Consider the following 72,089-nt stretch of genomic DNA (forward strand, 5'->3'; position numbering starts at 1 on the left):
GCACCTGATTTTGTGTCAGAATTCTGATTAGGTCCGCCTGACTTGCCTGGTTTGACCTTGGCTTGCTCCTGACCTAGATATTTGGAATCCAATCCTGCTCACAAGACGTTTGGTAAGATCTAACGTAAACATGTTTTACTTTACTGAGAGGGCAATAGATACATGGTCTTCCATCAGGGGTGTTAGAGGCTAATAAAGGAAAGGAATTTTAGCATGAAAGCTATCTGACTAGGCCAATGCCAGATCAAGAGTCTTACGTCAGGAAACATGGGCAGACTAGATGGCCTGAATTGTTCTTATCTGCAATCTCATTCTATGTTTCTATGAACCTTGGGCTCCAGGACCCCAGTGACTATTACACATTTAGTACTCAGTATGTATCTCCATGAGCGTTTACAACATTTAGGCAAGTTGCCCAGAATGCATTGAGCTGGACAGTTTGACAAATCCTCAACAAAGCCAGTTGGGGTCTGTAGTTCCGGGACACCCTTTATATATATATATATATATATATATATATATATATATATATATATATATATATATATATATGACTGAAAACTTGAAAATATTAATTAATATAAATGTTTTTGGAATTCCTTGTCTTTGGAATTTGTAAGAGTCATTGTACAATGCAGTAATGCAGTATATTGCTTTTAAAGCCAAGGAATGACCTCATTGTTGGACAGAGGCAAATTAAACCAAATCAAAATAAACCAAAACAAACATTGAGTGTATTTCACACAATCAAATAATTTGCTATTAACACTTTGTCATCCACTTGGGTTTGAGGTATACCTTACTGTATGCATCTGCCACCTAGTGGACAAGAAAGGTGGCACAGCTTTTGTAACTAATATTCACTTTCCCTGCCAAGTGCCAATCAACACAAAATAAAGTCAGTAATTTCCTGGAGTGCTGAGACAAGTGTGCAATCTACTATAAAATACCGCCAAATTACTAGGCTTAAACCACACGCGCTTACAGTGCTGGGCATTTAACATTTCACTCTGCTGCAAAAGATAATGTTCCAAAAGCACTATGTATTCTTTATTCTGCAATCACCAAGACTACAAGTCCCACTTTGAAAGACAGGACAATGACTGATGACTTTAAACTTTTATAAGTTATAGAACGGCAAGACCCCACTTAACACCCAGAGAGTGCTAAAGTGGAACTGAAAATGACAAATGCGTGAGCTGTAAGATTATAAAAAATGTGTAATTATATCATGATTTCAAATATTATTGTAATAAATAATATTTGTAAACTTTTCTTTTGTGTATGAGTTTAGAAGGGGGGACACACGTATTACTATTATTACATATTATTATAATTTTTTTCTTGGTGGAAAATCACTTGCCTTGCTGGCACTCAAAGGGTTAATGATTTATATTACTGCCAAACAAGTGCGGAAGAGCCCTAGGTTCCTAGTTCCACGCAATTAAATTTTCATAACCACGCAGCATTAAAGAGAAGGACTGGTCAGCCTTTAATGTACAAACCATTCTCTAAAAATAACGGCTTTCAGAAACAAGATGAAAAACAGAAGCACCAACGATTCCAGGGCAGCCGTAGCCAAATCCCTACACAATATAACCTCTGGTATCGGTATCAAATATTAACAGGGTGCTGCTTCAACAGGCATGGTGATACAATAGCCTCAGGAAAAAAGACACATTTCACATAAAATAATGTATAAGTGTATATACATGTTTATAGACAGGTATATAGAGATGTGCGTAATCCGTATCATTTTAATAAACAAATGGAAAAGCTTTAATAGTGGAAATATTACCCATTTCACAAATTAATTTATTAAAACCACCTATGGTTTGTACATTTTCTCGTATTTTAGCTCCAGAAAACTGGGTTCTGTGGCAAAAGGTGGCAGAACCAGCATAACAATTAATTTTCTTTTCTGGAGTCCATTCCTCTTCCTCGCCCACCCATATCGTTGAAGGCAGATGACTCCAAAAAGGATTAGGGAGAAATACATCGCTGGGGCGTTTCTAGATATATCATTTCAACACCACTGCGTAGGATTAGTTAGCGTACGGAAATTGGAAATGAAGTATTTGGCAAAACTGACAGATCTGCTTTAAACCTTCAGTGTGCAAAACACCTATTTACTGTGAAATATTTATTACATTCTAAAAATATACATTCTAACATCAGTGGATCCTATGACCCTCAATGGATCAATGGCCCTCATCTGTGTACTTGGAATAAAATAAGTCCAAAACCCAATTGTCTGAAATATCTGTATTTGATGAATCTATTGCCATACTTTTTACTGCGTTTGATTACTTTTGTTTTGGGGTCATTGATCTTTTCCTCCTATCTCGCGTTTATTTGTTTGTTATCTTTATAAATACTTTAAGCATATTTTTACCAGTCAAACTCTTGTTCGAACAAAGACAACATTGTGTTTTCAAGGGAAAACCAAACTAGAGAAAGAAATGTAAATAGAAACATTTTGGCGTTATTTACTGAAACGCATGGTACAATTTTCTCCGACCCATGGCATGTACCTAAAGCATGAGCCTCGAATTCCAATCTTCAAGGGTCAAAGATGGCAGTCAAGTTGCTCAGGCCAACCCTGCTCATCCATTGATCAGCTATCAGTCTATATTTTAAGTATGTTTGACTCAGGGCATCTCGACTGCCAGCTCGGAAAATAATTTTAACTTTCTAAGTTGACATCAAGTTGGAAAGAAAGTCCACCTAAACTTGACATCAGCTCCATAACAACTCTACCCAACTTCATGGGAAACTTGCAATCGCCAACTCAACAGCATTCGACTCAACAGCAACAAAAGTCTTCAGGAAAAGACAGACTGCAATTTGGACTCATTTATGGGACTGCTGTTGAGTGGCTTCAAGATGTTGAGTCTATCTCTGACATCTCGGTCACTAGTGAATAGACCTGCTAAGATGGTGTCCAACCAATACTGTACTGTAGAGAAAGATATACTTGACATTCTCTGGCATAGACATCTCATAGAACAAAGAATACTAAGAGATTTCACCTATTGGAGTTAAAGGTCAACAACTTCACGGCCTAACGTTGCCTTGTGCTATTAGAATATACTATTGTTTAAAATATTAACCCTTAAAATTACAGAAGTTTTTACAAACATGTGGTGGGTCCACTTCAGAGGTTACATTAAGCACACAATAAGATTGGTAATTTAATGACTACATTAATGTAATACCGTGGCACCGGCACCTATAGACACTTTCCTTTCAAGATAAGATTTAGTACCAACAAATACAGATGCAAGCAAAGAGCGATAAAGCCCTGTGTGAATAAGTAAATAGAAATAGGGTGTACCTGCGGTAAATACCTCTTCCGTAGCTTTATGGGGAGAATGTTTTCCATCCCAGCCTCAGAACTCAGTGAACTGAAAGGCTTCTTTTGCCTGCTCTTGCTTGTATCATACATTAAACAGTCATGCCAGATGTTTATCTGACGAGGAACTGTATTTTGAAGAACAGGAAGAATGTACCAAACACCCTTTTGTTTTATATATAGATCTTTGCTAAAGTTAAATATGTATATATTTCCTCGTGACGTTTAAAACAAGATGATGTCTCTAAGCAGGAGAATGGGCGGTGTAGAAAATGTCCTCTACATGAACCATGTTGATATGTAAGACCCCTTGATATGAATTTAATATTTTTAGGAATTCATTTTTGTGATGGTTGATTTGCTCAACCTTCATAGCTGATCTGGCAGTTGAGTGCAAATTGGACTTTTCATGGCCATCAGCAAGAAGAAGAAGTCTGGAGTTTAACTTGGTCAGCTATAGGAGAATCCCAAGTGGTCGGGGTTACTAAAACCCCACTTGGGATTCTCCTATAGCTGACCAAGTTAAACTCCAGACTTCTTCTTCTTGCTGATGGCCATGAAAAGATTTCTTCTTGCTGATGGCCATGAGACCCGTCTCAGCTGCGGCCACCATCCAAGTGCTAGACTATGATGTCATATTCCAACACTCGATGTGTTTAAGGCACACAGCACCTTTTACTACATGCTATAGAGGCTACACTTGTTTGGCACAGTTTTCGGTAGGACAGTCATCCTAAGACAAAGGGACCTGGAAACGGTCAATAATTATTTATAATTAGGAGAGAAATAAATTAATGAGGAGGGATAATAATGCAGATCTCGAAAATGGGAAGTAAAGATGATGGCTCTCATTAGTGTTTTTTCCATGTATATACCTGCAAAATTAGGAAAAAGTGACAGACTAGCCTTAACAAAAGATTGAAAACATGTTTTTGTATGTACACTATATTACCGAGACATGAACGTTATTTTGTTTAGTAATTCCAGCAAAAGTTGACTTCATCCTAACCATCTAGAATCAGATTTTAATGCACCTTTCACTTACCGCATGTCTCTGATCTAAACATGTTACACACAAGGAGATTTAGTTCTGACAGTAACCAACGAGTACTATTAAAAACTCCAGTGATGCATAAGCTGTTTTCTTTGTTTCCTACAAAAAAAAAGTTGTGGGATCTAATCTTCTTTTCCATAAATCAATTTCCGAAGAGGATTTGTACTAGTGACACAAGCGTATAGCCATCGCTAGATTTACAACCCTATTCTCCACTAGACTAACTTATTGTTCAAGGCTATGACAGTAATTGAATATAAGCTTGTAAAACTAACCTCTATATTTTCAGTTATGACCTTTGTCGGCGCCATCATTGTACACATTATCGCGTGGAAAACATCCACATATTCATGTTTTTCATTATAAATGGCTCGGTAAATATAATGTTTGAGATTTAATGTTTTGCTTGCGCAGTTAAACTGTCTCCTAAGACATCAGAATTCTAATTTAAACATCTTTTCTTTCTTTAGAATATTACGGAGTTAAGGGGAGCCATTTTTTTTCTTTATATTTGCTTTACTTATTGTTATATATATAAATATATATATATTTATTATTATTTATTTATTTTTATGTAGCATTTTAGAGTTATCCTCTTGAATTGTTTACCTTGCATTCATTCACATTACCTTAAATTTTTTTTACAATTATTTAAATCAAAAATAATGTGATAAAGTTTGCCATGTAATTAGCACATTTAAATCAAATTTATTGTTAGGGCTGATTGAGCTGGCCAGTCGGCAACATACGCTGATGGTCTAGAAGGACTAGATTCCCAATGCCAGATATGGAACATGTTTGATCACTCCTGAAAAGGTATTCTGAACCAAATCTAGAATGGTTGGGTTTTTTCTTAGCCTCCTCAGCTCTTTCTCATGCTCCATCTCCCATGACAAGTCCAGCCAACCAGTAGCTTGGTTGAAGCCCATACTGGCTGTCCCAGCTCTACTGCTTTATACATTGGATACCCCTAAATCACATTTGTACTTTTTTTCTAGTATTCATTTCTCTCCGAACAATAACATTGTGGATGGACACTTAATTGACACTAAATAAGTTTTGGCCAAGCAAATTATTTTTTTTTAAGAATTTTGTGACTTTCGAGAAACAGAAGTCTTCAACATCTAAGAACATTATTAAACCCTATAATTATTTCTCATTCTACTCAAGCATACTAGGAAATGATGTCATAAAAGAAAAGGGCATCTGGCCCTTGTGGTGCTGTGGACCACTCAAAGTAGAATGCTAGATGTTGCCAAGTTCTGTTTGCCACCAAACTTCCATAAAATAAACAGAATGTAAGGTTAGGAAGTTGCTGTTCCGTTAAGATTGTCTTCTCAAAGATGGTGGGGGAAAAAAGAAAAGACTCTAGTGCGCTTCTGTACTTCTAGACTTCTAGACCACTTTGGTTTGGCAATTAAGATGATAACACATGGTCCAAAATAAATGACATACTTTACATACTCTGAGGGCACAATGTTATGACTTGATAACGGTTAGGAATTATCTCTTGTTATGAGCAATGCTAAACTCAATACTGAACCGGAGCAGTTGTTGTGTAAAGTTCTTGGCCTGTAGCCATCACTAGAATACATTCTGTCTCTTGCTATGGTGATATTCAACACTTTTCCTAGGACATTATCCAGCCCCTTGATCAATATGTCTCTAATATGTATACTTTACCTTCACACGGATGTATTTTCAACCATGAATAGATGTCAGTAACAAATAAGTAGATGAACAAAACACCTCAAAATGAAGTTGATAGTAGTCACAGCTCATTAACACGTGCCTGGTCTATCAATCATATGAGATGGCCCATTTACTCCACCGTGCATCTGATTATGATCAACACACAAAGCATTAAAGTCACAAAGCAACTTGGTCCAGTAATATGGAAATAAGGAGCCAAGAGGTTTAAGAATCAAGAACAGAATTGGTTTCACACATTTTAATGGCCATGTCTTGCCTTGTTTTAAAGAAAAACACGACACGTCCTTTTTTGGGTTTTTTTTGTTATTAATTTTTTTGTCTAATCTGATCCTTTTCACCCCTCTGCTTGAGACATAGAATTGACTTTAAGTTGATGGAAAATGGTGTCTTTGCTTATACACATTCTTCTTTGCCAAGGATTTGACACCCACAATGGTTGGGTGGAATGGCATTTAATTGAGCTTTACAATGCCTTTAGGGAGACCACGTTTCTCGTAATGACTAAGACCTCAATAAGTCTCTCATGTTAAGTTCAGCTCCCTTTTGCTACAATACAAAGTTTGGATATTGTGTTACGGTAAATGTATAAGGTATAGATACTAGCAAAGCAAGGCGTTAAGACCCATGTTGCCCCATGTGTTGGTTCCACCTATAGGGAAATCTGATGAGCACATTGTCAGAAACCTTTCCTGCAGTCTTGTTCCAATGTTAAGAATTGCAATTGTACATTTTCTTGTGAAATTAAAGTGGCATGTTGGTGCTAGAATTCCATCACTATGAAGCAGAATACATATGACATCAGTGGGCGGTTTCCCCATCTGAGCACATAGTCACTAGGAAATAGGATGTGTCTGATGTCATAATTTTGCATTCCAGTGCTTGCATACAGGCAGGCACAGAGTATACATGGATGTTATGGAAAAATGTGGATTTCACATATAAGCTGAAGATTCTGAATTGATCCAAACCAAGGATTTTTAAAGAATACACTAGAAGATGCAACATTCTAAAATAGTCATATTTAACATGCTGGTGGAAAAAACAAACTTTTTCACAATAATAAGCTGGTGGAATCAATAAAATGTGTTTTAGGAGTTTAATTAGTGAAGTTGGTGACTTTAGTGTTAATGCTTCTTTAAATACAAATGCTTCTTTTCTCATCACCCAGAGTGATGAATATTCATGTTCCATTGACACGACACTCAAGGTATATTAAATCTTCTTCAGAGGGACAATGTCCCTGTTTTTATAATGTCATTTTGTGGGTTTTTTACCTCTTCTAATCATCCCTATCACATTTGGCCTTATCAAATACAACATGGTACACAAGTAGAGATGATAGATTGCCCTGAGATCTGACATTTATGTATCCAAAGAATCAGGAGCCATTCTGTCATAAAATACGGGCTTTCGCACTGTTGAGAAATTAATTTCTGATGTCTGAACATTGTGTGCTGTGTCCTTTCCTGTTGGAAATCACAAATAAAATGGTATCATTTTTTTAAAATCAGCATTTCTAGAGATAAAAAAATAAATATGTAAAAAATAAATTTAAGCATACGGAGGCAAAGAGGAATGTGCCTACTTAGCTTCTTTGCAGGGGCGTAACTAGAAGCCTCAGGGCCGCAGTGCGAGAATCTGTTAAGGGCCCCCCCACCCCAACCCAATCTACCCCCTTCTCACACTACCCCCCCTTTTCTCAGGCTATCTACCCCCTCCCCCCCCTTGTAATCCCCTTAGTTGGGGACAATGGCTACCATAATTACCCCCCATTTATCATTGGAAGCCTTAGAAGGTGTTAATCGAAACGATGACTGCTTATATGCAGCTACACGCAAGGTTGACACCAGGATGAAGATGGGACTTTTGTAGGTATAGGAAGCTCTCTTGATAAAGGGCAGTCGTGTTGCACCAGTTAGGGCAGGAAAATGCAGATCTGTTATGGACTCCACAGGGACACCAAAGTCATAAGAAACCATTGACATCAACTCCTGGTCTCAACCTTGGTGGGGTTATTCATGTTGACTATCAACAGCCAGCTTTGCATCTTTAGTAATGCTCACAGCACACAAAATATTCCATAAGCCCTGGCACATTGGCATGCCTAACTTATGGTAATGTCTGCTAACTTATGGGAGGGCAAAGTAAAGGTTTGTTTGGCAGGGATGTTGGCACATATCTACTTCTGAGCTACTTTCCCTTTCTAGATCCACAGAGCTTGTAATCATAAACCCAGCTGTCTAATGTTTTTATATGACAATTCTTAGTTGAAGGACTCAGTGATGATTTTCAGTATAGTCAGCCAAAGGTCACCAGCATGAATAGAACATCAATGGTCCAAAACCTACATAGACCTGAGGTCTTTCCCAAAATCAGATGATGGTATTTGTTGTCTTTGGGAAATTAGCATTGGTCCCGGTGCTAATATTTAAAGGGACACTTATTACCCAAGTAAGTGATCTAGTCTGTGCTACTTGCCAATGGAATGCTTTTGTAGAAAATTCCAGACCGTATAATTGTACCTTCCACTATGGAGTTAAAGATTCATTTGTGTAAATGCTTCCTTAAACTGCCAGCTAAATACTTAATCAGCTAGAAAATCAAACTGAAAGTTAATGAAGCAATCTGGCTTCACTTGTGGCAAACCGAGGCGGCATCTATTAGCTCAATCTGGGTAACACAGACTGGGTGAATTATATATATATCCTAAAGTTACAGGAATGTCGTTTTAGAAATTGTTGCATAGCTCGGATTATGATATTTCAATTTTAGTTGACTGTAACAAATTGGGTGGCAAATTAGTCTAATTTCTAAATGTTCTCGTTGCAAACAAGCAGGTTTGATCACTCTTTCATTTTACCTTTTTATACGTAGAAGCAGACGATTGTGGAGCAAATGTGTTTAGGACAGATATACAGTAATTTTTTGCAGATGAAATGCGACTCATGGCATTAGGATCTAAGCTTTACTTTTATTATCTAAAAAGTTGGAAACGACCAATAAAATGATGTAATTCGATGACTTAATCAAATTAAGTTAAATGGCTTCAAAAACTAAACATATATCCTATATAATTTAAACTGGGTGACATTTTGAAAGAATCTTGTTGGGAAATAGTTTTACAATCTGTGTTTGAACATTGTATTTTGGTTACAATGTGTCGGCTTTGCATTATCGCCACCTACTGGTCATGTTGGAATAGCCAGTTGTGTTGTGCGTTACATAGCACAGGCATGTATTATGTTTCCTGACCACAAAAAATACAAGAAGGGAAGCATATGCTTTTGAGGGTGTCCTTCCCTTCTTGTATTGTTTGTGTATATTTGCAGGTTTTGACCAGACCTTAGGGTTAAGCACCACACCTACTACACAGCAGCCTCATTAATGGTGTCCAGAGAGGGCCTTACATGGCAAAAGAGTCAAACTGGGTTAAAGGGCAGTGCAGTCCTACTGATTCAGCTCCTCAATACAGCCGTGTAACATTAGATAGGACTCATAATCTAAATAGGGTTCTCCATTTGATTTTGTTTTACATGGTGTACCATGTGAAAACTAGCTAAAGCTTTAAAGACAAATAATAGTACTTAATAACACAACCTAATTGAATGCATTAACCCATTACCTGTTGTTTCTATACCCATTATGGGGACTTTTAGGGCTGTAGAACCCTGAGATACCTTCATGCCCAGCCAACATTCTGAGCTCCTAGAAAAGAGGGTTATGAGGAGAGGAAAAAGGGACACCATTAAAAGGTTGCATCAGAGAAATGAATTTGCGTGAATGTATTAGTCCTATTACTCCATTATAATTGTGTTTATATTTAATTAGTGTGCGGCCAGCACATTTCTCGCACATGGGTTCACATAACCCAGGCTATGGCTTGCGGTTCTCCCAAGTTCCACGGATACATGATCTTTTAAGAATGCAAGCCTTCCCCTTTTAAGCTGCACTTGCCGTAAAGTTTTATTGCTTTTCAAGGATCTTTAAAATAATAAAAGTTTAATAGCTCATCAGTATGATTCTGTCCAACAATTTGCCAGCTGTGACAAGCTAATCATTTGAAATACTGGTCCTTGTTCTTTATTAAGTCACCAGCAAGTTAACATTTCAGTGCATAATCTTCATCGAACCAAAGTGAAACATGAGTAAAATGCAGCAGATTCGAATACGGCTTTTAATTTGGTGACAAGGTAAATATCTCTTTATTATCAGAACTACCACCGCATGCTGTACCTTCCAATTTCTCGGTTTTGCGTGATATTCCTAATTTTGGGGGCATTATCCTGCTGTTCCAGGTATCTGACCTGCTGCCCCGCTTTTGTGGGCAATAGGGAGCATGGGCCTCCTATATACCAGCACAGGGACGGTTTGCGGATCTCGATATACAGATTTACGCTATATATTATTGATTTCATTACAGATATTTTACTAACTTTTTTGCTATGTTTGAGCAACATGGAATTGCACATTTTTTATTGAGTAATATTGGGTGCGTTTAAGGTGTTTGTTGGTTCATCTGGTGCAGGGTTACCATTCTGTTGGTTAAGACTGGGGAGATCCTTTGATCTCACATGGTCTGCCCAGGCAGGTGGAAAATCAATGCTAGTGTCGCGAGGTGGGCAACACTGATTGGTTACCAGGCTCTGGCCCTGCCCACTTCACTGACCAGCCCTGTCCAATCCAGGTAATGGACCCGCCCCTTCCCGCCTCTAGCCACATCTTCAGCACAGATCTCCCAATCTTTATCTAAAATGTTGGGGGTTATGCTACTATACATTTGGGGGGCATAAAGCAACAACCCCATAAGCTGGAGGGGGCACTCTTGTGGATTTAGTATTTGCCATAGAACAATGCTAAGGTTTTAAAATTGCATTAAACGGAACAAATTCCCAGTCTAGAAAATCAATTCTGTAACTCATTCCAACGACCAGTATGCAAATTAGATAATTATCATTTTAATGATCTATGACTAATTTTAAACAAAATGGCCAACTCTCGTCTGGAGAAAGGAACAGAGGCAATCATATATTTTTTTTTCTATGTAAAGATTCTCTCCTTTATCTATCTTGGTTTATTTTTCTGTTATCGTCGAGTTTGTTTAGTATATCCATAAAAACAAACCCAGCTAAGGAAATGACATTATTTTTAGTAGGATCCTTCTTGTAATAGGCAATAGAATGTTCTCTAATAGCAGAAGGAATGGAAGAAAAGAATTGCTTCAAAAAAAACCATCCAAATAATGGCACACACGGGGCCCCATAGTTAAAATTCCCAGGATATATTTTTAGCAAAGTGTTTTTATCTTTACCTATTTTACCTCTTTTTATAGTTTTTACATTGTATCATTAGTTGTTCACGGTATACTTAAAGTGAACTGCGACGGGGCTCTTTTTTCATTGGTATTTATGTAGCTCCTGTGGACAGGCTACTGCGCCTTCTGTCTTCGTCGCATCTATTGTGGAGAACAATAGTCTAAATCACCCAGCCAGACCCTCTGACTAATGATATTGTTAGAATTTCCATAAAAAATCTTAAAAAAAAATCACTGTTTACAGCGCTGGGGGATATTACGGTATACAGCTGTAGGGGTTATTACAGAATACAGCGCCGGGAGTTACTACTGTATACAGCCCTGGGAGGGGTTATATTACTGAACACAGTCCTGGGGGGGTTATTACTGTATACAGCCCTGGGGGGTTATATTACTGTATACAGACCTGGGGGGTTATATTACTCTATACAGCGCTGGGGGTTATTATAGTATACAGCTCTGGGGTTATTACAGTATAGAGCGCTGTGGGGTTATTACTGTCTACAGCGCTGGGGTTTATGATCAAGGATAATAATATTGTTTTTCCTTTGGACAGCTACTTTAAATTTGTTCTTGTGTTTTTACCATATTTAAACTATAAAGCAACGTGGTCTTGGTCATTTCCATTGTTAGATCAAAAACCCAGGGTGTTTGAACTCTATTCCTTTTTCTGTAAACGTCTTATTTATAGGGCTGCAACTAACGATTATTTTAATAATCGATTAGGTGGCCGATTATTTTTTCGATTAATCGGATAAAAAATAAAAAAAAATTTTCAATTTAAAATAATGTAATAAAAAACATACAATTTACACTTTCATCTCTTTATTGCAATGGCCTCTCGCTATTCACCTTCTTATTTGACTGACATAATATTAAAAGCTACAAGAACCCAAACACTGTGTTTCTCAAACAAGTTTTTAATGCAAAATTATTAGTAAATATTAATTCATATGTTAACTATTTTTCATATTTAATAAAAACTATGAGAATATAAGAAAGCCTTGTTTAATTTTTTTTTATTTACCAAACTGCCCCCGGTTATGCACATCTGGCCCCCAGCTTGCCACTCTGCCCCCATATATGCCTTATACCTCTTATATGCCAGATTCCACTGTGCCCCCTGATATGCCACTGTGCCCCTGATATGCCTTATACTCCTTATATGCCAGTGATATGCAACTGAGCCCCCTGATATACCTTTTACCCCAGATATGTTTTATGCCCCCCTGATATGTCTAATATCGATATGCCTTATATGCCCTATATGCCCTGAAATTCATAATACCCCCCATACATCACTATAGCTCACCCATACACCACTCTGGCCCCTCCCCCTCCCATACACCACTCTGGCTCCTCCCCCTCCAATACACCACTCTGGCTCCTCCCCCTCCCATACACCACTCTGGCTCCTCCCCCTCCCATACACCACTCTGCCTCCTCCCCCTCCCATACACCACTCTGCCTCCTCCCCCTCCCATACTCCACTCTGCCTCCTCCCCCCTCCCATACTCCACTCTGCCTCCTGCCCCCTCCTATACTCCACTCTGCCTCCTCCCCCCTCCCATACACCACTTTGCCTCCTCCCCCTCCCATATACCACTTTGCCTCCTCCCCCCTCCCATAATCCACTCTGCCTCCTCCCCCTCCCATACTCCACTCTGGCTCCTCCCCCTCCCATATACCACTCTGGCTCCTCCCCCTACCATACACCACTTTGGCTCCTCCCCCTCCCATACTCCACTCTGCCTCCTCCCCCCTCCCATACTCCACTCTGCCTCCTGTCAGCAACGGAGGTTCACAAGACATCAGGGAGCCGGGTAGAGAGGCAGAGTGGCGTATGGGAGGGGGAGGAGCCAGAGTGGTGTGTGGGAGGGTGGCTCCCATACACCCCTCTGACTCCCCCCCAATACACCGCTCTGCCTCTCTACCGTTACTGACAGGCACTTTCACTGCAGCTTCATAGAAGCCTCAGCGTAAGTGAAGGTGTGCGATGCAGACCCCCACTGGCTGACTGAGAGGATGATTCTCTGTCAGCCGGTGGGGGTCTGCACGATGCGCACAGCCAGCCTCCGTTAGTGCCCTTCACTTACGCTGAGGCTGCAGTGAAAGTTCCTGTCAGTAACGAGTCGGGAGAGAGGCAGAGTGATGTATGGGAGGGGGGAGGAGTCAGAGGGGTGTATGGGAGGGGGGAGAGAGACGGAAGTGAGAGACCGGCCGACAGTGAGAGGAATCCAGGTCCCCTGCAGCGTTGCGGGGGATCTGGATTCTAGTATTATAATCTAGGATTATATAAGGAGAGGAGTTTTTCAGAGCATTTGCTCTGAAAAAAACCTCTTTTTATAATCGATAAAAATCGATTCGATTAATCGATAATGAAAATCATTGACAACGATTTTCATTATCGATTATTATCGATTTTATCGATTAGTTGTTTCAGCCCTACTTATTTATACTCGGTCTTACATATTAATTCTTCAACATGTTTTGAGAAATGGAAAGACGTTCTCTGAAAGATACTTTAGAATGTTCCCTCATTAAAGGCCACCAAAGAAGATATATAAATAACTGCAATGTTCCTCTAGCTGTTCAGTGATAATCCTGGCTGATATGACCAGAGTCTGAGTTAAAGGGCTGAATGTCTGGATAAGAGTGACGTCCGGGTTTAGTGCCAAGAATGCCACGTCTTGGAACCGCTTTGCTGGAATCTGTTCACGGCTTTTTTTGTGCTAACGTACAGTAGCTGCAGCTGTCAGCTGTCTCTGATGAATGCAGCTTTGGGAATAAAAAAGATCAGAATATATTATTGATAGCCTGGCCTCCTACTGTGCTAATTTGTGCGCACTTAATGAACAGTAGCGGGGTTTTGAATCGCCGACAATTTGGTTGATGCCGGTTGGACATCTCGCAGCCAGCGAAAGTTATACAACCAAGCTCACGCAACACGTTGGTGCATGTCCGTAGGTTCCGCTCAACAATCTGTTCTTCCATGGGCGATTGAATGGAATTTATGAGAAATTGTTTTTTTCCAAAGAGCATCTGTAGGTAATGTGCATGGAACAACCGAAAACAAATCTTACTGGATTTCAAGTTGAGTCGATATCTCTTGATGAGAAAACTGTTGGCATCTATCTTGAATTGCAATTATGTTCTTTTTATGTTCTTCTAATCGCCCCTGACAGGCCCAGGAAGCTGTAAAAAGATACAGACCTCCATTGCAGCTGGTTTGTGGCCACCTTACGACACTCTGAGGTTGAGCATCACACCTAGGTTCCGACTGTGTGCCTTGAATCATGCCCCCACATAGCAGGGCCTGACTTCGGAAAACCAGAAGACCCTGGCACTTTAAGGCCAGCAGTCTCCTAATGACGTAAGCATGGTCGTCGGTGGATATGATAGGCCGCATGTTACATTTGTTAACGCTCACCAAGCACGTGGTCGGTCATATCCAGCTGGGGGCCACACACTGCTGGGAGGTTAAAATCACTGCTACCAGTCATATACAAATAAAATATGCAGGTTTTCTACCCCTTTTCATTTTGATATATTTTACATCATTTCACATGGATGGATAATTAATAAAAAAAAAAAAAAACAGACAGTAATAAACGAGACAAGAGTAGCATGATCACAACGATGCCCAATGTATGACATCAATGGCACACAAACTCAACAACTTTTGTAGGCGCTCTTGTGGCCAGCATCCTCGGCGGCGCCCCAATAGACAAGCCCGTACCCCTAACATGTCTAAATTGGGACACCTGTGTTAGGGCGTGTCACAAGTGGCAGGGCCAGCATTAGAAATGGGCAGGATTGGCTCTTGAAATGGGTGGGGTCAGGGCGTGTCCACTTGCCTGCCTTACAAAAAGGGCCCCTCGATGTTCATCAGCAGACAGTGCATGAAAATCGTGACTGTCTTGCAAAAAAACAGGACTGTTAACACTTATAGAAACTAGGGCCTGAGCTCTGTATAAGTGCAGCGTGCGACTCGAGAAGGACTTGGTTATCAAACACAAAGCATCCCTCTAACACGTTTCGTTTTTAATTTAAACCTCAACTTTTTTTTTTGTCTATAAAAGAAAATTGCCTTCATTAGTTCCTTCTCTAGAATTAATTGTGCACCCCATGGTGAAAACCCAGCTTGATAAATCAATTAAGACCCCACACAGAACTGATGAGATATTATTTATAACGATTGAAAGGATAATCAATGTAAGTTTTCCTTTTGTAGTATATTTAAAAGCAAAATCATGATTTGCTTATTAAAATCTAACTATAAATTAGTATACTTTGTGCCATGCAGCTACCCTTTATTTCTTAAAAAGGTGCCAAATAGCTTCAAACCACTTTTGTGCTTTAAAAATTATTAGTCTAGTATATTTTTAGCCAAAATATCCGTTTTAATCAAATTTAATGAAAACAAAATAGATTTTTTTTAAAAATAGAAGTCAAGGTGTCTTACAAAAACTCAATTTCCTTGAAACATGTTATTTTTCACCATAACAACTAAAACTGTTTTTTTTATTTCATGCATAAAAAAATCTTAACACATTTTGGGAAATGGCGATGTATCGGAATTAGTGTTTTTCGAACTGTGGAATTAATGTATTTATAAAGTCATAATTGGTCTGTAATGGTGACTTTATCAGGGGTTAAACAATTCCGTTGTGTTTGCAGCAGTAGCTAATTTTCTTTTCAATTTTATATGGCGTGTTTGTAAGATAAGTAGAGAGGCAGGGGGCTCTTTCCCACACGCGCGGTATAATCAGCTTTATATTGTGAATCTGGTTTAAAGTGACAAAAAAAACAACTAATTTAGAACTTGCTGCCTAGCGGTGAGGGAGCTGGAGATCTTAGCCACCGCGGACAGAAATCTCCGTTATGGCGTCCCATTGCAATGCACCACGATATGATCAACAGCAGATGGTCTTCTTCGAAAGGACTCAATAGAAGGTGCCAGATAATTTTTTGCTGGGATAACTTATGATAAAATATATTAGTATATCAGAATATTTATTATATTAAGTCATGTAAATTAGAAAAAAAAACTTAAGAGGTCCCTGATATACTTGTTGCCATACGCAACGGATAATTGTAATGAAGCGTTTAATGTTCTTTACCGTGGATATAGGCCGCGACCTCAAGTGAACTTCCAGTGTTGAATAACAGTGCATCGCTGGCTTACTACAGTTCACTGGAACACAGGAGTGATGGGTGTGATAAAGGAGTGATGGGAGTGATAAAGGGCCATTGGAACACGGGAGTGATGGGAGTGATAAAGGAGTGATGGGAGTGATAAAGGGCCATTGGAACACAGGAGTGATGGGAGTGATAAAGGGCCATTGGAACACAGGAGTGATGAGAATGATAAAGGGCCATTGGAACATGGGAGTGATAAAGGGCCATTGGAACACAGGAGTGATGGGAGTGATAAAGGGCCATTGGAACACAGGAGTGATGGGAGTGATAAAGGGCCATTGGAACACAGGAGTGATGGGAGTGATAAAGGGTCTCTGTACACCTATGAAGATATTCCATTAAAAATCAGCCGTTTTACAACATTAACCCTGTCTGTGCTGGATTTCATGTTATTTTAATGGAAACAAATTAGCTTTTCTTTCAAAAACAAGGAAATGTCTAAGTGACCCCAAACTTTTGAACAGAATATATACATATATATAATAATGTTATTCCATGTTACATGTGAGTTACTGGGGCTGATTCATCTCCTTTCGTTTTGGACGATGATGAATCGTGTGCAGGGAGAAACAGGAAGTGATATTATACTGTCTGTGATCGTATCGCATTTGACGAATATACCAATAAGTGCAAGAAAAATGAGCGGACATTATAGGAAATAAATCTGGTTGCTTCGATTTTATAACCTAATAATACCCGGCACATCACAGAAAAGTGGAGGAGACTACACTGAGAAAAACCGCAGGATAAAATCACCAAGGTTCTTTACAAAGCATTTTAAATATGCCTCAAATTAGCCAAATATACATTTTATAGCAGTTTATCCGTGTCGGTAGAGGAATACAGATTCTGGGGTGGTTGGGGCAAGGATGTTTCTTCTCAAGCCCCATTTTCATCGACCTTTCTTCTTTACCTCTGCCAAATAGTTATTTAGGGATTCTCCATAACGGTCAGAGCTGTATTACCTTGGGTAAAAAAAATTGGGGGGGGGTAAAAATACTTAGAGACCCCACTTATGAGATGATAGAGGGGAAAACCTCTAAGACGGGCACGTTTACACATTTCTCAACTGTTCATGTTTAGTAGATCTGTCCCTCTTTATCACCCAATTCCTCCACCCCTCTTATAACAGGGAATCAAAATATTATTTAGCCTTTTTAACACACATTTCTATTCCTCAACCTTTCGTTTATAGAAAAGACTCTCTCTCTCTCTCTCTCTCTCTCTCTTCGGGGCCCAAACCCTTCACATCAATGTGCATAAAATTAAGAATGAAGCCCTTCTCTCTCTAGCCACACCCCTAGACAAAAGTGTCCTTATATGGCTATCTGCCATGTTGACATACATTGATATGAATCTATAATCCTAATAATAAATTAATTAATTAAAAAAAACCAAAAAAAAACCACATGAACGTAAGTATAGCATGCTCTATACACAGGTCCATCCATCACTTGCGTAAGAAATCGGACCTTTAATCTTTCACTTAGGGCCAATCGGCCGTCGGTGCCCTTGAGACACTAAAATAATTTATCCATGCGCCGTCATAGACTTCATATAGTTGTTTTTTGAGTTTTTTCAAATAATATCTATAACCTTTTGGGGAAGAATTTTCTGTGGTTCGTATGATTCGCAATTAACAAACATTGAATAAATACATTTTAACTCTCAGCATGTGAAACAAAACTAAAATCACCGGGGTATGATCCTGCGGACTGCTGTTAAGCTTTTGCATAATACCCAATTGGCTTCAATAATTAACGTCAGGTCTTTTGTACTTAGCATAGTTTCTCATGTCGGCTTCAAGGCAGCAAAACCGAAACTCCATTAAACTGAGGCCTGAACTGTCATGTTTAATAGTGTCCAAACAATGCTTCGATTCATAGAGCAAATCTACCCCATTCTCCTGCTTTCTGTCCACTACATTAACAAGTTGCACCTGCTGTCTTACATTGTAACGTGATCATTTTTGTTAGTTTTTTTTTTTTTTTTATTTAGAACAATGAAAAAAATATGAATTTTTCTTGCTAATGGTGAATACGTCACATTGCAGCTGTGTTTGCTTTGTACCGAGCAGTTGGTGATTTTCGAGTTAGTTAGATGAAGTGGAAAAATAATGATGGATTCTGGGGTTCTTTATTTAATTGGGTTTGCATTTTTCTCATGCATTGCTTTTTGTGTGTGTGTGTGTGTGTGTGTGTTGTCTTCATCATATCTCCTGATACAAAGTAGATTCCGCACCCTGTACCACTCATCACCGCCTCATTTCACAAATATTTTTGTTAATATATATACATATCTTTATATATATATATATATATAAAGATATTTGGAAAAAAATAATAAATTCATATAAAATGTTAAAGCCTTTAAGTTAAATTATAAAAAATAATTTAAATAATAATAATATAATAATATAAATGGTGTAACCAAAAAAACTGTATAATTTACAGTGAATGAGGAGTGAAAAGCAAAAAAAACCCTATTTAGTTATTTAATTAAATTAACTTATTTTATCTCATCCTACAGCCCCGCAGAATATGATCATGCTGTAAAAATCAATAAATATTAAAACTATATCAAAATGACAACAAAGGTTATACTTATCAAAAAAAGATGAAATTCTTTTTTTATAAAAAAAAACTATTATAAGAAAAGAATCTTGATTTGATTTGTCAACCACAGTAAAAGTCTACTTATCCAGAAAAAAGGCATGCAGTGTTTTCTATTTTGTACACCGTGTCAAAGGTGCAGTACTGCCATTTACAGAAGTAAATGAATTCTCCCAACCTCACTTAATAAGGTTAGATAAAGAAGTCAGGGCAACATTAAGTTTAAAAACTGTTGGAAGAAACTCAATTGAGAGGTGAAATAAATTCCAGATGATTGATTAACCTACCACAAAAGAGACAGGGCAGCACCTATTTCTTAGTCGCAGAAATGTACAATGTGGAAGAGCAAGTTAGTAATGCTTAAAGCCATACCTGCTGGGGCAGGCTGGCCCAGGGGGTACGGAGGGAATTGGCCTCTGGTCCCATCCTAATTCTAGGGGGGCCCCCACTTTGTGAAGACAGGGCATGAAGGAGTCATGGGATCCAATTTTATGTCACCCTGCGGTGGAATGAATGAGCTGCTGTGAATGAGTGAATGTGTTAGAGTGGGTGTGTGTGTTCATGTGTTTAGTTACAGTGGTGGTGGGGGGGCATTTGGCTTTACATGCCCAACAGGCCTGAAGCTGTCAGCCCACCCCTGATACCTGCAGATATATACATCAGACTTTTAGTACTGTATGTTTGGCAATCAAAGATGAATACTGGGTTTCTAATAAACCTTTGGGTACCTGGGAGAAATGTTCTTTACAAACTCCCCACCCCAGCTCCCTACCCCTTACCTATATACCCCTATCCTGAACTCACTAGCTTTAGACCTAAGGACATGAAAGTGGAGAGCTCCAGGGCACCATCCGTGAGGAGTCCCCAAAGCATGACAATGAGATACAACTCAATCCTGAGTCCGGTCACTGGGTAGCAGTGCACAAAGTCCTTACACGTGTTACTGACGATGTACTGTGAGACGGGACAGTGATGAGAACACCGTGTTGTATTAAACCAGTACTGTAGGCAGTGTGGACTATTTCTTGTGGCAGCAATGCACAAGGTAGAAAGTGATCAATCTTCACTCTGAATTGCCTCCGTTATCTTTCGACACCCATTCATCTTGTCTCTCAGATGTGACTCTCTCATCATTCACTTAATGTTTTGTCACCATCTCTCTTAACTTTATTAACTGAGCTGGAATGCTTTTAAAGGAGACTCCAGAGGACTTATTTGGTGTCATTTGATGTTATTTATATTTGTCACATTGTTTAGGTAATATTTATGATTACCATTTATTGCAGGAACTCTCCACTCTCTGTAGATGCGCCGCTTAATGACGATGATGCATCTATTCCTATTTCCATATAAATATAAATATTAAAAAACCAAAAATGGTTTCACATTAGTGCCAATAAATCACTTCTTCACAAAACCTCTCTGGTTGCTCTCAAGGGGCTCCTAACGGGTTCTATGTGCTTATCGACTAGAGGAACTATTTTTTAAAATGTTTGTCCTCCATAGTTGACCATGAAGAAGTGAAAAACAGTTTCATGGATAATTCAGATAAAAATGTCCTTTCCTGCATGATTATTGGGTCTTTCTCTTTATGTATTTTTTTTTGTTTCCCTTGGACTATTGTGGAATTACTTAGAATTCTATGGTTTTTCTAGAGGCACACTTAAGCCAATGATACCAAAATCGATTCAGTGTTCACCATATTTTTTAATTAACAATGCAACCATTTTATGTTATTGTGAGTAACGTGAAAGTTTGTAGATTAGGTGTTCTTTCAGGAAAATAAAAAAAAAATGATTAAATAGGCAAGGGACCGAAAATGGAGATTAATAGCTTGAGGAACCCTCTGATGGAGATACGGATCTCTTTGTTTCTGATGTTCAATCTTGTATTATGTATTGGAAGTTTTATACATATTATATCCAGAGACTTCAGCTCTGCTGAATGTCAAGAGTGATAGGCAATAAAATAAAATTTTATGAAGAAGCATATTGTGAATGCGCCTAAAATTCTGATGGTATTCATAAAAGATCAGGCATTTTTGGCCTCGTTCTTTTGCCTTTTTGTTAAACTACAGCTTTAGGGACTGTGTTTCTTCTTGTCTCAATGCTTGTAGACCCTTGAGATGGATGTTGTATATAAAATATACCCAACACTATGTCTGTGTCTTCAAGTTACTCTGATGAATATTGCTAACTGGAGGCAGTTACAGAGATGATGAGATCCATATGCCAAAACAAAGAAAGTGTATGTATCAGGCTTGGAAAAAGGATGGAGGCCATCAGACAGCACAGAGTAAAGAGATATGTGTTCATAGTGTTGAATCTGTAAAAATGCCTTTTGTTGTATACTCAAAATTTGCTGCACGAGACAAATGATTTGATTTAAGAATTATTATGCTGTTATAAGGGATGCTGGGGGCCGGCCCTACAATGGAGCCGAGTGGGCGGCACTTTTGAAGGGGCGGCAAAGCGCTTTTTTTTTGTAAGCAGAGGAGAGAGAGGGGCGCCGAGTGGTTTCGCTTACCCGCTCGGCGCCCCTCTCTCTCCTCTGCGAGCCCTCTAGCTCGGTCTCGGTGCCGGCTTGTAATGCTGAGCGCCGGAAGTGACGTCAATTTCCGGCGCTCAGCATTACAAGCCGGCACCGTGGCAGAGCAGGGAGACTCGCCGCTGGACTGTTTAAAGGTAAGTACAAAGGGGGGGGGTTAGATAATGGTGTCGGCGAAGTTTAAAATGCCGCTTCCACTTCATCCAGGGTAAATGGCACTACTTTAGACAGCGGCTTCGGCCTACTCCACGATCACGGAGCACTACTGGGACCTTAATATAATTTCCTACAGCTAATGTGTAGCTTATCCTAAACCATAAAAAAGAGCTGGAGATTTGCGCTTCCTTAATAATACATTAAATAGTCACAAATCAAGCAAAAAAACGAAAAAAGTTTAAGCCATACGTAGTTTTGGTGAATTAAATAAACATTTAACCGTCTGTGTTATATAGCAATGATTAAAGAACACACAGTTCTGTAATACTGGCAATATTTAATCAGCCTTTATTGTATCGTAGAGCATGCGTTCGCACATGAGCAGTCAAAATTTTGTTTTGCCGTTGATGAATATAACAATGAATTGCATGAACAACGAAAACTAAAGAGCTGCTCGTAATGTCATCCGATCTAACTGTGCGATTTTGACACTAGTGTCTAAATTATGTTCGGAGGAATTTAATTCCCAGCTCGAATCGTATAAGCAGAAAATATGAACCGAAGGCGAAAGACAGATTGAATGCCCACTGTGGGATATTTAGTTTTCTCTCTTCACCCCGCGAAGCCAATACGAGACGTACAATTAGCAATAATCATTATGATTTCATAGCGGCTCATAAATATTCCATGAAACAGGGCATGAGTTATAAATGAAACGGCAAATAATGCGAACAATTTATTGGTGGAACGTTGAACGTTTATATGATGCCGTTGACAGGCCAGATGATGACTATGCTCATGGTGCCTGTTTTAAGCCTATTTCATAAAAAAAATGTTTTCTAGGTGATGATGGGGTGTGACAGCAAGATTAATTAAGGGCTTCAAGGTATTATACTCCGTATGAATAAAATGCGCGGAGGCATCCTTCATAGGTAACAAGCACAAGCTATTTCGGTAATGGAGAGCACAAGAGTTCAGATATGTTTGAATAACTAGGAAGAGGTTGGTATAAATCCACAAAACATTCATAATAATAATAATAGTCAAGTGGTATTATGCATGTTTACATTATTTTCATTCTATCCTGTTATTACATGTCATAAAACATTTATCTGTTCGCTTTGTGTGCTAAAGATATTTGATTTATGTACAAGCAGCACCATTTATTTGTAATAACAATTGGTTGGAAACTTAGAATTTGATGGCAGATAAGAACAAATTGGCCCGTCTAGTCTGCCTGTTTTTTTTCTGCTGTAAAGACTCAAACCTCAATCGGTTCTTGCTCGCGTCTTAGGTTCAGGAGCCGTATGCCTATCCTATACATGTTTAAATTCTGTATTATACCATTTATGCTGGGAAGCTGTTCTACCTATTTACTACTTTCTCAGTAAATACAAACTTCCATACATTAAGTCCAAGCCTCTGACCCTCTAGTTTTACATCATGACCTACATTCTTTTTATCATGCAAACCATTTACCGTTTTGGTATCCCTTCTCTGAAACATTCTTTAAGACTTTATAATATATGGTAAATCTCTCCGTTGTGTGTCGCTGCTAAAAATGAAGTCCTTGGTGTCCACCTCAAGTTCTTCCTTAAGATGTCCACCACAAAGTCCATTGTCCATACAAAAAGCAACGTTTCCCAAACCAAACCATAAACTCTACCACTAAGGAACCAAAAGAACAGCGATTTTGATAACATAATCCAACTTAATTGTGTACAAACAACTACAATTGTCTACAAACCCAGTTTTAATGAAAGACATAAAAAAATACTTCTAAAAATGAATGTAAGACATTTTTTTGGGATCGGTAGGTCCTATTTCAAGACACGGACTGCAAAACATATTTTTTATCTTGATAGATGCCCTTAAAATTAACGATCTCGAGAGAGATAGTCAACAGCAGATGTCAAGGTGATGACATGGTTTGTAAACTTTGACTTTGAAATGCACATTCCATTTTCTCAACACATGGATGTTATTACCGTTGCGTACTCTTGTCTGTAATCGAATAAGTGTCACAATATTTGATGATAACGAAAAAAAAAACCCCAGATACGCCTGAAAAATTTAAAACAAATAACTTAGAGACCTTCCAGCATATAATACAGAGGTTTGTTTGAAATGTAATTTATGTATTTTTGATAAAAAAAAAAAAAAAAAAAGCTAAATAAAATTAATTTCTTGCACACAACTATTTGCTGAGAATGGGCATTCAACATCAATGTTATCCTGATGGCAAAATTCTATTTTCTGTGTTGGTGCCACTAGGTTATTCTGTTCTAATCCTTTTTCCAGCATGTCCCATTAGCAACGATTCAGCGCGTTAATAATACAGCCGCGGCTGAATTCTATGCAACCGGTATAGTATGAATCCAGTGGGAATTAACGGCCAAAGGGCTTGGCCACACGAAAAGCTCGGGATGTACATAATTCTACATTCTCTACGCGGATACCATATTTAATAATGGATAACGCAGCCGTGCTAAACGTCCAGACCTCATGATTAATGCCTTATTAATTTGTTAACTTCAAACCAAGCATTTGAAACCACTTAACTACCACAAAAAAGTATGGCATTGTTCTGAAAAATTACCTGCCACCAGAGGTTATTCAAATTCAGGTCTTGATTTATTAGAGTAGACAGTTTTAAGACCATATCTATAGCAAGTAGTTAGCCATTGTGCTGAGATGACATTTTTTTAAATTACGTACAAGGAATGGGTTTTCTTTATTCACAGCGTGTTCAGCCTCTGCGTTTTTTAACCTTTTGTAAGTCCAAGGGTTGTACAAAACATTGCAAAGGAGCCGTAACCCTACAACCACAGGCTTTCATGTCTTCTTCATGTCTTCTTATATAATCAAACCTTGAAACTCTACGGGTTAGAATGGGAAGATTCTGAGGGTCACACAGTTTGATATTGACTAATCCGTCTTCTTTCTTGCTGAAACATCACGGTTGAAATCCTTGCTTGAATTCTGATGGCCGTTTGGAATTTCCTTAGTTTTAATTTTGAGTAAATCAGTTGTCATCATCATCAAGTCACTACAATAGAATTCATAATAGAAAAAGGCTCCAGGCACTCAAGGGTTCCACTCAGGCAGGTTTATTGAAGGAGAAGGACAACAACGTTTCGACCTCACAATGAGGTCTTTATCAAGGTGAGGTCGAAACGTTGTTGTCCTTCTCCTTCACTAAACCTGCCTGAGTGGACCCCTTGAGTGCCTGGAGCCTTTTTCTATTTTGATTTACTGGGGAGCTGGCCCTTCCTGGCACAGCTAAGCACCTGAGTTCTTGTGGTGTGTGTGCAGATTCCTGATTCTGGTGACTTGCAATAGAATTCATGTGATGAGCTGCCGAGTGGTTATTATTTGTAGGTTCTCTGGCCCCATTTATAATTCTTCCATTTTTAACACTAAGGTCGATATTTAGTACGACTAGCACAATTTACTAAAAGTAGGACCTCACCATACAAAGGTTGCCTGGCCTCCAACAGAAGTTAAACCTGTGCCAAGTATTTCTCAAAATAATAACATAGGACTCTGGTGTGTCTACCCCTATGCCTCGTAGCAGATATTAAGAATGTCATGTTATGCCAACCCCTATGAAACGCATGGTGTCACCTTAAATAAACATCAAGGTCAACATTCCAAGGTCAAGTAACAATATTCCAAAAGTAGAATTTTGGAGGGTAACTCCATCACTTGACATATGTATACAAATACATGTTATAGGAGTTTAGTAGACTTTTCTCAGCTGTCTATACATAGCCTTTGAATGGATACTGATAAATAAAGATAAGGTTCTAGAATGGCTCAATACCATACCAGTGCCCCATATTTATTATCATTATTATTTATTGATTTATATAGCTCCATCATATTCAGCAGCGCTGTACCACAGGAAAAAAGGAAATAACAAGTGGTCCATCACGTAATAATTTAACTTACAGAAAAAAAAGACAAGGAGAACCCTGCTCAAAGAGCTTACAATCTAGAAATAAAGTGAGAATCTAGCTGAGTACATACCTGGTCTGGAAAAAGACTTCACATATGAGATGAGGGGCAGTTCGCTTGGATGGTGATTGTAAAATATGTAACATTACAAGCAGTACCCTTGTTTGGTTGTGTTATGGTTTAACAGTAAACATTTCATGTACATCTTCCCTTTACGCTAATAAAAGATGTTTGTTGAATATCCACACGTTTGCCAACCAGATTTTTAAAGTCTCGGCATGATGACTTTGACCACTAAGACAACTTGTTGAAAATTTTGATTTTGTTCCTACAGGAGTTACTATAAAAACCTTATGATTTTGTGGTGTTAGTCCCAGGGACAAATCTTGTCATCTCGAGTAATGATGGCTCCAGTGTCTCGTTGCTCAATGGGCCAGTTACAGGGGAGATCTGTAATCTCTCCAATTGGTTTGTTTACACTCAACTTAACCTCCATACAGCTTTTAGATATAGAGCCTTCTTCCTTGAAATGCATCCAGTTGGTACACATTCTAACCAATGCATCCAGTTGGTACATGTTCTAAACAATCCATCTAGTTCTATTTTCTATAGATAGATGCAGCACTTTTTCTGAGAAGGCAGCGGATGTAATCATCTATAAGGTTCTGTCTAACCGATTAACAGTAAGGTCCATCCAATATTCAAAGGTTAAGTGCTGTATGTGATTAAATGTATTCTGTGAAATGATAAAATGCATGTAGTTTTCAGATTGATTGTATATCGGAAACATAGAGGGGCGTATGGGGCCTGTCGTTTGTGGGTCTCATGTTGGACAGACATAACCTAAAACACGTTGTGTGAAAATCATGTAATTTTTTTTTTATAGGTTTGCATTAAATCAAACTTATCTGATGATCAGTATGTTTGCCTCTGGATATATACTGTGTACAAAAAAGCTTGGTGCATGGTATTTCACAACTTACAGCATGTGATTTGTTTATAGTACGTGTCATTTCATATACATATACAATAGACATAGAAATCCAGTGAATTGTTTCCCATGACTATAATATCGCTTCCATGCCATCTGATGAAAAATGTATCCGTGTTTGGATGAGCATCACTTTAATAACCACTAGATGGCACTGTTGTCAAATGAAAATGTAAATGACAACACAAACATGAGTACTTAACCGAAATTGCAGCAGACGAGTAATTCTAAAACAATGCTATAAACTATCCTTCTCTACTTAAAAATAAAATAAAGTTGAAAACACCCCATGATATTAACCCCTTAATGACAAAGCCCATACATGTACGGGCTCAAAATGCATTGTTTTCAATGGGTTTAGGGACCGCCCATGTCCTTAAGGGGTTAATTGTGTAATGCAGAAGAGCTCTGTAGGACATTTTTAAAAAATTACATTCCTAAAATTGAGTGGCTTAATTACTTAAGATGGTCTATTCAAGTAGTGTCCTTTGCAACGCATATAGAAGTAAAGCATTGATTCAACTGTGCCCATGTTGGCTTAACTATAAGCCTACTATAAGTCCAACATGTTCAACATGTATTATTCAGACCTATCCAAAACTCCTTCACAGAAATGAGGATCCATAGAAAGAAGAACATAAAAAGGGCACAAGCAGCATGTCAATGACACATTAGCCCCTGTTAACCTAGATATCTTGTGGAAACATGAGATATTGCAATTAGAACACAAAAAAAGCTTAAGTAGGGGGCCACATTTTTAAATCAGAGCAGCATAGGTTGTCATTTTCCCCCAAGCCCCTTGCCAGTCCTTCCTTACCTCAAGGTGAGGGGGGACCAAAGAGTTTGACTTGTCCACTGTTACTCGTGACATCTCACTGCAGGTCAAGGTACCATAAAAGTCATGCCTTGTTCTTTATACGTAACGCCAACTTTATTGGCCAGAAGAAGGGTGTCAGTTCGGATAGGTAAACCTAAAACAAGCGCCTCTGTGCTCCTTTTCTGGAAAGGTATCATATACCTCTGCACTTTTTTTTTTTTCTTGTATATAGGTTAGCGAACATCCAGCAGTTTTAAATGGTTTATAGATATCTCTGTCTATCCGTGATCCTTCAAGGGATTCCATACTCTTAATACAAAGCCATAGACACTCTATTGTGCAAGAAATTACACTGTTGGTGAACCAATGAACAATTATGGAATGAATGTGGCTAATTTTAGGAAATAACATTTTTACCTCTGTATAAAGATTAACAGAGACTGTATATGCATGTATACCATTACACTTAACAGTTTATCATTCAGAAGTTCCATTGAGACTAAACATCATTTGTCTCCAGCCTTCACGGCTAATCTGAATTGCATTCAGAGGTGTGAACCGTTCCATGTTTATCCATTCTTATTGTATCAATAAAACTAATAAAGCAGAAAAAAAACTATTTGTTCAGTATAACGGCATACATGACATCCCTAATTGCCCATAATCTGTAAAGCCACTACAATGGAAATTAGAAATCTGCAATAAAGAACTTGTCTGTTTTAAAAAAAAAAATGACATCACTCAACATTGAGCCAATCAAACTACATCTTGTTGGGTGACACCTATGACATTCTTTGTTAACTGGGAGCGGTTGTAAAGGCTTGGTTCGCCTGATTAAAATTGTCATACCTTCATTTTTTATATATCATCCTATCAATCAGCTTGTGCTAGATTACAAGTTCTTTGGAGCAGAAATTTCAATGTTCTCTGCTTAACTTTAAATAAATGTCGAGGACACTGAACAAGTTTAAATACAAAATAAAACTGGGCAAATGCAAGACTCCAGACCAACAAAAAAAAACAATAAACATTCTATTCATGGTAAGAAGATAAGCAGTACCCCAGCCACCACCCCCACACCATCGCGGCCACTATCTTCTATGCCAAGGGTGTCCAACCTGCGGCCCTCCAGCTGCTGCAGCACTACATCTCCCATAATGCTCTTTCAGCTAGGTGGCTGGCAGAGGAGTATGGGAGATGTAGTCCTGCAGCAGCTGGAGGGCCGCAGGTTGGACGCCCTTGTTCTATGCTGAGCACCGGGATATACAGTAATGTTGTATCATAGTCTATTGCATGTGCAATACCAAGTATTATTCCCATTGCTCCATGGCCTCCATAGTGTATATTGACTGGTTACAAAGAGATCTCCCCAAAATGGCCCATGGGGCAGTGGCACGGTGCCCCAAACCTGGTTGGCCTAGGCTAGAATACATCACTATAACGTATACCAGACGAAAAATGAAATTACTCAGCAACATAACCAGAAAATATAAGAGAATTAAAAAAGGCCAAAAAAACCCAAAACAATAAACAATACTCTCCTTATAATACCTCTCTGCAAGGACTCCTCCTATCCTCAATCTAAATATTATATCTATCGAGGGAGAGTTCCTTCTGCTTACTCCAATGCCACCAATTTGCGCTGCTACTGCACTTAATGCAACCCCCCCATAGCAGCCAAGATATGACACCGTGCTTAATATTGCCCATAAATATTTTTTTTTACACTAATAGCTACTGTGAAAAGCTAAAAAGACGTGGTCACGTTATCATTAGTTATCCAAGTATATGAGTCTGATCATGACAGCTGTGTTGCTTCCACGTCTAGGTTTATAATACACACATTCATTTCAGAAACACATTCGTTGTGCTGTAAATTGAACTGGTGCCAAGACTATCCATTTGTTGAAAAACACCAAGAATGTATAACTAGATAAGACAACATAGCTTAATCTCAATACATCCAGTACTTCCCAGAAAGCCAAACAAGATGTTTGACGATTCCTGAACATTCTGACCTATATCTACACTGCGATGGCTTTGGTAGCTAACGGCTACTAAAATGAAATATGAATGAATATTTTATTGCCAAAAAATAAGTATAATAGGGTAAAAATTTGAGTTACAAATATATAGATACTGTATATCGAATAGACATACTCACTTTCAATAGGATAGTAAAAAAAAAAAAAAAAGATTACTTGGCAACTCAATCATTTGTCGATAAAGGAAAACTTATAACTGAGAACTTTGGTTTTAAGAGGTCAAAGTATTGGTAACATTGGGCTTAACAGCACAGACCTGTTATTTTCCCCTCAAGGACCCAATCAATATCGGACCGATCACATAATCAAATTCAGGTTCAACTTGGCCCAACTTATTAGAGGTTTCTAACTAGGCCTGGCAAATTTGCATTGAAAAGCAGATTTTTTTTTTACATAAAAAAATCTAAAAAGAACATTTTTTTTCTTATCCAGGGGAGTTAATGTGTAATGGAGCAGACTGATAACTCTTTTGATTACCTAGGACAAAATTCTATTGAAGGGACCATTCCCAATGTTAGTACAGAACATCATTACTCTTTTTTTTCTCTCCAAGAAAGTACCCTGATGACTGATTTTCTTCTCAATAAGTACCTCCAATGTTAAACATGTTTTATATTTCGCAAGGTTCAATTTGCCCTTGAACCCACTAGAAGCAGATCAAGGGGTAAATACAGCACTCCCTTAGAGTTTGGACCTTTTTATTTTAAGAAATAACAAAAAACTCCCCGTCAAATCATAATAATGTATTCCATGCTTAGCTTTCAATTTTGTGTTTCATACTAAAGTGCGCTGAATCATCCTGAGTTATGACACAATGGTGTGTCTCTTCACTGCAGTGAATTTTATGATGTCCATCTGTGACCCCAATCAAATTAAAGGGCCTGTCTTCTGTCTTCTTTCATCATCGTAGCCTTCCAGATGTTAAAAGAACGTCTGCACCGCAGGAGTATTTTCTTTAGGCAATTTGAAAATGCCATTCATTTATTAAACACTGGCCCATTATTGACCTAAAAGTTCTGTTTTGTCAGAGTCTGTTGACTCTGCTGTGATTTTCTCTTCTGAGATACTGTTCTGGGTTCCATGATATGTAGTCATATAATTTTCCACAACTTATCTTTACTACTGCATTTAATTTTACAATAAAATAGTTGTTTCACTCCAAAAACAAAACCCTACAACTGGGAAGCCAGCTGAAGGTTCAACCAAGTCTTGGCTGGACCTACCTCAAAGCTAGAGCTGATCCAACTAAAAAGCCTTTTCACCTTTGGTACCTGGGTTCTCTCAGATGTTGCTTGTAAAGACCAACATAGAAAAAGATGTAACGTTTTTAGGACCACAGAGGTATATTCTTCAGACGGTATGGTAGAGTGGAAGAAAAGACCTCTATGGCCCTGAAAACTTATGTAACTTTATATATTTCTCTACGTTGGCCCAATAAAACGTATTAACCTCGACTAAAGATTCAAGTTCCTCTTGGGCTAATGCGGTATTAAAGCAAAAAGAATAAGGAATGTGGCCATATAAGAGAGGATGGAATCTACGTATCTAAAGGTGATACCTCTTATTGGGCCAGCATAGAAGAAGATGTAAAGTCAGTAAAAGAATAAAAAAAACCGATGATCTATTGGGCCAGAATCATTAACCAAGATAAAAAAAAAATAACATTTTTAAATCTATTTTTATAACTGCAGTCTATAAGAAATTGCTCATGGATTAATTAGCCATTATTTGTTAGATGAACTAGACTGTTTACATTAAATAAAAATGAATGTTATAATCTAGTTCTCCTATTTCCCTATATCCACGAATATATTCAGAATGAATAGCAGTGATTCAAAATCAAACATCTGTTGATTAGCCTTCCCTTCTCAATTAAGGTAATCTCACAGAAAGTAATAAATCATTAATGATTTCCCGAAGCCATTAATAAATTAAAGATTAATTTCATATTATTCTAAGACATGTTGCTTTAGTTAGCTTAAGTGCCTTGTTTTTTTTTTTTTGTTTTTTTTTTTATTTATTTTTTTACAATTCTAATAATTCCATATTTCAGAAGGCATAAAAAGCTGAAATAATAATTTTTTTTTTTCAATACCCACTTGCGCTGTTTTTTTTTCTACACATGACACTTTATTGAATGGCTTAGGTCATAAGTGCAAAAACATATCTTATTAATATTTAAAGATACCTAGCAACAATACATACATAATTAAACAGCGCACAAAAAACGATCATTCAGTTTAATTTTCGGCTGTTAACTGCCTTGGCGATTTCACTACAGAATCATTATAGAAATAGATTTAGAATTTAGACATCTGTATTTTGCAAAATGATTTATAGGCAGCCTCGTAAAAACTTGGCATCCCAACACAATGTCTCAAACATGGCATAAGACAGTTGGGGCTTTTATTCTCATTACTTCGACAATTGTATTCCTCCTTCCAGCCAGTCCTGTATGTTTTTTTTTTGTTTGTTTTTTTTCCGTACGGAAAGTACGCAAAGCTGTTATTAGTGTTTGTCGTTTTTCCCAAATAGTTCATTGTTAAAACTCCATGGTGCTGAAAATGATGGATTAACGGTAATTCAACGCCATATTATGCTATAACTACAGTAAACAAGCCAACGCGTAATACAATTTTGCAGATTGCTATATTATCATTGCAACAAATTAATTTGAGGATACACTACTGGCAACAGCAATAACACAGCATATCGTGGCATAATTGAATACTACTGGCTTAGCAAAGGGAGTTTTGATTATATTAACACGTATTATCGTACATATGAATATTACATTTGAAATATGGATAGACGACTAATGCCTATAAAGGAAAAAAAATATATAAAATTAAAATACACAAAAGTAGTTAGTTATAATATAGATTTTTGTAGGTGTCCCTTATTACTATCTGATATTTTTGTAGGGTATTTCCTGTTGACCAAAATGAGGGTATTCTAGTCCTAGAATATATTGTATATATTTCGTATATGGAATCTGATCACGCTTGGGTAAAGATGGACTGAAACGTCCATAACTTGAGTTTGGAAATGTATTCTTTGGAATGAATGAGGATTTGGAGATTCTAATCCAGGGGCTTCAATCTGACACAAAGGAGAGTTAGGCTGGATACATGAAAATGTTATGTTTTATGTTACTCAACTGTTTTGAATGGATTTAACTTTTTAAGAATATTAGAGTTTAATATATTATATATATATATATATATATGAGTTCTTGATGTAGACTGGTCTCTACAAACAGCATAAACTGTTCATCGTACAAAGTATACAGGAATTCTTTACATATGTTTCTCAGTATTATTCTTCAACCAGTCTTGTTAACGTAATGAAGAAGACTACATCTATCATTATGGAGATATTTTAGCTTCTTCATTGTGAAAAATCTTAAATATCCTTGGTCATAAATGAATTCTACCTCCATCTCTGAGTCTCAATATTGAAATCCAAGGTGGATTAACACGTATAACAAATGCCTTTATTGGCTAGCGTCATTTCAACCTATTTGTGGGTTTCACCATCGTCTTTGAAGACCTCTTTTATAAATTCGTGTCCCCGATGAATCTACTTGCGTATTTAATTGTATACTTTGCATTTCCTTGATGTATTCAATATCAAATCTTCCATAGCATTAGGGGTCCACATTTGGAATCTTTTAATGCAGCCTCTCCCAAGGATTGTTTTAGGAAGTTATCGTCAATATATTAATAATACATATCTTTGGAGGGGGTTTATCTACCTCTATTCACCATTCTCAGCAGTGTGCTACCTGCAAGCACATATCATAGGCGTCTTCATTAAGCCTTTTTTAATTGGATTTAGATGGGGCTTTGAAGGTTTGATGGCTGAATATATCATTTAATGAACCTCTACTGTCTTGAACGGGTATGGAGTGGAATATTTTATGAAGATTTCTTTTTTTTATCATTAAACAGTATCAGAACCTTGCTGCTTATTTTTTCAATTATAATCTATTTCAAAAGCTGTGTTATGGACTTAATTACACCTTAATAAGCAAACTATCTAATGGGAAACGTTGTAGTTAGATGCAATGTTTGTAAACATTTGCAATTTAAAATAGTAAAAAAAAAATGAATTTTTGATATATGCATATTAATATAGTATGAATAACATTAAAACTTTTAGTAGGCGCCCTATTGTATGAAAACAGCAACATCAACTCTTGTTAGTTGTTGACAGCGACACATCATGTCTGTGCTCAATCCTAATGAACTAGGAGGCAACAATTACATGAAATTTGGCTGTAATTAACAAAAAAGCAGACCGGGCTAGAAGCAGGCAAATCCTAGCCTCTAAATATATATGTAAAATAAATAAGAGGCTTTAGTACTTTTTAAGAGTACTAAATAAGAGGCTTTTTGCCAAATCACCCATGGTGACCCTTATTAAGGGTATCTATCAATTATAGGAAAGTGTGTGAATGGCAGGAGAAAGTGTTAAAGGGTGTGTGTGTTAGTGTATGGTATTAGCATACATGCGTATAAGTATATATATATATATATATATATATTTATATATATAAAATACAAAAGGGGATTTTAACATGCGTGGGGTAGGCATAAACCTATCCTGAACCTAAGGCAAGATCAAGGACTGATTAAGACCTAAGTCTAGGGACACAAGGCTAGAAGGGCCAAATGGTTCTTATATACCATCAAATGTTTCTGTAGTGTTACCATGTGTGTGTCTGTTACTGCATGGTGCTAGAGTGTGTACGTGTATGTTAGCGTATGGTTTTATCATGAGCGTGTCTGAGTGGGGTTAAGTCTAGGGTTCACCTGGGAGAAGAAGCAGAGCAACGCGCAGAGTGCACGGCTAGGTGTTGGGGGAGCAGGAAAAATACTGCACCCAACCAAGTGCGACTAACCCTATACTCACCTCTGCTCTCACGGACCCCTTATTAGCCAAAAACACCATCTAAGGCAGAGGCATAAGGTGTACTTTTAGGAGACTCATAAGGCAGAGCAATGGATGGAACTTGGGCAGATTGGAATAGATGGGGCAATGGGACGGAGATGGGAGAGGCAGCCCTACATCCATCTATCTATCTATCTATCTATCTATCTATCTATCTATATAATACAACTATGGTTATCGCAGTAGGTCCCACAATTCCAATATATATTCTAACAAGAAGCAGATGACTTATAAACTAACATATGATACCTATTGACTTACGAGCACTTGACAGTTGGTACTAGATCAAGCTCTGATACAAATGTATCACAAATTAGCATACGCCGGCCTTGGACTTTCTAATTTTATGCATTAAAAATAGATGTCCTACGGCTCGCTCCCTATTTTGATCTTTTCTTTCTTTTCCCCACAACATGAATTGGAAACTATAAAATAATAATAACGTAATTAATTCTCTCCTGGCCTTGCAACACTTTTGTATTACAAATGCATCGCAGGCCAACTGGCTCATAATTTACACGGCAGTTTAAAACCCTTTAGCTTGATTATTTCCGAGACTGTACACGTTGAAATAAAAAAAGCTCTGTGATTCATATTTTGCATTTAGTTTCCACTTTATGTGAGTTGGATGTTTATTAAATTACCTTTTATACACAGTAACGGACTGAAAGCTGATACATACTTGCTCTCAAAGTAGTAAAAGGGCATTAAGGTAACATAATAAAACTACTTTAGAATCGAAGGGTATTTTAACTGCAAATATATAGAATTTTGCACTCTAATAACACTGCCTACGAGTCCCTCGAAGATACTAATTAAAGAGGGACTGTCACCATCAAAGCTTTTAACATCATTCATTTAACCCCTTAATGACAAAGCCCATACATGTACGGGCTCAAAATGCATTGTGTTCAATGGGATTTGGGACTGTCCATTGTCCTTAAGGGGTTAATTTATTAAAACTGTTGAGTGTGTTTTTTGCTTCTTAATGCAACTTTTAACTTTTCATTTGGTTAAGAAGTAAGAGACTCTATGTGAATGCAGCTGAGACTAATGTAGCATAATGTGGCAATACCAGCATTCAAATTAGTTTGCCGTCCATCATCTTTGTTCTTCTCGTCCATCATCTTTCTTTTTCTCATCCTCCGATGCAGACCTGGGTTGGTAATCCGGCAAACTGGGCAAATGCCCAATGAGCCTACACCATTTGGCGATGCCAACTTACCATTACTGGTGCCCGAGCACCAGATCTACTAGCTGGATACATCTGAAACTAACTTAAGTCAGAGTAAGTAAAGCTCAAGGGTTTAGCCATCTGGTAATGGTCAGGGTTGACTTTTGCCTTGGTTCTTCTGTTTGTTTTAATTGTAAATGCATTGTTGAATTTAAAAATAAATAATAAAAAGATGTGTCCTAGAACATATCTGGAATTTAATATATTATGGAACAAATAAATTGCTAATTTTATGCAAAAATAAGCCAGCGACATGATAAACAACACCTTGCATCATAAATATTTACAGAATTCATTAGCAGCAAAGGGCTCACTCGGGGCCCATATACCTCCCATCTCCCTCCATCATCTCAGGCCTAAGGTACTAAAAGAATTACAGCAATGTTTGGGATTAGGCCATTACTGGAAGCAACAAACAAGCCATTAAGGAGCAGGGGTTCTGCTGAGATAGCCTCGACCTACTGTTAAAGCTCACACACTGCTCTGGATCTTAAATAGTTAAAACGGCTTTGCAAGCACAGTTTGTACTCTTTCCATATCATGTTTCATTTGCCCTTCAGCTAGTTATTTAATGTCATGGTGACTTCTCCCATAGCAGATCCCGTTGCGTTTAGGTCAATCATCACACTGCGATTTCTATATTCATTGCTAGCACCTTCCCGTAAAGGTGAATCGTTCAGCAGCGAGGTAATTTGAAGGCACAGTCATGACTGTTACCAATAATAACACAAACCAGTTGACATGCCTGGATTTTGTTCATCGTTATGTTTTCAGTATCTGTTGTGTTGTACTATTGTGAGATAAATATAATTATTCAAAATTTGAACAGAGATGGTGGCTGAAGATGGTCCTGCTCACTAACGCTTAGCTTGTTAAGGAAATTTTAGTGTAAAGTAATGAAACAAATAATAAACATCCCTCCTTTGTAACGCATGTAATAAGGTTAATGGTTCCAAAATGTTTAGTACCTGGTAGTATTAGAATACAAGGGCACTGCCAGCAACATGACCAACTAGCTTATTGAATGTAGACATGGACAAATGGGCCAAAAACGATTGAGACACATTTTTTGGTTCGTTTTTGGCCCATTGGTTTTCAAGCAGCAAATTTCGTGGGGCATTTTTGATTCGGGAATTAAATTTGTTTCGTAGAGCCCACATTCACTATAATTCTTGCACACACTCTCTTTCTCGTTCATTCTCTCTCTCTCATGCTCTCTAAATGTTTCCCAACCGTCTCTGCTGACCACTTCCACTTCCGCTTCCACATGTTCATCTTTTATCTTCTCCCTTTTCTCTTCTCTATTGTATCTTCAATTCTTAATCTGCTATCTTCTTTCTTCGTTCACATCTCAGCGGACATAACCCAGCGGCAACTCCCACCAAGATGGCGGTACTGCGGTGAAGTCCTCCCTGATCTTCCTTATCCTGGCTCGACACGATGCATAGTCAAATCCAGTGAAAAGACATCGGTGGCACATTATACAGGGCAGCTCAACCCTTGCAGGAGAAAGTCTCTGGGGTAGACCCCTCATAGTATCCATGAGCTGATATGTGCAACTCGCCTACAGCAAAACACATCTCGTCAGTCCTAAACTATGGTGAGCAGAAGAAGAGAGATCTGTTATGGTCGAGGCAGAGGATCAGTTGGTGAAGATCTCACCCACAGGCAGCTGGCTAATGGGAGGCAGCAGTTCTGGTGGACCCTGTGGCCTCATGTTTAAACCTCTGGAATAAACATATGAATATGTCATATGGCTCGTGCCAACCTTTTTCAGTAATCATTTTCTGTCTCATTGTCTCTGCCAGAAGGCATTGAGTTAATCCTATATTTTGTTTGAAAAACATCTGTTTTCATGGTTTCCTGTTGGCATACACCTGGCATCTCATTTACTTAATCCTTCACTTGTAAACTAGTAAAATGACTTCATTACGGCTGTTCCTACCAATTCCCTTTTCACGTGTAAGCTGCCGCTGATGCATCCTAGTGAATCAGACCAGCTTTTAACGCTTACATAAATGTGCAGCAAAAACGCAGTGCTTAAAATTAAAGTAATAATAGTAATTCTCTCATTTTCTTTCTTTTTCTATAATGATCTAGAATATTCCGTGTTTCCATACAATGGCCAAAGCATTATAGTAATCTAATAATTTTAGACAAACAAAGACATTTGTGGGGCACAGCGTAATTACTTTTCCAGGTGATAGAAACATAGAAATTGATGGCAGACAAGACCTATTCAGCCCATCTAGTTCCAAATTCTTCCTGATGTAAGACTCAGGTCTTAATCAGTCCTTGATCTTGTCTTAGATTCAGAAGCCATATGCCTATCTCATGCGTGTTTCAATTCCCTTACTGTATGAGCCACTACAACTTCTGATGCCAGGCTATTCCATGTATCTACCACCCTCTCTGTAAAGTAAAACTTTCTTACATTACATCTAAACCTCTGATTTTCTAGTTTAAGACCATGACCTTATCATAGCATTTTTCCAACTTCTAATCAATGTACTTAAACATATACCATATTCTTTATTTATGATCTCTGTACATGCCTTTCAATATGGTCAATATTGATTAAAATAGGACACCTGTGAATTCCTTGCTTCTCTTTTAATCTCCTGTTGCTGTACCTTTGACTGTCTATAGATTACCCTGACTTTCCCTCTCTTCTAAATGTTTGTCTGCCCCAATTCTCCAACTGCCCCATTAGTCTTGTGTATTCTTTGCACAAATTCATGCATGGCAGGCAGGGCCAGTCTGGGGATAACAAGGGGGTCTCTGGCACTTTAAGGCCAGCGGCCGCACGTTATGTTTTTATGCTCGCTTATCATGCGACATATGCTCCCTTAGCACACTACATTGTATGGAGTGATGTCGAGCAGCAGCCCACTTGGCATTTGCCACAAATGCCACATGGCCAGTCTGGGCCTGAAGGCAAGAAGTAGTGGTGAAGACCTGTATCAATAATCATTATAATTACAAGTTAAACGGAGAAGAAAACTATAAAAAAAATAATAAATCTGTTTTTAATTTCTCTCAAACCAAACAGGATAAACAAGATGTTTCTACGGGTTCTGCCAATTATCATTTGACCCCTTAATGACAAAGCCTGTCAAAATGCATTGTTTTCAATTGGTTTAGGGAGCGCCCATTGTCCTTAAGGGGTTAATTGAATTAAGAAATAAATGTACAACAGTGTTGCTTTAAAAAAATAACTGCTGTTACGTTGTTGCTTTCTGCTGTGACATTTCGACTTTACCTTTGCATTCTTCCTTTTTATACAATGCAGTATTTCCTTTTGACGTATGAAACGCCATTGATATAGGGCTATCCCATCTCAGGAGAACCATTCTAACAAGGCATACATGCTGACGCTGGCATTTCTTTCCATGCTGCTCAGGAATAGACCAGCCTTTGACGGAAGAACTGTATGATTAGTGGCACTAATTAGAAAGTTTGGTGAAATACACTATGATTTGACTTGCAAGTAATCTCTTAAATTTTAGATTTAATCTGCAATAAAAGGACAACGCACCATTCATGATCAATTTGTCGCTGACTGTGGTATAATCACAGGAGGCATATATAATCCCCCTGTTTGGCGTCTATTAGTGCTAGTTCTATTGCAGATAATCTTGCATTAAGATTTGCTACTAAGTATTCATATACTGTTAAATAAATAGAAATAATTAAAGGGCTGACCATTTTATTTGATGGATCATACCATAATTGCTTTACTGTTCCTGAATTTCGGATGCGGGGAGGTCGGAGTTCACGGGATCTGGAGGTCAGGAACAAGTAAATCAGTCCAATCTCAAAACCAAAGCAAGGGATATTCCAGTTGCATAAATCAAGCCAGGGGTCAGTCCAGGTTCAATGCAACAAACAGTAGTTCATTCAAAAGTCAAGAGTTAAAGTCAGGAGGTGGATCAGAATCAGAAGGCAAACTACGCCCAAAGTAACAATCCAAAAGGGGTTTAAGTACCTGAGCCTGATGATCTTCATGTATGAACCAGTCCAGGGTGACAAGGGACAAGAAGAGAGAGAGATCTAAGGCGCCATTGAGCCTCTTGATAGGTACATGATTTTACAAGTGCAAGTTTGTAGGTTCACGTCTAATAGTAATGCTCAGTTACTGATTCTAACTCAAGAGTGCTTTGGATTGAAAGGAGCAACCTCTTTATTAACTAAAGCTTTTTCACCATGTTTCAACTTCTATCTGTTAACAAGATTAACAACTCCTCAACAGGTTAGTTGACCTAGATTTTACCAACATGACGGACTCTATTTATTGAACAGCCCTGCTGGGCTCTCCTGTTGCTCCCCTGCTGGCTGATCACAATTATTACAATTGACAATGTAGGGATATGGTCCCCTGCTTGCTGATCACAGTGTGATCAGCACAAATAAATCAGGAAGTGGTGATAGGGAAAATACTCCCCTGCCTTCCAAAAAAAATAAATTAAATATTAATGAAATCTTAAAACAATCCCAAAGGGATCTTGAGCCATATTGTATTGGAAACAGTGTAAAAAATGAAAATAATAAAATAAATAAAAAAAAATTCTATAAAAGTGCCCCTTAACCCTTTTACTATAAGGAATATATATTAAAAAATTACTACCCTCCAAAATACATTAAAAAAAAATGTATGTAGGGTATGACTTTAATCAGGAGATGTTACTAAACAAAAATTGGGTTTTATTTGTATTTTAGTCTAGGTTTGTTTCTCTATTATCACTAACAATTATTCTGTTTTATGTATTTCTGTGATTGCAAAGGAAGCCCCTATTTCTTCTGAACACAATGATAATGGTATAATTTGTGCGGGTTCATAAAATATGGAAAAGGGAAATAATGGTTAAAAAAAACCATATGGTTATGAAAACTTCTGGGACTGAAGGGATTAAAGTACTTCATCTAATAAAATATCAATATCAATATACATTTTTTAGTAATTTAGGATACACCACCTTTCTACAAAATGCATGCATGAGATCAATAGGCACTTGGGTAAGGTTAATTAAAATCACACGCGTATAAGGGTTTAAATAGTATGTACTTAAGGTATAAAAGAACATGAAACATGCATGGAGGAGAAGAAATGCCCCCCACAGTCAATGTCTACTTCTGCAGATTATAATAAAAAGTCACCATAATGGTGAATATATTGTAACATAGAAGGCAAGTTCCTTGGTAATTCATGAACGACTTGGAAGGCATCTTTAATTGTGCTTCATTGAAGAGCTTTCACACTATTTAAATGGGCTGGCGCATCAATTAGGTTTTCTTTTTATCTCACTTTGGCAGTTACAGGGATTACGTTACAATATGATAAAGGTATCGATGCTGCACATTAAAATGTAAAATTAGTTTGGGAACATTGTAACACATAATACTTTAGAACATCTGCTGTCTTCTTCTGTAAATAAATTATTGGAGGGACAATGGGCAACTATGAACACAGCCAAAAATTAGTAGGGAGCTAGACAATTTAGAAATGAAGATGTATTGTGTGACTTGAACTAAAATTCAATAAAAAAAGTTGTTAATCTATAAACAATAAAGGATGTGAAGATGAATGTTAAGATACTGTCCTTTTTATGATTGATGCCTTAGTCAAAGTTGTTCCCCTATCCTGCTTACGTTACACATTCATGCCATCCAATGAGGTCTGGAAATTAAATATGGTTCTGGTGATGCCCTGTATGAGTTATCTTGCATGCGGAATACACTCCCAATGACACCAAATGTATAGTAAGTTAACACAAATGATAGTAACATATCAAGTTCAGCCCTGCTGTGGATCTAGAAGGCGGCAATTTCCAGTTGTGCCTTTGATTCCAAAATGGCATCTGCTTTCTCACTGGATCATCAAGCTAAAAACAATTCATATCCCTGTTATGTTCTTCTTTTCTAAAACAAATAATCCAGTCCATATTTAAAAAGCCCCAGCCTATGTGGTTAGTGAATTCCACATCTTTATTGGTTTTACTGTAAAGAACCCATTTCACTGCTTTAAGGGCTTTAAGTTCCTATTCCTTGAAGACTGAAAGGACAACATCTTGTTGCTCGTACAGTACAGTCCTATTGGTGAACAGTTCATAAGACCCCTGTATGTCTGGATGATTTTGTTCACTCCATTGTAATTGTTTAACAACTAATGCTACAACCATGTAACTGCCCAACCCTTCTTTGATGTCCACAGATGCACTAGGTCCATATGAAACCAAGCTCATGGGTTTGTGTTCATATACTCCACAAGGTCAAGACTCCATTAGAATTTTTCACCTTGAAAACTCAAATTTACTTTTAAGTCAATCTACACAAAGTTTTGGCCACATCTAGAAGCTAAGGGGACCTTTGGTTTTAATCTTAAATCGTACTCTTATAATTTGTTGGGAAACCACAATTTCATTTACATATACAAACATTTAACCAGCGTAGTGTATTGAATCAGCAATAAAAAGTAATTTTTAAATCACTCCTTTTTTTGTATTTTTTTTTTTTTTTATAACCCAAGGGCTTTGGATTTCCGTTACGGACCATTGCTTTTATGCACTAAGAAATATAAGATGTTGTTCACTCCTTCCGAGCAAATACAATGATGCCTCTTGCCTGTACCTATTACATGATTATCAACAAATAACTGTCACATCACATTTGTTATTTATGAGTTTGTACACCCGATCCTATCAATAAAAGGGTGGATTTTAATGACTACAGCAACTTAGCAAAATGAAGAGTTTTTTGCATCACTTGCTTAAAAATATAATGAGATTCGAGATGGTACAGGACATAAATCCAGCGATTACAAATGCTATTTCATTTTAGTATGATAATGTCTTCTATGTAATCATGGCGAATTTCATAAAAGTCAGCAGTTTTACCTGTTTATTTATGGAAAAAAAACAAGCGGTGGGCACATTCATTATAGCTGGAAAATAAATCAGGGTCGTGTCCTTGATAGCGGAAATATCATCGCACCAGTTGAAGTCATGTCTCAAAGTCTTTGGAGACCATAAAATATAAACACAAAAAATTCCAACGTTGTGTTGTTTAATTGTTTAATGAATAAAGTCATTTTAGCCTATTGTGGAAAATGGAATGGTCAAGGAGAAGAGGAAGTTTTTAACGATCTGTTGGACTGACATAGAAAAAGATGTGGAGCTTTTGGGACCTCAGAGGTCTCTTCTTGTTGTTGCGTCAGTCTAAAGGAGAGGTCTTTAAGCCAGGCTGTCTGGTGATCCGGTGCTAGATGGTATGAGTCGCTTACTTTTACTGCTAGTCATGTGGCAGATTTAGTGCTTAACCCCTTAAGGACAATGGGCGGTCCCTAAGCCCATTGAAAACAATGCATTTTGTCATTAAGGGGTTAAATGTGTGGCCACAGGCTGGATACACACGCGTGTGCACTGCGCAAATGTAAGAGCGTAGCGTGTGGCTCCATGTACACAGCTGGAGGCTACACATCTGTCATTAGGCAGCCGCTGGACTTCACCTGCCAATCACATTTTTGTGCAAGGTATTCACTAAGTCCTTGGTTATAAAGATTCAAGTCTCAGGGGACATTGACACCGTGCAAATGTGGCATATAATCATACCAGCACTTCCTATCCATCTTGTAACAGAAGATATACTGCTCTCGTTTAAGTGAATTTAACCCCTTAATGACAAAGCCCGTACAATGGGTTTTAGGACCGACCATTGTCCTTAAGGGGTTAATCCTAGAGGCCCATAGTATTGTATATGAATTGTCGACAATGTTGGCAGTTGTATTTCGGTTTACTAGGGTATGGCATCTACTGCCTTTTCAAACATTGTTAATGATGACACCAGATAAATATACTGAGATGATCACTGAGAGACGTACTTAAGTAAATTGTTGCACAGTGGTCGACACCATGAAAAGGCAATTGGATCCCAGGCACAGATGTTGCCTCTCTTGATAAATGTGTCGGAACTGTTTGCGTGTATATTTTGCATATATTGACATTTTTAATCATCCAGATGTTAAAAAATGTGGTTGGAGATACAGAATAACATTTCCTCGTACTGTGATTGCTGGTATGAAAACAAAAGTGATGTTCTCCTATGGGACAGAAAGATTTGCGTTATAGAATAATAATTACTGTCTATCACTTGGAATAAACTGAAAATGTAGTTTTGTATCCATTGGGAAACAGTTGCAGAACCAACGCACATCAATCTTTTAGAAGTAGTAGTTATGAAACAAATGACATCATGTAATCTGGCATCAGTTCTCAATTAATTACCAGATATATTGCTGTCATAAATAAGAAATGATATGTGAGATGTGTATAAGAGTTAATTATCTCTCTTTTCCCTTACTACTTATTTGTTCTGTTTATTTTCATTTTTTTTTTATTCTACATGTCTAGGGATCAACAATGAAATATATAAAAGAAATTACAAAAAAAAGTGTTAAAATAAAGAATTGGAAGGAAAAATAAAACAAATATATAAAATATAAAACATATTTTACTGCTGATAATAATAAAATATAATGCAAAGAATTAAAGAAATCTCAAAACATTTTGAATGAAACATCATACAACACAATAACTGTTGATAGGCCCTATCACCTAATAAAAATAGTCAAATCTTCTAAATGCTTGGCTGAAAAATTCCCATTGGTCAGAAATTGTGGCCCTCATAATATTGGCAAAGAAAATTCTAAAACTGTAATAAAATATTTTAAAAATATATAAAAAAATGAATAAAAAATGTAATGAAGAAATAAAAAAAAAAATCCCAAGTATCAAATATGCATTAATTCATGTTTCAATAATTTGCCTACCAATTCTTCTCTAAATGGTGGAAAAAATTTACTTCTTTATAAAAGGTCTCAGGGGTCAAAGTGACTTATGGATGATTACATGCCTGACACCTTTCATCGACTTCACTTCCCTGCAATGACAAATAGTAGAATTAAATGCTAGTTACATTGCCTATGGATCTTATACCTATAATAAGGATTCACTTTCTGGAAGAAGCTGTCAATAAATAACGATTAAATCAGCAAGCCCTTCAAAAAATATATTTTATTGCAATTAAAAATGCACATTAAGCCGTGATTTAAATAGTATCTAAAACCGGCTTGGCTTTAGAGTTATTGAGATTTCCAGTAAGACTAAGAACGTCTGGCTCATAACATCCTCTTGGCTTGCTTCATCAATTCCAATACATTAATGAAAAGCTCCCAACGACTTGGGAATGATTTATTCAATATTTTTATTTGTGGAGATGTAAGGTTCGGGTTCTCTTAATTCAAACCTTATGTGTGCTAAAGCATGGGCAAGACTGAAGAAATCTGGCTACATCCTATATATATATTTCAGGAAAAACTCACTGGGTGTTTGCAGAATTTCCCAAGTTGATAGATATGATGAAACACAAAGAATTTTATTTTCTTTTGATAAATTGAGCTCTGTATTTATTTACCTGTCTGTAGATGCTCAGTCCAGGCTTAACATCTAGCCTGGCGCAATCTGGTGGAATAAGAAGACCTTAGGTTGAACCAACCTAAATACTTCTCCAATCCTGTAATGAGGTCTCTTGTTCTCGTGGAAAGGATCACTGTGTCCAGAGGATGATTAGCTTCTTGCTAATGGCAAAATTCACCAATCAGTTGTCACCTTTTCTTGCCGGCCTGGGGAGCAGGGGCACAATTCCCAAGCAGGACCAGTCTGTTTGCACATGTAGGGCTCACCGTGGTCATGTAACGAAACATTACGTGATCCCCCATTAGTAGCATGGCGAGCTCTTCTGATGATGGCTCAGTCATCCATGCAAGGTGAATGAATGTGTTCGTGTACTAGATTAAGTGTGTTATTGTGTAAGTGTGTAGAGGCCATTTGGCTTTAGGTGTCCCCTGGAGCCCATGCTTACTGGTATACAATGCATTGAGTAATTGTCACAAATAGCCTCACAAACATAACACTCTTTAGTTAAAATTATGGGGAAATCTGGCCCTTATGAGAAATTTAACTATAGAAGATTTTGCCTCTCGCCCCGTGGGCATCATACCAAATAATGTAATATACCACAGGTTTTCCAGCCAACATATTTTAATATCTGCTGCATTCATTCTAATAAGAAAATGCAATTTGTGGAAATACTTTTGTGTTAAAGCTGATCACATTTTAAACAGCTTGCAAAATATACTATAAATATATACCTATACTTAAACCCTTATTCAGTTTTGATCACAAAATGCATGTAAAATGTCGAATAAACAGGCAATATCAGTTATCATTCAGTTTACACTTAACTCTTTGAGCCTTACACGGATATAGCTTCCTCTTATAGGACCAAAAAAACTTATTTAGAAATCTGCTTCCCCTTTTTTGCAATCCTTAAAACATAAGTTTTATTATTATTATTATTATTATTATTATTATTAAATTTTCTGTTTTCTTATCTATATAAAGGGAATAATAAATTCCAGTGAATTTCATAAATAATATATTCCCCTGAAATCAATGCAAATTTCGAAACATGCCGATTCCAGATTCTCCATCATTCACTAAAGTATTATACTGGTTCCCACCACCAGTGGGTGCTTCTGTAAAAAATCTAATGTTTCACAAACATGATGATAAAAAAAGAGATTTATGTTTTTATCTTTTTTCATCTGCCATCTGCACTGCCTGCCACGTAGTCCAAGGACATAGATTTGTGTCACATTGGCACTTGAATTTATGACGCTTGTGGCTAGCTGTTCACTTTTATTCCATGGCAGACAATCAATATGTACATTCTACCAGCTCGCTTTTTTTCAGAGCACATAATGACCCTTAAGCCCAATAAACCGAGGAGATGCTCAATTTTATTGTTTCGTTTACTAAGATACCAGTAAAAATCCCTTCATAAAACAAACCCTTTCACTTAATTATATTTTTTCAGGTTTCTTTGAGAAAATAATCTTTAACCTGCCCTTTTAATGGATTTCCCCCGGAATTTATTAATCGGATGGTCGGAATGCAGGATGACAGTCAAAAAAAAATTAGAGGTTTATTCAATAAGTACAATTTTGTTATTTATAAAAGACATTCAACAACCTTCAAATATTGTCAAAAATCCTGGTAAAAAAGTCAAATTGGACAAAATGTGAAATTGTCTTTTTTTTTGGTGCCAGAACTGGATGGTAGCTCCTACAGGACTCAAAATCGTAAAAATGATCTCTCCCATCTGCTTACTTCAGGTACAAGTAAGGGTACTCTGCTTTGTAAGACCTTTGCCTCCTCTAACACAGAGCCCTCTTTATCCTCTCCTGCTCCTGTGTAGCGCTGTACAATGCCCAGCAGAAGGATATGCCACCATATTCTAGTAGACCACAGTACGTGAGATGAAGCAATGAAAGAGATGCCCCTTCAAAGATGCCTGGATCTTGACAAGGCCACAGGAAGTGCTGGCCTGGGATCCCATTCACCAGCCTAGAGTTCTTAATGGGTTTTTGCCTTTGTTTGGTATCGCAAAGCAAAGCACTTCAAAGCTCAATATCAAATACATTAAAGATATATTAAATAATTTTTCCTTACAAGGTGCTTGTTCTGAGATAACAAAAGGTTTCTTGATTCTAGATGTAAAACAATTCCACGCAAAGACTGCAATGGGGCTCTTGTTTACTAAGGAAGAATGCTACGAGGTAGATTGTGATTACATTACAATATCAAAAGCTTTGACAACTCCAATGCAGTTTGCATCTTCACCAACCGAATCTATTGATGCACTGTAATTATCATAAATTAGAAGATAAAAGAGACCTCTGGTGTTTGTATTTTTATGTTCAGATCAACCTCAGAAGGGGAAAGAACAGAGCTACATCAAAAAGCATGGAGATTATTTAAATATTGTAGAACGCCGATTTGACAGTACCCTACTGTCTCACACCACATTTTGATATATAATCACTGTCTGTCTCAACACACGTGCAATCACGCCATATGAAAGACCCTTGAGGTTTATTTTTTTAGGTTTTAAAATTTTTGAATTCATTAACTTAATATACATTTTCTGTAGTTAAAGAAGATATAATTGTTTAAAAGAGTATAGTAATCTAAGCCTGTTCAGTGTTAATAAATAAAATTAGCAGAACATATTTTCCGGGACTAATACTATAGCGAATGATAGAATTGTTGCCTTGTTCTTAAAAAATGATTTGGGTTTGATCTATAACATTACTATGACCTTGTTTATACTATATCATACGTGTGCAAATGGGTCAAAAATTGAGGGTCATTTTAATTTTGGGAACAAAATTCATATTCTGACGCCTACAGTTACTCTAAATGTACTCTCAGATTCTCACTCTCTCACATTCTCATTTGCATTCACCCTATTCTGTCTCCCTACCTTCTCTGTCGACTGCTTCTGCTTCCATGTCTTGCAAGCTCCGATTCCGAGTCTTGCACCTTGTTCTGCATCTTCTTGCTCTCCTTTCTCCTCTCTTCTGTCTTTTATTTTCTCTCTCCTTTTTCTTCATCTCCGTAGACATAACCTCCCGGCGAACTTCGCCACTTTGGCAGAAGTTCACATGAGATTTTCGTAGTGCAAAAAGTCCTCTCCCGGATTCTCCAATCAGCGAAGAGGAAGTAATCAGAAGTTCCACAATTTTGGAGGAAGTTTACGTGGGGTTATCTTAGGACAAAATTATGGACCTTTCAGTGAAGTCCTCTCCCTGATCCGTCCAGGAGAGGACATCACCAAAAGCTCCATCATTTTGGCAGATGATCACATGAGGTTATCTTAGGGCAAAATGGCAGAGCCTCTAGTGTCCTCTCCTCGATCATCCAATCAAGGGGATATGACGTCACTGGAAGCGCCACCATTGTGGTGGAAGTTTGCTAGGAGCTTATCTCCATGGGGATGTAAAAGAAGGGGAAAAAAAAACAAAAGAAAGAAGAAAGAGAAAAGAAGAAAAAGTGATAGAACAAAAAGGTGCAAGAAATGGAAGCAGAGCTGCGAGATACAGAAGTGGAGTTGCGAGACTTGGTAGTGTAAGTGGTTAGGAAAAAAGGTAGGAAGCGTGTGAAAAAAATAACATTTTTAGTAAACAGAAAAATAGGTAGGAAGGTCTCACTTATTGTAGGTATAATTTTCCTTTAAGCATGCCTAATTTACCATTTTCAAAGCCCAACTGACCATCGTCTCAAGCTTTAAATACATATTATAAAGGAAACCTCACTTTGATTGTGGCGATCAGGTCAGGGTGCATTGAAGCTGAAGAACTTGCTGTGGTTTGTTTAGTTGAATGTATTTTAGTTTCATGTCAGATAACCTCCAACGAAGATACGGTGTTACTATAACTACTTTGGAATAAAGACCAAAGGGATTTCTTCAATGATCCATGAGTTTGCGGGTGAATTGAAAGATTTTATATCACTGACTGCTGTATGGGTTATGAAGTTGACCCTGCATAGGACAATTGTTGGAACTAATTTCCCTAATGAAAATAAGCCGATAATATAGAGACTTCTTATGAACAGGCTACATAAGGAAAACGAAGGAAGTTAACTCTACAGAGTCCAATGTTATAAAGAGAGTGTATTGCTGTAGTATATAAAAAACATTAGTTATGGACTTTATACATTTCTGGTCTTATGTCTGATATCATAGCCCAGGTATGTGCTCGTATGTTCTGTTGCCATGAAACAGATGTAGATTTAATTCAACGCTACCCTCTCGCTCTCTTCCATCACAGCAAACCTTCCCTCCAGCCACCTTCCCACCTTTTCACTTGTTGCGTCCTTGCCTGCAGCTAAGTGTTTTAATGTAAAGCACGGAATAATAACTTCTCTGCTAACCTGAAAAGTACTTTTTGATCAATCCTTTTTTGTAATCTCTGTTCTAACAACGGAAAAATGTTTCCAAGGTAACATGCATTTGCGAAACTCACCCACTGTGCATAGTTAGCTTAGCATATTTACATAATAAAACATATGTCAATGTTGCCAATTACATTAGCAAACATTGTAAATATAAAAGGATCTTACATTAACCAGCTCGGCCTTAACCTTTAACAACCTTTATTAGATTGTTTATTAACTAGCTTGGATTTCAATATAAGAGGACAAGGTAAACATAGATGCTCGGGCGATAGTTATTGAAGAGTTATGACTCATTAGTCTTCTGTTCACGAACCATAACTCTGCCATCTGTAGCGTGCTGTATGTAACCTTCAAATTCCAGATGAATGTAGAAGTTGGCTTCCAGAAGACACGAAGGCAGGGCAATAATATGACTTGACCTTGCGTCTAGGCCAGTTATATCCTCATTGACCTGGATGAGCAGATGACATTTAAGATGATGGATTGTCAAAGAGTAGATATGGGGGTCTAACATGGAGGGGATTCGTAAAGATTTGGTGAGACGAGGAAGGAGGTTGGATGAGATTAAGGGATGGGGGTCTAGCATGGAGGGCATGCGTAAAGATGTGCTGAGACGAGAAGGGAGGTTGGATGAGATTGAGGGATGGGGAATAGGAGGTGGAATTATGGCCAAATCGGCAACCTGGCAGGGTGGAACTCCCAACGTCATGGGAGGATGAATTAAACCTGTATATGAAATGGATAAATTAAGCATGCTTAAGGGAGAATTAAATGATTATACTGAACAATCAAGAAGTCACACAAAATAGTCCAGAAGGGCATCCCATGTCAGTAGAGGTTAAATTAACATGCTGGTAACCCAATTGTCTGCTACCTGTTCAGTAGCGGTTTTACCGAACAGCCGCTATACGAGTCAGCTGTAGCTGTAGTTGTAAAAGGACTAAGCACAATGTATTTGAGATCTAAGTGGTCTCTTTAAATTGTTATGCTGTATCCAACCCCATTGGAAATGCATGGGGGTATTCTACAGAATTCTCCTCTATCCGTTTGTCCCTTTGCCCTTCAAGCAGCCAGTAAGTGCCTTGATATGACGGACCATGGAGTAGACATGCCTCTGCAGCTCTGGAGCTTCTCATTAAAGTGTTTTTTTTTTTATGTTTTAATTTTGTCTTATAAAGTACTTTAATATGCGTTATTTGTTCAGGAGGCTGCCGGGGATACTCGAGTGTCCCTTTAATTAAAGATACAATATCCATGACATCTATTAAACACATGAATGAGACCGTTACCAAGCACATGCCTTAGAGCAGATCTATTGAGCTGGTATATTCAGTGGGAATTAACAGGTAAAAGGCACTCCTTATGTTTTCTTTTTTTCCTGCACACTCCTTTCATGTTTTTGAGATAAATTTATTTTTTAGCCGCTTTTATTCTTTCCTCGGTTTACAATGTTCTTCAACAGCCGAAGACCCATCAGCAGAGTCATTTGTTCAGGGTCGTAGCCACACAAAGAATCGCCAGACAGCAATTGCTGGAAGTTGTCAGATTTTAATGAATTTAAATTCAGAAAATGAACTTGCAATATTATTCTGGTTCAGTGGAACTCTATGACCTCTACTACAAAGACCTAATATGTGATTCATGAACATTGGACGTTAACTGGAAAAAAACACTTTCAGACATATCTCTCCGTAGGAAAAGATTATGGGTTTAATTTAAGGTTTAAAGATGCGTTACAGTGCTGTGAGTTTTTGCCGAGGTCCAGAGAGCACACCAGAGGAGTGATAAATGGCTTTGAGGAAGTCCACACGTGGGCATAATGACATCCGATGTTAGTGACATGGCGGGTGAGCATAGGCAAGTACTAAAACCTCATGTTTACTTAATGTATATACTGGATTTGCAGGCTTGTTCTTCTTTGTGAAGTGTGGGTAAATTTCACATCATCCAGTAAATTAGGATTTAGTGGAGACATAATGCGTACTATGAAAAAGCCAAAAAACATTCAGAATTGGGGATGATTTACTGCAAGTGCATTTTAGGCACAATTTCTTAGAATCATGGCTTTATACTGCGTGATTACGTGTCTTTTTGTGCAGATTTCTTGCAGTGGCCCTGAATACGTTGTTGCAAACCTAGTTCCCCCTCAATATTTCAGGTGTCCGCAGGTCCGCATTCCTCACCTGGACGGAGGTCCACAATCCTTACCTGAAGAGTTAGCTCTTGTGGTCAGCTGTAGAGCACCACAAGGTAGTCACATGGAAATGGAGGAATGAGCTGCAATATCATGGACCTCTATCAATTTTACAGATCACCGGGCCAGTCAGAGAGATCAGAGGATGTCCCCAACCCAGGGCCGGCCCTACCATGGAGCAGAGTGGGGCACTTTTGACGCCCCAAGCCCTTTTTTATTTATTTTTTTTAAGCGGAAGAGAGAGAGTGCGCAAAGTGGTTTTCGCTTACCAAGTTGTCAGTACCCGCTCGGCGCCCCTCTCCTCTGCAAGCCCTCTAGCTCGGTCTCGGTGCCGGCTTGTAATGCTGAGCGCCGGAAGATGACGTAATTTCCGGCACTCAGCATTACAAGCCGGAGCAGGGAGAGTCGCTGCAGGACTGCTGAAAGGTAAGTACAAAGGGGGGGGTAGGGTAGATAATAGGGAGGGAGGGAGAGTAAGGGTAGATAATAGGGAAGGAGAGGAAGAGTAGATAATAGGGAGGGAGAGGAAGGGTAGATAATAGGGAGGGAGAGGAAGGGTAGATAATGGGGGGGCAGAGGAAGGGTAGATAATGGAGGGGGCGGCATTTTAAACTTCGTCCCAGGCGGCATTATGTCTTGGGCCGGCCCTGCCCCAACCAGCCTGTGATTCTCACTCCCTTCCAAAGTGGGACAGTGGAACTATGGTTGAAAAGCAAGACTTTCTAATGGAAAAATGGGGTGATTTTTAGGTTTGGAGTTCTCTAGTTTTCTTTTCCATTTTCATGCTTGTGTCACTTTTATAAATCACCACTAATGGTTACCTTATCTCTTGGAAAGTACAAAAGATGTTTAGATGTTAGCTATAGTATTAGGTGTTTTAAGGCTGGTTCTAGTAATAAATCACAGATCATTTTTTATGAGTTAGTAAAAAAAAAAAAAAAAAAATGTATCAAATGTAACAGAAAATGTAAATCTGATTTTTTTCCCCCCATATATCTAGTAAATAAATTAAACTAAATAGCTAATGAATTTCGGAAGACATCTAAAACATTTGGACGATTGGATTCAAAGAAAAGCAAGAAGCCAAAGCCAATTACATGCTCTGACTATTGTCACGCAGACCAGGCAATGTCTACAGCCAAAATATGATTGGCAAAATAAATATGACATATTGAAGAACAGCTAAATTCATAACAGGTTTCACAGCAGAGCAGCTGCCTCTCAATTAGAAGATTACAATGGGACGAGGCTGCTCACATCGGTCACACGGCTGAAGAATTTCCTGTAGATTTGGGGGCTGGAATGATTAACTTCTTACATACCAGACGGATGAGCTGTTTGATGCTGTCCAAAGTCTTGCCTCTTGGTCCCTTAAAGTCTTAAAGACAGGAGTTCACATTTTTTTCATGATGTGGGTCAAATCTACAAAGAAATAAGTATTTCCAGAAACTATTCATCCTTACCTAACGAATTGGGCGATTACTGACTATTTTTTTCCCCATTTTCTCTAAAAAATAACGAATCATTTGGTCAAGTCTGAACTCATCTTGCTTTTTTTTTTTTTTTAAAGAAATGGCAGATTCCTGTGTTGTCTATAAATTATTTTAAAACCGCATCTGCCTTTTTAGCAAATAATACCTTGCAATATAATATATATAATATATAATATAAATTATTTCTGAGTGGTCCTCTGGGTGAAGGTAACTATTGCTTGTCTTAATGCATCAAAACTGACTCTCTTTTTAGAGCAGGAAAGGTTTTGTGATCTGCTGAGCCAGCTACATGATGTCAAATACTTGACTTCTTTACATGGCATAACGTGGAAAGATAATTTAGATTTATTAGGTTACATATGTGTATGTTTTTTTGATTATCTATCATGGTAATCACAATACATTCCAAAGAGTATAGTCAATACTTAGCCAAAGAGTGCTGCCCATCATTTCTTGGTAGAATATAACTCTCAACGTATCTCACGGCGTATTCCAAAACTTTTATTACATCACATTTTCATTATTTATGAACACAACCTTTTATGTAAGTGTTGCACGATGGTCCCTTTTAAATTAAGAAAGAAATCTACATGGAAATGTTACACTTGGGTGTGCCCAGCTGTTGCCATTATCTACTCTTGAAGACACGTTTATTCCTTATAAATCACATTTATTCCCCAAAAATGTTGATACTAGTTCAGAAGCGAAGAGAGACAGAAAATTAACCCCTTAAGGACAATGGGCGGTCCCTAAACCCATTGAAAACAATGCATTTTGAGCCCGTACATGTACGGGCTTTGTCATTCAGGGGTTAATATATTCTGTATTTAATGCTTTGTTGTTGTGTGCCTCCAAAACATTTTGCCGAACGGCTCACTTTAATTAAGGAACTCTGACACAGTCCATATGTACTCTAACGACAGATAAAAGATTGTTAGCTAGGAGGACGATGACCCCTACAAGATATTGCATTTGAAGAGTGTTTTTCTCTCCATTCAAATGGAAGCAGGTCAAATTCTAATCCACTTCTTATGCCACCAAACCAGCAACCGCTAAACAGCTCAATATTTAGATGGAGAACGGTGCAGAAGACATTGACCGATCCACTCCGCTCTCTGAAGATACTGTTACTTTGTCTCCTCTGACCTTTGTCTGGTCAGCTGTATTCCTTGTAACCTGAAATGAAAAAGTAAGTTCGGAATGAGCCAATTACCACCTGTTGTTATGGATACCCAATGGAGAAAAATAATTTCCTGCCATTTATCTCGAGATCATTTGTGTCGGACACAAATACAGATTAAAAGGACTATCATGGTGATTTCTTCTGCAATTGTGTTAGGACCCAAAACGGCATTCATTTATACTTCATAAAGAAAGGTTACGGCATGTCTGGCTCAGTAAAACTAGATAAGATAAATCTAATAAAGTATCATCAGAATATCGCTTTGCTGTTTTTATTGCAGCAATAAAAGTGCCCTTACCCTCTTGTTCTTATAGAAATAAGAGATTATTATGGAAATAAGAACAGATTGAGTAGCGTTTACTGATCAAGGGTTGGGTGCTACGTAGAGTGATCGGTAATGTGATTAGGCAACGTAGCCAGAGAAACACTATTATTATAAAATAAATGAGCCTTAAGCCATTTATATTACAGTGGTGCACTCATTGACGTTCTGGGCTTGAGTGATTAATATCATGTACTATCTTTTTTTCCCTTGTTTCCCTTTAAATCGTGAATAAAGTAATTGTAAAAGTAATGGTAATTCACACTGTTTTGGCATCAAGAAACAAATACTCACCGACAAAAAGAACACACAGACAGGAGGCATCTCATTGAAAAAGGATAGTCAAGAACTGTTCTAAGACTATCTTTGCTAAAATACTTTTTAAATGTTAATTTCATAGCTGAAAACTATTTAAACAATAGCAACATTAGGTTTTTTTTTTCCCATAGGTTTAAGTATTTTTTTCCATATATGGTCAAATTCTTACAATCTCTTATGAGATTCTAAGCTCAGAAGAGCAGGTCCTTCTTCTTTACCAGTATATCTTATGTTTATTCATGTTATTTTTAACATTGTATATCATTGATTTTAATGCTCTTGTTATTTTTTCATTCTCTCCTTTATTGTAATAGCTCTATGAAATTTATGAAATCTGGTGGTGTTCTAAAACAATAATAATAATAATATACGTAAATGTTGCCCCCGTAGCTTGATCGAACCGGCTGACAATCGGTAGAGCATCATACCTTCCAACAGCCCACGTTCTTGAAGAATAGCCGCAATTCTCAGATACTGTTCCACCTTTGCGGATATACCTTTGAAGATTGGGCCGGTTGGGGAGATCTTCTGATATCCCCTGACTGACGCGGGGGGCCTGTAAATCAACAGCGCAGACCCCCATTACTTCTAGGGAGGGTATAGCTACCGAGGCCTGTGATAGTATGTCGGGGGAACGCTTCATTCCTCATTATATCATATAATAGAAAAAGTTTTTACACCGTTGGCTTCGCATTTCGGTGTTAGGAGCAGATACTGGTCAAAATCATATGCATAGTTTCATTTTGGATCAGAGATCCACATGATTTCGTAATACATGTTTCACGTGTTCTCCAGAACACTTTAATCTATTATTGATAACCTCAGCTTTACAGATCAATAGTAAAAACATTTACAATTTTGTACAATTCTGGTGTAAGATGAGATGGGCTAAAATACTTCTAAAATAATAAGAAATATTGAATTCAATTTCCTTCTTTTTTTTTTTTTTTTAAATGTGTCCAAAAACGCAGTGAATTCTCAGTCTTAACGTTTTTCCGCAGGCCTGACAAAAAGTAGGAAGAACGTGAATTACCAAATGCGCAAAAAACAAAAAGAATGACAGTCCCTTCGACTGCTGTGATAAATAATTTGTTTGTTCTCCTTTTGTATCTGATTTGCTTTCTCTTATCCCCAGACACAACCATGATGTACAGTTTTCTTAGCTCAGAACATTCTTTAAAGAATGTAACACATAAAGCATGTGACAGGTTTACTTTGTTTAAAAAGAGAAAAAAAGTATTTGTAATAAAAAAAAGAACTGTCAGGCTCCGCTTTGGTAATATTAGAAATAGTTAATATTTTAAAGAATCCATGTTTTTGCAAAAAAAAAAAAAAATGATTTTGAAAACTTGACAATAAAAAGCAAGTCTTTCATTTTAATAGAAATAAAAATGTTTGTTATTTTTTCTTAAAAAGGGGAAAACCCTCCATAATTTTCAAATATGATTTTATGGATGATTATGTCAAATTACCTCAAACTTGCAGATGGGAACGAATACCAGGTGGGAGTCGGGTGCCAATTGGCAATTTTTTAACCAAGAGAAGGACATAAAATGGGGGAGAGGGCCCTGCCAGTGCCCAGTCAGTGGTAAATTTACCCCTAGGCCTAACCCAGGGCAGCGCCACCAGTCGCCCCCTCTGCTCTGCCTTTTTTACTTCTGGGCATCAGAATATGACATCATCATACTTGGGAACTCTCTGGGTTTTGCCCGTAGACTCGGGAAGAAACGCCGGTTCACCTGAAGCCTCCGGGTCGCGAGAGTGGGGTCTTGGGACACCCCACTCCCTGCTCACTTCTCCCTTAAATGGAAGTGTGTCCCTCGACATCAGTGGTGAGTCCTGGCTGCATCTCGCATGGTGGGGGGTACCCAGAGCCTAAAGTTCCCAGGTACGGACATGGAAACTATAGAGTCTTTGCCAACTGTTGATGGGCCTGCTGGGGAAATCAATGATCTTGTTTTTACCTGGCCCATTGAGCAGTGACAATACAGGGAGCCTGATCGCTCCAACAGGCCACATCTCCTGCAAGCCAAATAGATGGGGGGTACAGGGGTGATGAAAGGGGCAAATGCAAATGAGGGATATGGGATAGCTATCGTATGCGCTTTTGATATTAGAGGCTCAATGACTGAAGCCAATTATTAGGAAAACTCTTGGAATTGTGATACCAGTTATCTCTCGTTGATTACTTTGGCATAGTTTAACACCTATTGAATCATATACAACATATGCTGACCACTACTACACCTAAAAACAATATAAACATTTTAGTAATGCCTGCAATTTCCCTTACAACCAAAGTGTTTGCAAAAGAAAATTCATGTTTACATAAAAATAAAAAAAAATTAAATATAATAAATTATTTAACAAATGTAAAACAATAAAATACTATTTTTTTTAATGGAACAACAGTTTTCTGGGCTGTGAGCTGAACCACATGAAGTTCTTTTTCGCATGTCGCGTGAGTCAATACTATTGATTGTGAGCTCATTCTGAGTTTAATAAGGAAAAAAATCAATGGTTTGCATATCTTCTGATTAAATCTATATCTGCTGCCTTTTTCTATTAGACATGAGAGCAGCAGGCAGAACAGCCATCAGATTTCTTTTCTGTTCTGAGATTACTGATGGATTTCTGTGGGTGAGTAATAGGCAACTGATTGGAAAGATTAAAAAAGAACTAAAGCTTTCATAAAGAAAGTATATCTTCTTCAGCCTAAAGCCCGGTATGATTAAATGTAAATAAGAGAGCTGTTTTTACAGCAATGCGTTCTACAAAGTGAGATTTTTTTTAATCAACCTCCATGGATCATTATTAAAAGTTGGTTAAAACAGAATAAGAAAACATGTAAAAGACAAAACAAAAACAAACCCCTGCTATTGATAACAGTATTAATTAAGTTGTATTAACTCCTATATCAGGAGTAGTTATTATGTGCCAGAACCGAGCATGCTTAAACCTTTTCCTACTATTATCTTTTCCACCTACTAATATTTTCATCCTATAATAATACACAATAAAACTTCAACAAACCTAACAAAAAGAGACACCACAAAGAACAATAGAAGTTCTGTTCTAGTGCCATATCATCTTTAACACTCCACCAATAACTTCTAAAAATGGTTAGTCTGCTGTCTTCCAGACTTCATGAAGGTCGTTACTGATATTTGCCAATATTATCAGTGCTCTCTTTTTTCTCTTTCTTTTGGGTTTGTTTATACTACAAAGGGGGTTTATTAGGAGGAAGCATTTGATGACCTTGTAAAAGAAGCCCGAGGCCAATATAGACAACAATGTGTATATATATATATCAACTTGTCTATGACCTGGTGGCCGGTTAATGGAGTCCAACTTCAGGATTCCATTTTATGCAAAAAAAATAACATTTTGGCTCCCTTAAGTCATCCTTGTCAGCGTCGATTTCTTCTAAAGCAATATCATTATCTTTTTATGTCAAAGGGATAAATGTGAAATGTACTTGGCTTCCTTTCCTTAATGTCTTTTTTTCTAATTTTCCAAATGAATCTCTGTTTCTGGTTAAAGACCAGCACAGTATGATGAGTTCATTATACCGTGGTGCTCATTTGGTGACTCACATTAGTTTCTAGAAGATCTCTCTGTTAACAATAATTAGATGAGGTCATTAAGGCTACGATGAGATCACTATTGCCAGAAATTGACTCGCGTTGTGTAGACTAAGGTCAAATGAGCTATTAAGTGTTATTTAATTTAACTCTTTATTCATTATGTAGACATTAATTAACTATATTTAGTAAGAGTTGGATGAATTGGGTTCTAGATGTAAAGAAATATTGAGATTCAAATGGCCAATGGAGCTTTTACAGAAAACTCTGCTTCAAAGGTAGAAATAAATGCAGATGATGCTTGAAATAGGTCAAAAGACTGAGATAATTGATGTAGCTAAAAATGGTTCACCAAAGATATGTAACTGGCAAGACCACCTGACTGAGCATGGATATATCTTGGAAAGGGATATCCTGGAATGGGATATATTTCTCAAGTTGTGTTCCATATAGCTAAGCGAGGTTATGATTGGATCCATTTAGGACCGTTGGCTTTCATTGAAGTTGAGTATACAAAAAAAAAAGTATAATGTTGGAAATACATGTTTCCTGTGATGCTCTTGTGATCTGCAGAGGACTTTAATTTGGAAACATCTGAACTACTAGCTGATCCAAGTTGCAACTAGTTTCACATTTGTCACCTTTACCTAAAGTATCTGTTTGTCTTAGTCTGTCAGGTCTAGTTTTGTCGGACCCCTTGAATGTATGGGCTGTAAGAAAGCTCTGCGGAAATTGTTGGCCCAGTATAAATAAAAGATAATATGTTAATATGGTTACCTGGTGGTTAGCAACAGACTGGTCTGGTCACAAAACTCTTTGGCTTATGAAGAGATCTCTCTTGCAATTTAAGTAAGGGAAAAAGTCCACTTGGGGGCGCTCTTGTATAACGGAAACAATATGTATCATAAAAGAAAAAGGGGGAAAAAAAACTCTGATATTGTGTAAATGCAAGCAAGTTGTTCTGGGATGAGTAAGTTTTACTCTATACACTTACAATCTGTGTGTGTCGATCAAGGCTCATATGAATCAAATGCTTGGAATCCGTATACATGGGGTATATGTAGAGGAAACACAAACATGAAAAACGCAATGGCGCAATAACGTCTGGCGTTCGGAACTGCAAAAGTGGGTATACACTTAGAGTTCGATAGATAAAAAAATCGCCTGTGATTCCTGATCGTCCTCTGATGGTGGTTGTTTCTTCTTTTTTCCGGATTGACTGGAAATATTGCGATCCAGTGTTCAGGTCAAACCGGATACGGAAAAAGGCTAAGTATCACCAAACGTGATAAACTAAAATCATTTATTTGGGTACGATCCCCATAGAATTCAAATAGCAAATTCGATCGTGTTAAAAAGTCTATAAAAGTAGTAAATAAAAAGTCCATATAGATAAAAAGAGCTCTGTAAAATCCTCTCAATTATTAAATTAAATAAGGGAAGCTGATTCATCTAGCTCAACGAAGAATAAAGTAAAGGATTGAATACCCCATAAAATAAGTCAAAACACTTACCTACAGCATTGGCGCATTAATCCAGTATAGTGGCAACTACATCTGTCCTACCCCAACTTTATTTTCCACCCAATGTTAACAGTTTCTTCCCATGCGCCATCTATTGTCCTTCCTGACCCCGAAGGCTTCTATTTTGGCATGAGGAGGCTCCAGCTCTAGGTAGATACACTTGCCTTCAAAACCAAGTAAACCAGTAAAGAAATAACATAAAAGAGAACTAATAATGTTCCATATCCACTGACAGTATTATGATATTATTAATTAGTTACATTTTGTATAAAATGCCACCACCATTATTTTATTTATTTATTTATTTTTATTCAAAAATGGGAATAAATAGCAAGAAACTTATGAAGCCGAGAGTTATGGAGAAAGAAAGAAATACATTTTAGGAAAAAATAATAAAAGACTGACTTTGGATGATATATATTCATCCATAGCAAATGACCATTTGGCTTAAGGACAAGTGAATGTCACATGCTGAACAGAATCCATTTGGATAAAACACAGCGGTCATCATCATCAGCAGCATGTAAAATGGTCAATTGTTTCTTTGCGGTATAAGTATATTTATTCCGTCTCTGTTGGTGAGTAGGGATTATCTGGCTGTATTTTTGCTCCTGTCTGCGGAGGTTATCCTGGCCGGCTAATATAAGGTTGGCTACTGGGGCATAGGATACTCATTGAGGCTAGAAATCCATTGTATCCGCCACAGCATCCCATGAAATGAAGGGTAGTACAGCATTTATGTGCATATACAGTGTGTTGCAAGAATATAACATAAAAAAATATTAAATGCATTCTATTATTTTACTATAGAAAAAAAAATCAGATTTAAGAGTTAAACATTCCAAATGACATTTTAAATATTTGGTTTTAAATTTCTATAATTGTTTTTTGCAAATAGCTATCATTTTCTTGAAACATTGTATGGGCCATGACATCATATTATAAGACCCATGATGCGAGTGGCTGTAATAAGTGGTAAATATAAACAATTATACTTACATATATAATAAGAAACAAAAATGATTCTAAATGAGTCTTTGAGCTTGTATCTGCCATTAGAATTTGATTCCATTCTATTAGCAATCGTTACTTTTTGGCCACCAACAAACAAGGTTCAGCTTTTATTGCCGCGGCTATAAATTGCCTTTTTTTGCGGGATGCCCTTCCCCGTGATTGAAATAACTCATCTGTTTTTTTTTTATACGGCCACAAAGCAGCTGCGAGCTAATTATTGCCAACATGATAAGGAGGTAGTTGCTGATCCCAGGGATTTCAGTCATAAGTAAAGTCGCATTTCCAAGGAAATTCCTTGCGTCTCAATAAATAAACTTTAAGCCGCCGACTTTCTAATTACCCTGAAAGGTTAAATAACCCCGTAACATGGGGACATATCAAATCTCATCAGGGTGGGTATTAATGGGAATCCTAGTTTTTTTTTGATTGATTGTATATCTTTTATAGTAAGGAATTTCTCAAGCCATTTAAAGGGCTCTTTCCAAGAATATCATCCATATACATAAGCGTGAGTGACTGCGGGTATTCGCCTTGCATGGTAGTAATAAATGACTTATTTTTTCTTATCACATTGCAGTAACTTTATCTTGCAGATGCTCAGCCACACCGATCATAGAACCAATTCCAAATATATTTCTGATGCTTTATTTATAATTCTCTATGATCTTGTTGAAGCCCTTAATGACAAATCCCGTACATGTACGGGCTCAAAATGCATTGTTTTCAATGGGTTTAGGGACCGCCCATTGTCCTTAAGGGGTTAATCCCATTTATGTGTGGTTGGCGGCCGATGTTGGACTTTGTTGCGTTGAAGTTACGTTTGGCTATTGTTGTTTTTAACCTGTTTTTAAGGCTCCTGTTATCCCGGGACTGGGAATGACTTCAGGGCTCTGACGCTTTAAGGCCAGCGGCCACCTGATGACCAGATGCCCGGACAGCATGGCGGCATGTTGCCTGGTATGCCAGATGGCCAGTACTGGCCCGCTTGTTATATACTGGACATATACTTTACAACAAATTGATTGAGCATTCCATTTTTTTTATTCTTAAAAATATACTTTTCCTTGTTTTCAGTTGACTTTATCATTTTTTGTGATTATTTTTCACAGCTTTTTAGTGTTGCATTACGTACAATTTTAGCTATTTTTTTTTTTAACTTATTTGTGTTTCCCCCCCCCCCATTCTACAGTCAAACCCCCCCTCCACACACGCACACACAGAACACATCATTTCTGTTATCGTAGGCACTAGAGGCAGAGCACTTTTATATCCATCTCCTTAACTTCGCTACAAAATCAGTCCTGACGTTTAACGTTTGTCCCCGGTTCTAAATCCTATTAAACGTAGCGATCTAGGAAGTGGAACGTGGAATTCTAAATGTCATGCGAAAGTCCCACGAGCATTGACAGAACCCAGAGAATAGAAGATTGTCATTTACTGTCTCCTTCTCTGCGTTTGGAAACATGAACTTCTGCCAGATACGCAGGCTGAACAAAAACCTTAATCAGCGCTAAGTGTGTATACGTCCCCCTCCCCCACCGAGAGATGAGCTGTTCGTTTTTTTTTTACTTGTTTTTACTTGTTTCTAAACATCGGCAGACGGGGACAGATTATCACTAAAAGTATCAGTCGAAGGTATTTCCCGTTACTATTAATTACTGTAGTACCTTATGCTAACGTAAGTAAACCTCATTAAAACCTCATTTAGAAAATCATATCCTAGATTTGTATTTCTTTACTCCATAGTGTGATCTCATCCATGACAATAACTGGTTTTTTTTTTTTTTTCCCCAAACATATTTTTCTATTTTCTTTTATTTCATAATAAACCGTAATGTTCAAATATTAGGGATTCTGAGGGGTCTGGCGTCGCCTAACTAATAAGTTATTTAGATGACGCTACATATAACATATGAATCGGTGAACGATATCAATATGATGGGTAAGGGTTCTCATTATGTACCGAGACATTACATTTATCATGAAAATGACCGAAAAGAGTCTTATGATTCAGGATTTTCTTAATTTCCTCTCTGTAATGTGATTAGGAGCGCGGTCAGATTACTGACGCCATAAATTAGAGACATTATTCACTGTCTCTGGGGGGCTTCCATTTTTATCTGTCTCCCCTGGTGTCCTCACTCTCCTGTCTTTGTTGGTTTTTCTCCATCCCTCAATATCACCCTTACGGGGGTTTCCTCATTTAATAATACTTAATCATTTTATATACTTATTATCTATTATGATTCAAGAAAAAAAAAAAATGCCACAAAAATAAATAAAATAAATCTTCAAGAGTATATTTCAACTTGGTTTTCATTTGTTTTTGGAACCATTGAGCAGAAAATTGTCCATCTCCCAACATGTTTTTTAAGAGTTAAACGTTTCCTGCTAACCATGTAATTATTTTAATTTATGGTGCGTGTATATATATATATATATATATATATATATCAGTACTCTATTGAAGACAGGATACTCATGATGCGCCAGGCCCAGTACCCTTCTAAACTAGATCCAGCTTTGAGGATCTCGCTTCCATAATTTTTGTGTCTGCTAGGTTCATCTTTATACATAAAGGGGCTCGGGGCAAGCTCGACCTGTGAGCTAACACTTCCTCCGCGGTCTGCATGCCACCGGCTGTTGGACAGTGTGACATGATGTCGTATGGCAGTGCTCTCCTACAGCAGAGGACACACAGGACATGATGGAGAAGGCATTAAGAGATGTCTGTGCTGGCAGGTGCAGTGACCTCCGCCAAACTATGGCTGGAGACCGAGGGGCAGCTTTCGTAGATTGCTAACTTAAGCCTGGGCTCAGGGGCAGTAGCCCCTTTTGTTCCACATTAAAAATGTCTATGGGGTCAGCCGTGGATGTCTCTATTGTTGTTCGTTAGTCAACGCTTTGGTATTGTCCTCGAAAAGACAAGTATGGGGTGTGAAGGGAATGGAGAACAAGCTATGTGTGTTTACTTTCTAAAAACAGGTGGCCATTTAAGTTAAAATAATGAGGAAACAGGTGTCAGACTCGGTCTCAAACACCCTTTGCAACGCACATTCACACACTTTGTAAATTATATCGCCATTAGGGCATACACATTTTATTGCATTCAAAGTGTTAAGGTTATAGCTCCATTCTGAGCCATTTACCGCACTCATTTCTTTGAAAGCTGGGAGCTTTAGAAAGCATTAATTTTATTTTAGCGTTATTTTATATGCAGCTCAATTTTACAAAAATAAAACGAGAGCTTAACGAAACGATGGCATTTCGGAACGGCAGGTAATTTGCTCGCAGTGCGACGAGGTGATGGCTGTTACTTTACTTTCTTGCATTTAGAGTGTTATGGAAGGCTATTAAAGGGCTTTTTTTTCCCTTTTAAACTTGCATCTAATGGAGACATTTCCGAACATATATGTTTATGAGGATATATGCATTGCTTATTATGTATTATTTATGTATTTATTATTATCACTTTCTATAGTGCTGTCTATGATGCAGGGCAAAAGGGGCAGATACTCTGCTACATTTAGGTGTAGGTGAGGACCCCGAGATGTAGAAAGGAAGAGTAGGTGTCCTGTGTTGGGTTGCTACTTACACTGATGATCCATAAGATTCCCAGACAGTTGAAATGAATAACACTGCTAATCTCGTTATCGTGGCACCTGTCAGTGGGGAGGATATATGAGGCAGCAAGTGTAAGGATCTGAGGGCCAAATTGTGATGGCTAGACTACTGGGTCAGAGCATCTCCAAGACTGCAGCTCTTGTGGGGTGTTCCGGGTCTGCAGTGGTCAGTACCTATCAAAAGTTGTCCAAGGAAGTAAAAACGGTGAACCGGTGACAGGGTCATGGGCCAAAGCTCATTGATGCACATGGGGAACGAAGGCTGGCCCGTGTGGTCAAATCCAACAGACGAGCTACCGTAGCTGATATTGCTGAAAAAGTTGATGCTGTTTCAGATAGAAAGGTGTCGGAATACACAGACTATCGCAGTTTGTTGCGTATGGGGCTGCGTAGCTGCAGACCAGTCGGGTTGCCCACGCTGACTCCTGTCCACTGCCAAAAGCGTCTACAATGGGCAGGTGAGCATAAGAACAAGACCACGGAGCAATGGAAGAAGGTGGCCTGGTGTGATAAATCACGTTTTCTTTTACATCACGTGGATGGCCGGGTGCGTCGCTTACCTGGAGAACACATGGCACCCAAACGCATCCATGGAGACCCCACCATGCAACTTACTGGACTTAAAGGACCTGCTGCTAACGTCTTGGTGCCAAGTATACATTTTACATTTATACCCCTTATTAAAAAATAAATATAACAATATGACTATCCAATCATTTGTCGACTATGATTAGTATGTGTATATATGTATATATATATATATATATATATATATATATATATATATATAATGTATATATATATATATAATGTATATGTAAAAGGAGTTTTCAATTCCTTGTTAATATATGAATATCTATGAAAGGAACTTACAAATCACTTCACATAAATACAGTTCTCCTAAAACCCTACACAATCAATAGAATTTTAAGAACCGGATTTAAATCACTTCACCTTGTATTCTTGAGTAAACCTTTGGATAATTTACAAAGGCTGTTGAATTTTATAGAAAGTGTTTTTCAAACCAAGCTGGATTCTAAACAATAATGACTTTTTAATGTGGATCTGTGATTACATTGTCATAGTGAAATACGACAACCTTCGACTGCATTGGAAATGAGGTGGTATGTGAATTACTCCGAAGGCACAGATTACCATAGCCCCAAGTAAAACTATATTCATAAATTAAACTCCAATCTAAAAGTGAACTGTCAGCACAAACCTGTTGCTTGTAACTTAATTTTGCAGGTACAACGTGTAAACAGGTTCTTGGACTATAATGGCTTCTTCTCTAAGATCAGCAGTGATGGAAGAAGCTTCAACGCGTCCAGTGCTTTGTTTTTCAGAGTTCAAAGGAACGTAATATGAAAAACGAAGCATAGGACCAGCTCTACCATAAAGGCCTTCCATATCCACCTTGATGGATGCTTTGGGTTCTAATTATGTCACCACCATGGTCTCTCCCATGTTAACAAGAAGAAACCTAAAAGGGACACCGTATAGCTGATATAGGTTGCTTTGAATTCCCACTGTGTCCGCTTTGCGAATGAATGAGGGAATTCTGCATAATCGTGCCATTTGTATTTGCCCCTTTACCTACCCCCAGCTATTTTTCCATGCAGAAGATACGTTTAGCTCCAGCTTTTTCTTTTAGATAGGAAGACATAGATATTAGTGTAACGGGTTTTTGGGTAGACCCACCAATATCTCTGTGGTCATTTATCCCAGTTACCTCTTTGTGCTCTGCAGGCCAATCCTGAGCCTCCGCTACCTGGGAGTTGGGATACATAACTGTGGCAGTGCCTCCACCCAACGGAGCATCCAGGGTATGGATATGAGCTCCCGCTGGGAACATAGCCGAGTGATTAATAAAACTGACACAGGGCTAACTTAAAATTAACTTTGTATTGCACAGCAAAACACTATGCATAAATGCAACAGAAAAAACATGAAATATAGTAGAATAAAATATACAGAAATGAAATATACAATACAAGGTTCAGCCACCCACAACAATCACTGCGGCCCACCCTAATCTTCACCCTAGTGGCCGCTGGGTACCTTTAGTTGGTGCACATAACACAGTTGGGGCCCATGAGTAACTTACTCCACAGTATGGGTTGAATTGTATTGGAAACTTCAGTATGTCAGTGGGACTGGAGATCAAAAGCTTTTATTGGTGTGTGGCTGAATTCAGGGTGCCCTGTTGTGGAGACAGGGGGAGAGGTTTTAGGCTGACCACTCTACCACCTGCAATCAGGGCAGTTCAGCCTTTAACTTCTTCACTGCCAACTCTGCTGCACACAGCTCTGTATCTCTGTCTGCTGGAAGATTCTGCCAGGATGCTGCAACTTTCCTCTGAGCATGGATTTCAAGCAGGCCTCTGGTCCTAGGCCTCTCTCACTCTCCTTCTCTCTCTCAGCAAGGGTCCTTCACCTCTGGCATCCAACTCTCAACTCCCCTCTCCAAACTCCAATGGCCCCTTTTGTACCTCACCCATGTGCTTTGCAGTTCGCCATCTGCTGGTCACTCCATAAGAACTGCAGGTGAGTCAGTGACACAGCAGCAATCATTAAAACCCCTTGAGGGATTACATGCTCCCCCTTGAAAAATACTTGCCTTCCACCGGCAAGTCTTTGCTAAAAGGAAATTGAGATTTTGCAGCATAACATATACCATCCTACAATAACAGTGCTAGCTAATACAAATTACATTCTATCTAGAAAACTGCTCTAAAACAAGGAAGGATTAACATCTACTACATCCGCTAGAGCATGTAGGAAAGTGGTCATTTTAGATGCTACCTGTGTCAGTGGCGCGTAACTGGGATCTCCTAAACTATCGTAAACCAAGGCTCTAGGAGGCTGCCGTACCCTGGTGCTGTGTCTGGGTTCTCGTTGACGAAGGGGATCTTCTGACCGTGCCTGGGAATCTTCGGCTCCTGCCCTGCGGTTGGGGAGGTCACCAGTGGCTTGAGGCCCATGCTCTCCCATAGAACTAGAGTCCCTAAAGGTAGTCCCAGGCATGAAACACGGGCTTTCTGGATTCAAATTTAGAGAACTGTGTGACACAGGAGGGGTTCTAACACTTTGAGGAACCACAGGGATAGAAGGAGGCAATTGCTGCGTTTCCTCCGCAGGAGAAGACCACCACTGATCCTCAGCACTTGGAGCTTCTGGGGTCTCTTCTGTTCCACTTTGAGGGCTTTCTGTAATGCTTTCCTCTAGTTCCTCACTACTCCCTTCCTCTTCATCAGTATACGCTACTGGTAGTAGATGGTTCCTATGCCAAGCCTTTATTCGGCCCTCTGGCCCTTTGATGTTATACACTGGCAGCCCCTTTAGCTTAGACACAACTTCGAATAGGGTATCTTTCCATCTGTCAGCCAGTTTGTGTTTTCCAGGTACTCCTAGATTCCGGAGAAGAACTTTATCTCCTGCTTGGATTTCCCGATATTTCACTTTGGTATCATACCTTCTTTTGTTCCGTTCCTCTAGTTTTGCTGTAGCTTGGGTGGCCAACTCATAGGCCTTGTGAAGATTTTGTTTGAGGGTCCTCACATACTGGAAGTGAGAGCCTGAATTTGTCCCATCTGGGGACACTCCCAACCGAACATCTATTGGTAGTCTGGCTTCTCTTCCAAACATCAGAAAGTAGGGTGAGAATCCTGTAGACTCATGCCTTGTGCAGTTATATGCGTGGACCATGGCTTCCACATGTTTACTCCAGGACCGCTTCTCCATTTGCTTCAAAGTCCCAAGCATATCTAAGAGGGTCCTATTGAAACGCTCAGGCTGAGCATCACCCTCTGGGTGGTAGGGTGTTGTTCGGGTCTTTTGAATTTGCAGCATATCCATCAGTTCTTTGATTAACTTACTCTCAAAGTCTCTGCCTTGATCAGAGTGTATTCGATTGGGTAGACCGTAGTGCATGAAATACTTCTGCCAGAGAACCTTTGCGACAGTTACAGCCTTCTGGTCTTTAGTAGGAAATGCCTGAGCATATCTGGTAAAATGATCTGTTACAACCAGAACATTTCCGATCCCAGCGGTATCATTTTCAATACACAGATAGTCCATGCACACAAGATCCAGGGGTCCTGTACTTCTCAGGTGACCCATGGGGGCAGCTCTCACAGGCAAAGTCTTTCTCTGAATACACCTCCTGCAGGTCTTTACATGTTGTTCAACATGCTCCCTCATGCGAGGCCAATAGAACCGGTCTTGTACTAGACCGTAGGTCTTGTCTATCCCAAGATGTCCATGTTGGTCATGGAGGGCTCTCATAACCATTCCTCTGTATCTATGGGGTAGTACTAGCTGCTTTTGACCAGGGTGGTCATGGTATTTTATAATTCTGTACAGGATTCCATCCTCCAGACATAGCTTATTCCACTCTCGCCGGTATAAGTCTCTTTGACCAATGGGGAGGGAAGTCAATAATTTAGGGTTCTTTGCTCTCATTGCCTTGAGGACAGTCCCTATATACCAGTCCTGTGACTGGGCTTTCCTCTTGTCTTCAGTGGTTATGCTAGACCACTGTTGGAGGATGACTGGAGTGCAGAAGATCTCTGGCACTGCTTCTGGAGAGTGACTGATGGAGTCTATCCCTCTAAGGTCAGAGAACTCATCTTGCCTCTGGGCCACTACATATGTCTGACAGAGAGCTCCTACCCCAGGTCCAGGGATTTCTTCCCATTCCTCCTTTTCTTGGTGAGGCGGGAGTCCGGGTCTGCGGGACAGGGCATCCGCACTGACATTCTTTGGACCTGGCTTATATTTCAGGCTGAAACTGTAGTTTGACAATGCAGCCAGCCACCTATGCCCTGTGGCATCGAGCTTAGCCGTGGTTTGAATGTAGGTAAGTGGATTGTTATCCGTTCTTACTTCAAATTTTGCTCCGTATAAATAGTCATGTAACTTGTCCACGATGGCCCACTTAAGTGCCAGGAATTCTAGTTTGTGGACCGGGTAATTCTTCTCTGCACCAGTCAGACTTCTACTTATGTAGGCCACTGGTCTTAATCCTTCTGGATAACTTTGATGTAGTACGCCCCCTAGGCCTTCCATACTGGCATCTACATGGAGAACATATGGTTTTTCAGGGTCTGCATACGCCAATACTGGGGCCTCTGTAAGTCTTTTCTTCAAGGCTAAGAAGGCTTCTTCACATTCTGAAGTCCATTTCTCTCCAAAGAAATCTTTAAGACGTGGTGCCTTAGCACCCTCTATGTCAGAAGTTGTCTTTAACAGGTTATGCAGCTCTCGAGCAATCTTCGAGTAGTCTTTCACAAACCTTCGATAGTAGCCACAGAACCCAAGGAATGACCGCAATTCACTGATATTATTCGGTCTAGGCCAGTTCAACACCGCTTCAATTTTGTCTGGGTCAGTGGCTATTCCCTCTGCAGAGACAATATGCCCTACATATGTGACAGAGTTCCGGGCAAACCGACATTTGTCTATCGACAATTTCAGCCCCTCTGCTTGGAGTCGGTCCAATGCCTTCAGCAGTCGCTGTTCATGTTCTTCGGGTGTCCTCCCGAACACAATGAGGTCATCTAGGTACACCAGGCACTCTTTGGGATTCATATCCCCCACAGTCTTCTCCATCAACCTCTGAAAAGTGGCAGGAGCTCCTGTTACCCCTTGGGGCATCCTGGTGAACTGGTAGAATCCCAAGGGACAGATGAAGGCTGTCTTCTCCTGATCTTCCTTCTTCATGGGTACCTGATAATACCCAGACCTCAGGTCAAGTACGCTAAACCATCGGCTTCCAGAAAGGGCATTTAGCAGATCCTCTATCCGTGGTAGTGTGTACTGATCTGGCACAGTCCTTTTGTTCAGAGTGCGGTAGTCTATGCATAGCCGGACTGTGCCATTCTTTTTCCTTACTACCACTATAGGCGAAGCGTATGGGCTTCTGGACTCTTTAATAATGCCAGCTCCTTCCATCTGTTGGAGTATATTTCGGACATCCTCCACGTCTCGAGGGGGGATCCTCCTTGAGCTCTCTCGGAAAGGGGCTGGATCAGAAAGTCTGATAGCATGTGTGGCACTCTTTGCACATCCCACGTCCATTTCTTCTCTGGAGAAGACTTTCTCTCGAGTAGCTAGTTTAGCTCGAAGGCTATCTTTCCACTTCTGTGGTAGGGGAGAATCTTCCAAGTCAAAAGCTATAGGTGCTTCAAGATCACCCCCCTGTTCTGTCTTTACAGACATGACGGAAAAGACTTGATCTAACAAATAAATCACACCGATTTCCTGGTGACGATCGATTCTGACCTCTGTAGGTGTTAGATTCTGTATCATTACAGGAAAATTTTTACACCAGTGGGTCCGCCAGTCTTTCACCTCAGGTATTAGAGTCCACCCCTTCTTTTTATCCTCTTCAGGTAAGGATTCAACAAGGTATTGTCCGGTTCCTCCCAACATTTCACGGTGCATGGAGGCTATGGCTCGTAGAGTCCTGGTCTCACCAGGCTTAATGAATACAGTGTCTCTCCCTGCATAGTGGCAAGACCCTGGTTTAGATTCTAGGGCTAGTCGATGGCACTCCTTCCCTAGAACAGGGTTGACCTCCATCAGTCGGGCTAGAGATACATCACCCACTTCGGTAAGGTAGGCTCTAAATACATCCTGTACCATCCTTGCATTGGTGCCCAAGATTATTGGGGCACATACTTTCTTAGCCGCAGGACATATGAGAGCTTCCAATTCCATAGGGCAGATCATTCCTGTGTTTAGCTGGGGGATGGTTATTGTCACTCTTATGCATCCCTCCACAGGCTGGGCCTGAGCTCCCACTCCCCATAACTGCAACTCCCCTGCAGGTTCCATAGGGATATGTTTTAGGTGACGATCATAGAAGTCTCTATAAATGATGGTAACTTGGGAACCGGTATCTAGCAAGGCTGAAGCATCAATTCCCTCCACTTGTAAGTGTATCAAGGATTTAGGCCCAATCTTAGCTCCCACAGGTAAACTTTGTGTGTGTCTTTTCTTTCTTTTCTTGGAAGAACTGGTA

This window comes from Sceloporus occidentalis, unplaced genomic scaffold, assembly GCF_023333645.1.
Source record: "Sceloporus occidentalis isolate IW3139 unplaced genomic scaffold, rSceOcc1.0.p SCAF_109, whole genome shotgun sequence".
Taxonomy (NCBI): Eukaryota; Metazoa; Chordata; class Lepidosauria; order Squamata; family Phrynosomatidae; genus Sceloporus; species Sceloporus occidentalis.